Here is a 72089-nt window from a genome sequence, read left to right on the forward strand (position 1 = left end):
TAATTCATTTGGGTATGGTTCTTTGCATCGAAAATAAGAGACTACTCCCTCGCTCTCATGCTTGTAAATTCCCACATTCTCATTATAGGTATAGACCCTGGTTGTTTTCTTATCATACATGAAAAGAGCTCCAGGTCGATCAATTTTTGGAGGCGGTTCTTGATCTGAAACCATTTTTCCTTTGGCCACGTTATCTCCATATCTGTTGTAATCCTCAGGGTTACTAACTATCAGATAGTGGTTCCTCTTTTCATCTCGGAATCTATCTCCATCATCATAGACTCGAATTATCTCCAGTCTCTGAGCAGGTCTTTCTTCTATACAAATACACTTGCGTCCTCGATAATCAGAATAAACTAGGGCTCCCCTAGAGTTTGTTCCTTCTAGGAAGATTATGGTGAACTTGGCATTGTTCAAAGGGTTTTGGAAGGTACTTCCTCCTAGCATTGGTCCTTCATCAAAGAAACCTCCTGGCTACTGACTACCCATCATGAAGAAGGACTTATCTGATGAAGTGTCAGTATAACTACCCTCCTCAATGATCGGTGCTAGTGGATCTAACCTTGCCTGAGTTACACTCTCCTCGGTGGACACTAAGCTACCTTGATTACCTGCCACTTTTTGATCTCTAAGAATGTGTCTTCCTGATCTTAAATTCATCAAACTTAGTAATGCAATTTATCACAAATCCAACCACTCACCTGGCAAAGGATCAGTTTTCGCACAACTTCTTGCCTTGCTGCTGAATATACCTGTACACAAGTGTTTAATTTCAGCAATCGAATCAAAGCATTTAACCGCTAGAGGTGGTCGTAGTAATGATTGGTATAACTGGAGGGTTAACCTCAACCATTACTGTATTTTATACACTTCGGATGTTCTTGATTAGGTCTGCTAATCTGGAACTGTACTTCACTCGAATGTTTGTCAGTTTACACGAAAAGTCTTAATTCAGTCTTTGCTCCGTCAAAAGGTCAAACAGATGAATGATATCATCTTTGTGGGTTCCACATCCCTTTCATAGATCATCCCCTATCCCAGGTTTTTGTGCTTTATTGGTGGTCCACACAACTTTGTACATATTTAACCAAAGCAGGGTATAATGCCTTATGTTTTTAGCTTATCGGCTTTGATATTTTTGGGAAGCTCCTCTACTTCTTTCACCTGCTTATTCCTTTCCTCTTTAAACTCTTTGGGTCGAAGCTCGTAAGTAATAACTTTATCCACCCTACTTCAGCTTTGCAAAGAGCTTCTTCTTGTGCCGTTGATTGGCAGACTTGGATTGTAACCTCTCTCTTTGGCCACAATAGCCTCCTTCATGGCTTGAATATTAATTGTCAGTTCTTCATCTTTGTTCAAAGTTGCACTACTACTTGTTGTACAGTAGTTAGAGCTTTGGATGCAATCATGAATTTTTGATATAGTGTAGTTACTTCAATTGGAGGAACGACTTGAGCAATATCTTGGGGCAATGTTATGTCCCTCTAGTTGCGAGTGACCAGGGCTTTGAGCAAAGCTTGGTGAGAGAAAACTAGTTGGGTCTACAATAATGTATTGTCTTCCTCAGTTATTGCTCTTACTTCTAACACCATTGTGAATTGGCCCTTCAAGCTTTGGATTTCTTGAGTGGCCTTTTCTAGATCGTGATTGGAATTAGTGTCTACATGTTGTTTTCTTATGCTGCTCCTCCATCTTTGACAATTCATGCTAATTTTTTAATTTTTTTTAGAAATCTTTAAAAATATTCTTCCGCTTCTTTCTTTTAGCATGGAGCTTCTTGTTTTATATGATTGATAGCTTCTTTTGGGTAGTGGAAAAGGCTATTGTGTTGCTATATTTTTGGACCTCGTGCCTTAGAATCTCTCCTTGCTATTGAGCTCTATCTCAAGCGTGCATTCTCTTTTGGAAGCAGCTATCAATCAACTTGGTAGCTATTGCCAATTCTAGTTTGACCACATCCTTTAGCACGCAGAAAGACAATTTGCTTCCTAGGCTTGTTGGATAGTTGTAGTTGGATGGCCTGGGGTGCATCGATTCAAGGAAGGTATGTGGGAGTAGGCATCTCAATATGGGTCCTATGCTAGTGGAGGTTGGCCAAATTTTGCATGCTTCCACATCAATTGCACGTCTTTCAAATGGAGGTCCTTGCAGAGGTTCACCTCTTCAATTCATCTCCCTTCTAATCTCTTCCTAGTATAACTAGGTTTGTTGGATAGTTTTGGTTGGATTTCCTAGGCTGCAGCGATTCAAGGTAGACATATGGGAGTAGGTGTCTCAATATGGGGCCTATCCCAATGGAGGTTGGCCAAATTTTGCCTACTTCCACATCAATTGCACGTCTTTTAAATGGAGGTCCTCGTAGAGGTTCACCTCTTTGCCATCGTCCTAATCTCTCTTGAAATATGCTTTATCAACTCCCTACCTCTTAACCTGGCATGGAAAGGGAAGTCTAGGACATGGTTAGTAGTCATGGTGAGTAGTGGCTTCTTCTACCTAGTTTCCATCTCACGCTCTTCTCAATTACTTCAGATTGTGATTTTGGCTTTTTTTTGTCTATGTCATCTCTCAAAAAAAACACGGTACATGTTAGGGAATCTAGCATCGATCCTTCATCTCTTATAGCTTCCGGAGTAGGGGTTTGCTTGAGAGGAGCAAATCCTGAAGGGGCTAGGATCAGAACATGCAGTTTCTTTGTCCCTTTTGGATTTTGGCTTCCCTTACACCCAAAACCTTTAACTTTTCCCTTTAGGATTGTCTCAAAAATTCCTGAATGTTTTCTTGTAGGAGAGCCTTTGACGTTTTTATAATTCTTCAGTGATGTCAACAGAAGAACCGACACCAACTGTACTAAAGACAAGTTCTTGTATAGAATCTTAAACTTACTTTTCTTTTCTTGTACCCAAAGTTGGGTTTTACCGGTTTGTTTTAGCAACTTTTGTAATTTCTTATCTTTTTTGAGCTTTGTTGTTTGGCTTCCTCCTTAGGGTCATGCAACAATATATCTTTAACCATGGTAATTGTCACACTAGGTTTGAGTTGATCTACAGTCTGGATCACCTTTGATTACTTAGGTTCTACGGTTCCTTCACGATTCTTTTTCGGCTTTGGTCAAGATTTTCCTTCATCCTTTTCCTTACGATTGGTGGCTTCATTTTCAGACTCTTCTTCACCTTCTCGGCCATATTCTAACTTTAATGTTTGGATCCCTAAAATTCGTGTGGAGGGGATGTGGTTGATTCTGGTGTAGATACAAACTTCTATTTGAGCTAGAAGAACCTTCCTCCTTATCTTCATCAGGTGGTGGGCGACGGTGCCTAATGGTGGAATTTTCGTAAGTGCTAAACATATATACCACATTAATAACATATATAGCTCTCCTTATGGCTTTTATATATATATATATATATTCACTACCTATATAATGCAAGGACACACTCTAAAGAGAAGAAAACGCCAAAGGGAAAATAAACAAAAGAAAAACACACCAAAAAAAATTGACTTCCATTTTCATGGGTCTTCTCATGTCCTAAACTCACCCTTCACTTATGCACTTAAGATGTTTTGAAAGGCTTTTCGTTTTTCCAAGATTGGGGAGACCTAATAGCACATTAATAATATATGGTAGATCAAACATAAGCATAAACTTAAACTTCATGTTTATAAGCTCTAATCTAGAGAAAGACTAGAGAGAGAATGAAAAATTAAGATCCGCATCACACAAACAAAAATATCATTATATTATTGCTCATAACAATTGAACATATTTATATCACTATGTGTGTGTAGCATAAAGCATAGGCGATTTAATTGCCACACTCTTTGGTATGTGGCTCAATCCTCCACAAAGGTAACTCCATGTTTCCATATCATCCAAGTACACATGGCTTGATGATACATAGCTTCTCATTATCTTTTACATAGTCCTTTACCAACAAGTACAAACCCCTTGTTCACATACAACAATATTGGAGGTATATTTCTAACGTAATCAAATTAATGTGTGTGATAGATCCCACTTGCTCAAGGTCTTTATGATTATGTCCCCCCATCCTAGATCATCTAAGTGTCTCATAAAAGGACACCCCAAAATAACTTCGTTATTAGACCTCTTCTCAAAGTCTACCATCGCGAACGTGTGTTGAATAGTCAATACCATATGAGTTGACTACTATTCCCTCCAGTTGCCCATCAACATGCCCAAATTAGCAAGCTGAAGTTTCATTTTTGTTTTACTTATTGCAATATTTTCCCAAGATTTTCAAACTTCTTTTGTGGAAATGGCTATATTGGCACCACTATCAAGTATGGCAAGAGATTTGACTCATCACACTCCACAGGTAAGGTGGTGTTTCCTTTCTTGTCCTCACAATAATCTCCCTCTTTGTTCCCTAGAACAAAATTGACAATTTCCTATGGAGACTATTATTGTCTCATCTCCTTGAGATGCTCTTGCATTAGACCCTTGATACCCATTTTTTCTCAACTCTTATGAAAAACACTCCATAGATGAGGTAAAAGCTTTAGCAATTCTCTATCATTGATGTGCATTGAATTGGCATGGACAATATAGAATGCAATTTACCAACATCCAAAAATTATTTGGCTTTAAACATCATTGTTGTTACCATATATGTGATAGTGATGTGTGTGAACACACTTAGGACCACCAGACACTTTTTCTTTCACTAGGAGGTTTTTTCCCTTGTGCATTGTATATACGGCCATCATTCTAGGGCTAACTTATCTTTCTATTTGAGCACTAAGCAATGTACTCTCTATTGTGTACCTTCAGCTTCTTCATCATCTGGAAGCTATGTGTGCATCCCTGCAACCCTAATTCCAACAATTGGTATTAGAGCAGGTCCTAGAGTTTGATGTGCTCAAATTTTTCATTCGAGCTCATTTTAGCCTTTATTTCCACTATAGGCAATATTGCACAAGCAATTTTGTTTCTTTTGTATAGAATTTTTGCTAATGTAATTTCTTGCAGAGAACATGTCCCTTATAGTCCTCTTCATGTTGTGATCTATAGCACGTATTCATCCTAGTTCATTTTTTCTCTTTTGGGGCAGTTTTCACATTAGGTGTAGTCACTCGCCATGGTTGATAGCAAACCAAATGTTTTCAAAATGTTTACTGTTGCTGACGACAAATTGGATGGGGATAACTACCCAATGTGGACTTACATGATGATGCATGTTCTTGTGTCAAAGGACGTCTGTAATATGTAAGTCTACCTTTCATGGATACAAGCTCTGTTGAGGATGTTGCAAGCTCTAGCAAGTTTATTGCAGCTAGAGTTGTTTTGCCTACAACTAAGCAATCTATTTGGGATGTAAGAGATGCACATGCTCATGCTCATGCTTTGATTGCATTATCTATGAAGCGCACTATTATTCCTCACATTCTCTCTATGAATTGACAAAATAGGCTTGGCATACTCTTGGTTGGTCTTTATGCAAGTCTCAATGAGGCAAAATTTGCATTGCTATGTAAAGAGTTGTAGACAAAGATTATGCAAGAGGAAGATGACATGGACACTTTTCTTGCTGGTACCAAGGATACCAATGAGAAACTCATTTATGTAGGACAAGTTATTACACTTACTTGAGTTTTGATAGTACTTAGAGACTTATGACCTAAGGAAATCCTCAAGCTATCAAGTTTGATGCATTGTGCACATTGCTCTTCCAAGAGTCACTTTCAAGAAAGAACATGGCTAAACAACATGCAGTTGAAAAGGGTTTTGTTGTTTCTCAAAGAAGAAGTGGTAATATTAATGCAGCCACTTCTCAAGGTTCTTCTATAAGTACAAGTTACCTATGTCTATTGCTTGTGGGAATTCTAGTGAAAAAGGGAAGAAGAAGATGCATTGCCATTATTGCAAGGCTAATGATCACTTGATCAATCAATTTCTAATGCACTTTTTGTACTAGGGATAAAAAGAACCTTTTGTCTATATCTACACTTGCAACAGTTCATGATCTCAGTTTTGGTGATGTAACTATTATATCTGGTATTTTGTGCCGTTGTATAAGCTCACTTTATATGACAAGTGTGGGCAGAATTTTGCAAATGTAGTTGTGAATTCAAAGGTTGTTTCACATGTAAAGCTTTGGTAGCACATTTTGGGCATCTGTATTTTGATAGTTTGTTGTGTTTGTAGAAATCTAATATGGTTGCTTCTTTGTTGCCTCTTAAAGCACATTCCAAGAATGTTTGTGAAGGTTGTATTTTGGGTAACATGCAACGTTCAAAGTTTCCAAAGGATGGTTTTGTAAGGGCTCAAGTTACAACTTGTGCATAGTGATGTTTGTGGGCCTATGCAAACCTTGTGCATAGTGATGTTTGTGGGACTATGCAAACTCCATCATTGGGTAATTACATGTACTTTGTGACTTTCATTCATGATTACTCCAACCATGCATGCGTGTATCCGATTAAAACTAAGGGCCAAAGTATTCATGTGCTTCATACAATTTCTGGTTATGGTTGAAAATGTCTTAAAATGTACTATAGGTATCCTCCGTTTAGATCAAGAGGGGGAGTATTTGTCTCGTGAGTTTAATGCATTTCTGGCTAGTATTGAATACACCTGAGCAAAATGGTGTTGTTGAGAGGAAAAACATGTCGTATGGAGATGGCATGATGTATGGTCAAGTCAATCTTTACCACATTCTTTTTGGCTTGAGGCTGTCAAGTGTGCTACCTATGTACATAACAAGTGACCTACTAAAGCTTTGCAATCTAAGACTCCTTAATGAAGTATGGCATGTTAAGAAGCCATCTATTGATCACATGTGCATTTTTGGTTTTTAGCTTATGCTTTGGTGCCACAAAATCAATAGAGAAAATTGGATGATAAGGCTGTCAAATGCATTTTTGTTGGCTCCAGTCATGAAATCAAGGGTTACATGTTATACCATCCGCAAAAAAAGTGTATCTTGGTTTCATGAGATGTTGTATTTGTGGAAGATTTTGTTGAGCCTTTGTTATAATGTACCAAAGATAGTAATGTAAGATCACATGACATTTATGACACTTTATCGCCTCCTTTTAATGGTGGAAACTTGAATGTAAGTTCCAATGAGGCAAATCTACAACCTATGGGGGTTTCAAAAATTGTTACATATCAACCTATTACTGATACAGATGTACTTTATGTGGAAAGGGCTGAATATGAAGAGGTTGGAGGTATGCCAAAATGGATGGTGCATACTTTTCATGGTAGTAAATTAGATGCACCTATGTCTAGTCGTACACGTTCAGCTTCTTGTTACGCATCAGATTGTTATGCTAGTTTATGTGATGAAGAGGAACCTCTTTCTTTTGATGAAGTACCAAATTTAGAAAATTGGATGGCTACAATGCAATCAAAATATGATGCAATTATTAAAAAATGAAACATAGACTTTATGTGCTTTGCCAAAAAGCCCATTGGTACAAAGCGGGTTTACAACTTGAAATGTAAGCCAAATGGTGAGATTGATTGCTACAAGTCTAGACTTGTTGCAAAAGGTTATGCACACCAAAAAGGCATTGACTATGAACAGACTCTTGCACCCACTTGTTGTATGAATACTATTCATTTTATATGTGCATTGGCAATTCACTTTGGATGGAATACACATCAATCAAATATTGTTATTGCTTTCTTGTCGAGGAAGCCTATGTAATGCAACCTCACAGTTTTGTCAAGAGAGGACAAGAAAAAAAAGTGTGCAAATGCAAGAAAGCTTTATATGGTTTGAAGTAGTCTCATCGTGCTTGATATGAGAAAGATAACACTCATTTAGTTGAATAAGGCTTTCGTAACACCCCAACTCAAAGCACTTTGTATATCAAACATGAGGGTGATGTATATCTCATTGTCATTTGTATGTAGATGATTTGTTGATCACTAGTTTGAATGAGACACACATTGCTATATTAAAGGCCTATTGAATGCTACTATCAAGATGAAAGACTTGGGGCCTTTGCATTAATATGTAATTTTGGACTTGAGGACTACAAACCCTCTACTACTCCAATGGAAACAAGTTTGAAATTGATTTTTCATGATACTCAAGATCTTTTACATCATCACTTGGGCATCTAGTTTAAGTGTGTGATGAAGGTATTGTTTGTGTCAAGCAAGATACATAGAGACATTACTATGTAAGTTTGGACTTGGTGGTTTTGCATCATTGCTTGGGCATACAATTTAAGCAATGTGATGGAGGTATTGCCTTGTGTCAAGCAAGATACATAGAGTCATTCCTATGTAAGTTTGGACTTGAGGACTACAAACCTATTTTTACTCCGATGGGAACAAGCTTGAAATTGAGTCTTCATGGTGCTGGACATCTTGTAGTTCTGACTCTTTATCCGTGGATGCCTTATCTATGTATGCAAAACGAGGCCAAATATTCAATTTGTAGCCTCATAGGTCAGTAGACTTATGCATAGCCCATGGTCTACATAGAGAAGTCCTCCCTCATCACTCAGACACCTTTCTCCCAGGGGATTTTCTTGTCAAGGTACTTTTTCTCTCACTAGGAGGTTTCCCCCCCATGCAAGATATCTATGCCCATCACTCTAGGGATAACTTATCTTGCTATTTGTGCACCGATCTATATACTCTTTGTTGTGTGCCTTGAGCTTCTTCATAATCTCCAAGATGTGTATGTATCCCTGCAACCCTAATTCCAATAGTTGTAGCCTTGCAACTTAGATTGTCCTTTTGTGTTCCCCCAAATATGAAGGTAGGGTTCTCAAAGTAGTTGCTTTAAACTTTTTAGCTTTTTCAAATCCCAAATCTCCATAAAAAGATGACATATACACCTCCATGAGCAAATGATCTAAACACAACTCTTCAAATGGAGCAAAACTAAGGTCTCACTTCCATCATTTACACCTCTACCACGTATCATTGTGAATTTGGCCAGTCTTCCACCACCAGTGGAATTTCATCCAAACCATCCTCCCTATCTAGCACAATAAGAGTTGGTTCTCTTATTGGTTCTAGATTCTTTTCAACTTGTTTCTTTGCTGTTTTTAAAATTTTTAATTTCTCTTCTTTTGTTTCCACTAGTGTTGTTTGTCTTTGTTTTTGCGTTTCCAAAAGCTTCTATGTAATCTTCACTACCATTTATTATGCATCAAGTTTTGACATTTCTAGCATAGGGTTTGGGTAACGTTTCCACTTATTCTCTAGGTTTTGTTCAACTTGTAATCTCACTTGAGATGCTTCCAAAGCAACATTTATCAACTCAAATACTTTATCTACCAAGACAAAACCTCCAGATTTCATACTTGTCTCCTCTATCTTGAGAGAAGTAGGTTTGGCTCTCTCTTTTTACAATTCTTTGGCTTTTCCCTCAATCTGTGCTCTTTGTTTTTGGTTTCTCTATGAGGTTTTATGCCTTAGGGCTCTCTTTGATTGAGATTACTTTTTGCTTTTGTCAAAACCCTTGGCCTCAATTTTTGGAACTTTGCTCAAGCTTTTGTTACAAATTTCACTAGCATTATTGGTTCACCCTCAATTGAGGTTGATGAAATTGGTTAATGTTATTTTTCTTTTGTTGTTTGGGTTTCTCAGACAATCCTTTGAATAGTGATGCCCTTTCTTACCGCAATCCTAATAATATATAGTAGGAGGTACCAAGTTTTTATCTGACTTTGCATGCTTGTTCTGTTGCAAACTGAGACGCGGAGAGCCCTACAAAATACATAAAATAACATGCTACCATGCATAAAATGATAAATTGGCATACCAGAATCGTCGCACACACACCAGTGTGTCTATTACTATGATTCTCACTGGAAGTTGGGATGACCGCTAATCTGTGTGCTCATGGTATCGAGTGGTTGGTTGCAGTAGAGCTAAATGGAGTGTAGTGCTCGGCTTTGGATGGCTCTATCAGCTAGGAAATCTAGTGCAGGTGCATCAGGAGATGAGAGAGAGAGAGAGAGAGAGAGAGAGAGAGATGGTCAGGTGGATGGTGGTGGGCACTGGGCAGCTGCATGTCAAGGGAATGGTGGGCGCTACTTTAGTTAGTACAAGTGGGTGTGGGCGACACTCGTGCATGCAAAATAGCTGCATGTTGATGACGTTAACTGCATAGATCTCATCGAACGGCTACTACCGTTGTGCGAACACAAGCCATCATAACTTTTCTCTCCTATCATCACCATTGGCGATGTTGAGCTACCTTGTGATGGCGCCACTAATGGCAACACTTGCTACTCTCCGCAGCCTTATTTTGGTTGTGCTCCTTCCCTCACAAATGGCCTTACCCACTTAGTCTGTAGGACGACAGCCAAGCCCCTCAAATGTCTTTTGAGACTTTTGAAGTCTCTTGGGGTTACTTCCCATGCTAGGTTGAATTGTACCTACAACTCATCCCGAAGTTCGTCAAGGTCTCTTAGGATTGTGTCATGCTAAATTTCTCTGATTTTTGCTACTTCTATTGCGCCTTTTCGTTCAATTTATCGATTTAGCCCCCATGCTTTCATGCTTTTGAAGAGGGGATTTTGGGCGGTTTCTTGGATGATTTCAGTGATATCAAAACTACTACGATCCTTCTCCTTCTTGAATCGTCACACACACACATGATAGAGATACACACACATCGAGAAAAAGAGCGTGAGAGAGAATAGGAGAAATCGTGCAGGTGCACCTCCTAGAGCAGAGTGCTGCATTGGCGCCGTGAGAGAGGAGGGAAGAATAACGCAAGCACTGGGTGCAATCTCCCCCCGTGCAAGAGTGAGCATTTTCCTCTTGCACGTATTTACTTATAGATTTCTTGAATGCTCAAATAAGTACAAATTGGTCGACTGGTCATAAATGGCCAAAGCTCATAAAGAACACTTGAATAAAATGTATATCCGTTCACATAGACCTTAGCTCGGTTAAGCCTTTTTCACCTGTCAGTTGCACTAGATAATAAAATATCAACTCCATTACATGTTCTTCCTTTGACCATGGGCTTTAGCATTATGAAAACCCTCTACGCTTTGTTTTATCTCAAGCCTATTTGCACTAAAGTAATCTGTATCTACCTTATGTGGTACCCATATACCAACCTTCATTAACAAGCGTGGAAGAGCTACTTGCTCCATAGTCCATGATGGGAACCATGGCCTATTTTTCCACTTTTTCTTTAACTTGTATCCATTTAAGATAACTTTAAATCCCACTAGGTAAGGGACATTGTTGCCCTTGTGTCTCCATGGACATACACTGCACATTTTCATCATACTTAAGCCTACAGTAACACTCATGTGTTTCATGGTTTGTCCACTTGTCTTCAAAGGCAAACCACTTAAGGTGCTTCTTTTGAACCACAAGTTGCCCTTGAAGATTCCCTTGTCAAAAAAAATTATGGAGACATTTGTCTTTGAAGACTAGCCATCAATTGATTCATTCTCCTCAATGCTTCTTTGTATTTTTAGATCGTGGAATTCGTTACTAAACCCACTTGGGGAGGTATAGAAACCTCCATCTTGCCACTCCCTATATCTAAACTTTCGGCATCTTCCCCATAAATCTCACAATTGTCATCTAGTACAACGACATCATGTATGCAAGCTTCCAATGTGGCATGCATGCTTCATACTATATAAGCTTGTATGTAATTTCCTATTCAATAACCCTTCCAAAAAGAGAAAAATAAGTCTCTCTTGCTGAGGAATTCCTCAAATGAAAAAAATTATCTACGAGTATCCTCAACTCCTTTCTTGATGGGCATCCTCAATTGAGGCTGTTTACGTTCTTGATGTGCATCCTCTCCACGATATCTCTTAGAGAAAGTTGATTGTAGCATGGTTGAGGCAAGAAAGATTTGGGTTGTTCTCGATGGTTGCATAGGGAGCCCTCACTCCAAATGAAATCACCTATGTTAAACCTTTTATATGGCCTTACACAAGACTTTCACATGGGTCAAACAATTCAAAATGAGATTGCTAGACATGGACTATTGTGACAAACACATTGTGCTTGGCAATGCTTTAGTCAATACGTATGTCAATTGTGGTGCCCTTACAAAAGAACAAAGTTCTTAATGAGCATTATGTCCCAAATTTTGTCTCTTGGAATGCATTGATTGCAGGATATGCCCAACATCATTGTGGCAAGGAAGCTATTATTGCAAGAGGTGTCCAACATGGTTGTGGCAAGCAAGCTCTGGGCTATTTTTGGCTAGTGGTTCTTGCTAAAAAATGACCCCAAGCCACTCTTGAATGAGCTTCTTTCAAGATATACTAAGCAATCATCAAACTCTTATAAGACTCTAACAATGGATCTCCCTATTCTCCTCATGGCATAGCTCTTAGAGCGAGGGCCGTCTATTCTCACTCAACCAAGGGTACTGTACTTGTTGTTATACATCAATACTCAAGCAAGTAGTGAATCACAAAGGAGAACCTTTTTGCCAACATACAACAACACATCGCTCAACAAGCTCATACGGAAGTGGTAGCAATCAACTCACAACAAATGACAATTGCTAGGTTATAATCGATGAAGTCTAGGTGGTAGCCATAGCACGTCTCACAACCACTTTGCTACAATATTTTTGCAGAGAGAGAAAGAGACACACGGATCACTTTAGGGAATCATCCCCCGACAACTATTAATTGCAATTGCTCTGGTAGGATTCTAGTAGCTCTCCGCCTTGGAAAGAGTTACTTCAATGCGATATTGAAGAACATGGCATGGCTGGCAACACGTCGCTGGGCCATGAGGAGATCAACAACACATTAGATCAACACAATATGTTACATCTAGATGTCTTCAACATGCTAGAGAAAAAAATTATTGGCCAATGTTTGGGAAAGTCTTTACTTGGTTGACCTAATACCAAGCCTTCGGATGTGACCACTTGGCATGATCTAGGCCTACCATTGCCCTCGAGCCAAATTGCATTCCGATCCAACCTTCCCGAGGCTTTATGTCCCTGATGACAGAGAGAGGATCAAAGATGTCCAAAGCCTGAGCATGAGGTTAGCTAAGTTGAAAGAAGAGGAACAACAGGCAAGCAATGGTGATGCTAGACATAATAGCATAAGTGAACACGACAATTGATAATACGATAGAAGTCGTAGAAGAGAAAATGATGGAGATTGCGGTAGACATGATCGACACGATGATGGAAATCATGGTAGACATGATCGACATGAGAGAAGGTACGCATAAAAGATGAAGAGATAGTGACAGAGATGATGAAAATAGAAGGGATCATAGACATATGGGTGGTGATTGAAGGATCACAAAGAGCATGGTTATCGTAGGGATATATACAATGGATATGATGGCAATGACGATGATGATGAACATATAGACCAAAGCAAGAGGATTCAAGATCATAGAAACCCTAGCTCTTCAAAAGGGCATCAACCATAGGAACTTGAGCTATTCAATGTTTACTAAGGTAGGGTTTCACGTATCGTGGAAGAAGCTTATATCAGCATTTGCATACAACTTTGAGATGGAGGACTTTTACTTTTTGCAATCTGCACCGTAGGAAGCGTGCATATGGACATTTCAAGCACAAATCCACCTCGAAAAAACTACAAGGTTTGTAATCTAAATGCAAACCTCCATGCGTATATGTTTGCTTGGACAACACATGAAGACTACAGGGCAAGGCACACCTTTAGTTCCTTATAATTTCTGGGGAGATACGTACCGACTCTCCACCATAATTTTGTATGGCACTTTGTGTGATGTGCACTATGTGTTCTACATTTTCACTCTATGCCTCATCACATGACGAAATGCTTAATTGTTCACATTGTTTTCATGTGGCTTAACACAAACAATGTCCTTTGTCTTGCACATTCGGACAACACTCGTACACAATTACCATATCAGTAGCGCACTTCAATTTTAGATTTCGTCAATGCTTTAGATATTTTCAATTTGTTAAGGCTTCCTTTACTTTAATTTTGCTACATGTTTTCCTCACTATTAGATGCTTGTTGTCAAATTGTAAATATTTAATAAATACACATCTACTTCTTTTCTAGCAATTTGACAATGCGTCTTATATATTGCATGCTTACTTTGTTTACTTTAGTACTAAATGTTTGATGTCAATCTACATATGTCATGTTATGTCTTATGCTAAGTCTATTCTTTTTGAATTGCTGATGATTGTTATAATATTTGCATTTTTAAATCTATTAATTCATATCTCAATTTTTATTGAACAATCTCTCTACACTATAATCCATTATAAACTACCAATCTCTCTACACTATTAAAATTAACAATCCTACTACTATTTACTAACCTTGATCGTTTGTATTGTCTAATCCCACAAGCAAAAATATTTTAATAGTTTGCAGAGGATGAAGGTTAGTAAATAGTAGCAGGGTTGTTATATATTTTTTTAAATGCTAGCTTGGCATTTTTATAAAAGCATGAGCTTCTATGGAGCTCATCGTGCATGCAATGGCATGGGAAGAATGACGAAGCCATTGTGAGACCGTGGATGCAACAGCTTCGCCATAGTCTAGCGCTTGTGTGTGTGTGTGTGTGTGTGTGTGTGTGTGTGTGTGTGTGTGTGTGTGTGTGAGAGAGAGAGAGAGAGAGAGAGAGAGAGAGAGAGAGAGTCGCCTGCTAGGTGTAGCCGTCAACTTTGTCTGACTTGCTATTTCCAAAATAGCATTTTTGTACTTCTTTCCCAACTTTCTATTATCAAAATGGAAAGTTCTCTCCTCTTTCAAGTTTGGAAATTGAAATAGCGTTCTCAGCTAAGCATTGCTTCATATTCTACATAAATTCATCTCCACGATGTGGTGCTATATACAAATGACGCTTCAAGTGTGTGGAAACACCCAAAACACAAGTTTCAAACTTGTGAATATTGTTGATAATGTTATGTTTGCCAATAATGGCTATAACACCCACATCATGAAGATGAATTTATGTAGATTATAAGGCAATGGCGTTCTTAGCTAAGCATTGCCTCATATTCTACATAAATTCATCTCCACGATGTGGGTACTATATACAAATGACGCTTCAAGTGTGTGGAAACACCCAAAACACAAGTTTCAAACTCGTGAATATTGTTGAGAATGTTATGTTTGCCAATAATAGATATAGCACCCACATCGTGAAGATGAATTTATGTAGATTATGAGGCAATGCTCGGTTGAGAACGCAAAGACAACTTTCCATTTCGATAATAGAAAGTTGGAAAAAAGTACAAACATGCTATTTTGGAAATAGCAAGCTTGACAAAGTTGACGGCTTCTCCTTCTCTCCCTCTCTCTCTCTCTCTCTCTCTCTCTCTCTCTCTCTCTCCGCTCTGAGCATGAGCTCTACAAGCAGAGCTGCACCTCATGTGCACATGGTGGAGGATGAGACATTCTCTCTCTCTCTCTCTCTCTCTCTCTCGTCCCTCTGTCAGACGAAGCCGACTCTTGAGTAGCGCATCTATTGTTGACTATGTCTCTTTCTCTCTCTCTCTCTCTCTCTCTCACACACACACACACACTCTCTCTCTCTCTCTCTCTCTCTCTCTCTCTCTCTCTCTCTCACACACACACACACACACACACACATTGTGATTACTTAATAAAGTCCTAAATTTTTTCCTTTCTTTAAAAAAAAAGGCTTCAAAGTGTTTTGAGTCTCCACTATGGGACTTGGCCCTGCATAACTATTAAAGGCTTGGTAAGACGGTGGTATTTTTTGGTTAAATGGCACACACACACTCATAGTGTATCACCTAACTTGGGGGTATTCCCGAGCTTACTTGGCTCTTGGGACTATAGTAAAACCCACCGCCTATGGGCACTACCATGGGATGTAGCCCTTCTCAGTACATGAGTGAAGAAACCTCGGGTGAAACCCGGCCTCTTCATTACACCTTGCAGGCGGCTTCACCATCTCTGTTGGAGATCTCCCAATGCTTGGGTAAGTGCACGATATGCAGTTATGGAAACCTCCCTCCCTCCTATATTTAAAAGGTGAGGGCGCATCTCTGCCCCTCACTTAGCTTTAGTTGTACTCTGTTTGTTTGCATAAAGTTAGTGACTGCGTATCTGAATCTCCACTGCATCGAAGCATGGAACTCTCAACTTAAGTAACACATGTCGGCAACTGCTCTTTTTGGTTTGTTTCACATGTTGTATGGTTATATGTTTATGCTGCGAAGGCTTGTTACTTTGAGAGGATGATTTTTTTCACAAATTTAGTAGGAAGCTATGGGTTGTTTCTTCCTGCATTGTTTTAATCCCAAACATGGGGGTGCTCTGCGTCGCGTGATTACTGATGGTTCACAACCTACTGTCAATGCTAAAAACTCGTTTTTGTACAAAATCCACCTAATGGGTCGGTGGTTTGATCACTGGGTTGGCTAGGGTTGTTGTTTTTCTGCCCTGGTAACCGGTACAAACAAGGATATATATATTTTTTCTTCTTGCCTACTAATCTTGGTTGGAGGATGGCAGGCTGTCTGGTGCCCTGTTGCATGACTATTACTCTATGACAGGATAAAACTCATGATATTTTATTGATGGAGAGCTTGGAAAAGTGGGGTGTTGCTTCACCCTCTGCACACCAGTAATGCGTATTTTTTGGCCAGGAAGCATGCTATCACTGTTTCGGAACATGGTTTTATATTAATGGCAATACTTTACATTCTGTCTGTTGGCTCACTAGCGGTTACTTGGCCCGTTGGTTATTTGCTGTTAACTGCCGACTAATGCTTAGGAAGGACTGTTTGAAAAAAAAATGGTGTACCATTTACATCACTATGGTATTGGTTGTTGCCATGACTACTTCTGTGATGGTTCCCTAAAGTCTGGTTGTTACACTACCTTTTGACTACTACATAGGCACTATGATCTTGTGAATTTTGGTATAAATAGGCCTAAACCTGCTACTTATGGATGATTGATGGTAACACCACTTCTCTTAGTTATTAGTTAAATGGATGAAACCATCATGATGAAATTTCTACAATGATCTCCTGTGTATATTCTCATATGAGATTGCATATTGTGTAGCATTTAAATTTTTTGGATTCTGTAAGGGCTTCCTGACTACCTGGGTTGGCCGAAAAAATGATATTAAGGTAGGTTAACTTACAAAATATGGTAAGGTCTGGTAACATGATGGGCTCAAAAACTTTACCCAACCTTAAAACAAACATTAAACTAGCCTATGGTTGGATTGTGACTACTAAAGGAGATTTTTTATTTAAAACCTACTGCACTAACTAGTGCTTTCACTAAAAGATGAATTGTGACTAAATATTGGGGGGGATTCTGACACTTGGATTAGAAAGGGTAATGGCCTTCTAATCAAAATGATGTAAAATTCTTCTATAAATGGAAAATTTTGGGTTCCATTTTAAGAAATTAAAACATTTACTATGGATTAAGCTTGTACAAAGTTGAAAAAAAGTTTTTAAGATCGACATGGATAACAATTGGTATAATCCATTGATACCTGTAAAACACATCCAAAGCTAATTTATTTGTTGTTTTGTTTGGATGGATGCAGGTAAAGACTCTATCTTGTCTTGGAAGGTTTTCTTCGGCTTTGGCTAGGTGTCCTATACTAGATTACACATTCACCTACTACTTGGGAAGTTCTTTCTGTCACTTTGTATACTGGAATGAAGCTTCATTTTTACAAACATTGTACAAAATTAATTCTAAGACTGAGTTACTTCTACACTTATCATTTTGTTTGGATGGATGCAGGTAAGGACTCTATCTTGTCTTGGAAGGTTTTCTTCGGCTTTGGCTAGGTGTCCTATACTAGATTACACATTCACCTACTACTTGGGAAGTTCTTTCTGTCACTTTGTATACTGGAATGAAGCTTCATTTTTACAAACATTGTACAAAATTAATTCTAAGACTGAGTTACTTCTACACTTATCATTTCATTTCTTCTAAAGCCAGGTGTCTTTTGAATATAAAAAGTTCAATTATATCATATTATTTATGGTAAAATAGCTACACACACGCAAGCTCTAGGATTGAAGACAGGCTCATGCTTTCTTAAAAATGCGAGGCTGACATTTGTAAAAGAATTAACAACCCCACTACTATTTACTAACCTTCATTGTCTGCCAACTATTAAAATATTTTTGCTTGTGGGATTAGACAATAGAGACGATGAAGGTTAGAAGTAGGGTTGTTAATTGTTTAGCTTATTAGCTCCTGCAAGAGAATTTTGTTTGATGATTAGTCAGTAGAAGATGGAGACAGAGGTCAGCGTGGTGCTCGAGGAAGAGCAGCTTTCGTCTCTGCAACAGCGCGAGCGATGGCTCACTGTTGACGGTCCCCTAGGGATGCGGGATCAAGAAGCTGCCCGGAGGCAGGCCCGAAATTTCTTTTATGCAGGCTTTGCATTCTTGCCCTGGCTCTGGTTTGTCAATTGTTTTTATTTTTGGCCTGTGCTTCGTTACCATCATCGCAGTCCCGATCCTCTGCTCCGCTCCTGTAAGCAGTTGATTTTCCTACTTTTGCAATCACATTCTTCTGTAGTATCGGTGCAAAATTCTTTGGATTTATTATGCTTAATAGATGTCATTTTGATTGTGAGCCTGCCAGTAGGTGATATTTTTTTTCGGATGGTTCAATGAGGTTGATTAGCTGTTTTAGACTCCTGAGCATCAACTTGAGACTGGTGTTTCTTTTTGACTAGAGAAAGGACACATGCTGAACACATCGAGCCATTTCTAGTGGTTAAGAGGTATTTCTGATGATCAAGTGAGAGCTGTTTGAGTGTTGCCCTTGAAAGAGTAAAGAAGTATTTTGGTCACATCAACACATTCTTTGGCAGTACCTATAGAGGGGGAGAGAACATCCTTTGGTTAGTTGGAATTAGTTAGTGAACCCGTGGAGGTCGTGTTACATGCTGCAAATGCTTATCGCCAATTTCTTGACTCAATTGTATTTTAATTTGGAGCAAAGTCTCAAAGTTCATGAGGTGCTAAGTCAATGTTTCATTGATACTGGGAGCTACTGAACCTCGGCCTTTGGTGGTGATTTTGGCATACGGTGGACACAAGCTAGATGCCTCCAAGCTTGGCAGAGGGGTTGATTTATCCTATCCTCAATGAGGGTGGTGCGATGGATGACATGCAACAATATTGGTTGATCATGATCCTCAACTTAGCCCATTAAATTTTCGAAGGCTGTGAGTTTGGAGTGTCTAACCACTTCTTGGGTATCTGAGCCATGCCACACCGACAGGTTTCAACAAGGGGTGCATTATCCCTCTACAACATCTTTACTTGTGAGATCACTGCTTTACTCGCGTGTGCAATGAGGATATAGCGTTTTTACTAACTTTGGGGGTCACACACACTTTTCGAGGGCTTTCCTCTAGATCAAGTCTTTTTGCTTACATCCTTGGGTTATAGACGAGGCGATGTTGCTGCACACTGTACATCAATTTGATCTCCATTTGCGGAATACAATTTTTATAACGACTTGTTGCATAACATCAGGGATTACGTAGAACGCTCGTTGTGTTCACATCTTGGGGTCACAACCTTTACAGACATCGACCACATTGATAGAGATTTGGACAGAGTTGCTGCATACTCTTTGCAGCTAGTCAGATACTTCAACAGGCTCCTTTAGCGCAGCTGAGCAGTGTAGATACTCCTTTCTTCCACTATGAGCGCGAGCTTCAGGATTTTTCATTTTGGATCAGGGCCGCATCACATGGCACATATTGCATTCCTTCTATATGCCACCTTGATGCATAGATAGCACTCACTTTGTATTCCCCGTTTGTACTTCCTCTGGGTGATCTGCCGCTTGCTAGGGCACTTTTTACTCTTTTTAGATGAGGTTTTTCACCTTGGTTTTTAGTTTCTACAGGTTGCCATGTGGCTCGTTGCATTCAGTTTTTACAGTTTTCGGACTGTGCCTTTGGGCCCGCTATGTAATCAGTGATGTACTTGCCCTTAGAATCAGTACCATTTGAGCGTTCTGAGGGAGTTTCTCAAGTAATTGAAATCAGCCTCCTTTCTTGGATGGATGGAGAGAGAGAGAGAGAGAGAGAGAGAGAGAGAGAGAGAGAGAGAGAGAGAGAGAGAGAGAGAGAGAGAGAGAGAGAGAGAGAGAGAGAGAGAGAGAGAGAGAGAGAGAGAGAGAGAGAGAGAGAGAGAGAGAGAGAGTTGCAAATATTTGGGCTTCCATGGCGACATTGATGTGTTTTTTGAGTAGCAGTTTGCACCCGTACTAGAGTCTATAAGGGAAAAACTTTGCCATTGGCCATCATTGCATTTATCTTTGGCTGGCGGAGCCCTTGTGGTGAATTAGGTTCTTGCGACGGCTTGGTTCACCACATCCTACATGACTCTTCACTTAGGCATCATGGCGCGTTTGAGGTGCCTGGTATGCAACTCTTGGTGGGGTGGCCTAGATGGCTCTACTGACACTTGACCACGAGTCCATTGGGACACATTTTTTTGCCTAGAGAGGAGGGAGGACTTGGGATTATTGATTCAAAGACGCAGAGCAAAGCATTGCTTGCGAAGCTCATAGTATGCGGATTGTTTCTAGGGGTAGAGCCTTGGAAACAGTTTCTGCACTATGCTTTGTCATAGACCCTTCCTCTTTTTGGATCTCTAGGTACCACCGGTGGCGCCCGACCATCAGATTCCTTTTCACAGATGCACCCTTGGATACGTCTCATTTGTCATCATTTATGCGTTGTTTGCTATCGATTTGGAACGAATTACGTCTTGCTTTGATTTGCCACACGCCTTTGTGTGTTGAGGAGGTAGCCAATTGTATGAAATGCATATGTGACATTTTCAAAAGGCCGTTAGCTAGGTGGGAGGACACACATTGATTGGACTAGATGAGATACTGGGCCAATAGACTCTTTACACCCCTGGTCAAATGCTTCCTTGGTTGGGGCACATGTGATTAAAGCTGTCTACGCAATCCTCGGAGGGCGTTGCTGTCAGCAGCTATCTGTATGAGAGAGACACTCTTTTACCTTCTCATCACAGATGGTGGGTGTACTTCGATCCTCGCTTGGAGACCTGATTGTTGCTCATTAGGGGACTCTCATCTTTAGCATTGCGGAGACCGGCCATCATGGACGTCACATCAGACTAGAGTTTCAAGGTGAGGTTTCGCCTGATCAGCAGTTGACTGCCCATTGGCGGCCTGTTAGAATGGTAGGCTCTTTCGAGAGGAGGTCATGTGTTGACCCTGTTTTCACTACTGAGCAAACACCACCTTGGAGACCGTGGATTTGGTAGGGAAACCCACTTGTTCAATTGGAATGGGATCCTAGTGAGTGGCAGTGGCCTTCGTTGAGCGACGATGGAGCCCCTCTATCCTTTTTTGAGTACTTTGTCTCGCTTGGGAGGAGGCTTCTTTTGCAGACTTGGCACCCTCCTCATCGTCCATGCCAATCAGAGGTATGGCAAGATAAGCGCATCCTCCTCGCTTTACATAGACAGTTTTGGTTTTGCATCTGGACCCCCCGGATCAGCCGCAGGATATGTTTTTTCACATGGATGATAGCACATGTAGGATTACCTGTTGGAACTTGGTCGGTAGTCACTGATCATGATCCACTTGTGAGAGATGTACTTCAAAGCTTGAGTCTTTGAGGCACTGTTTTTGCCCTTATGCGCAGTCACTGTGGATGGTAGTTTGCTGTTTGTTGATTAGAGTGGGCATCCATGATGGGTTTGTGATGTGGGGGGACCAGTTGCATGCTTTTGCAATTTCCAGGGTCACACCCTTATTTCAGAGCTTGCTGATAGATCCCATCTTCTTGCTCACTCCCTTCGATTATAGACCGAGCGCTCACAGATGATCCCAGATGCAGGTCACCTGTTGAATTTCTGCCAATGAGACAACTTTCACCATGATATGCAGCATCACGCTTTGGACCATGTGGCAGGCTCGATGTGTCCACATATTGGGCTCACAGTCCTCCCTACGTCCACCATTTTGACAGCCATATGGACAGAGCTGTTGCATACTCTTCGTAGTTAGTGGGATTCTTTAGCCAGCTCCTCCAAGGCAGCGGAACAACGTCGATGCATCTTCTTCACACATGGGTGCGGTTGTCAGTTCTTTTTTTCCAGGATCAAGCATTCCCAAAGTGGTTCATTTTACATTCATTATATAGACCGCCTTGATGTTTCCATAGCCTACAGATTGTCACTCTTCTCTTGTGCTTCCTCTGGGTGGTAGGCTATTGATCATTTCCCGAGGTCTCTTATGTACACATAATACAATCCCTGAGAGAGAGAGAGAGAGAGAGAGAGAGAGAGAGAGAGAGAGAGAGAGAGAGAGAGAGAGAGAGAGAGAGATTCTTTGCAATCAGTAGGTTATTCAGCCGGCTCCTCCAGGGTAGTGGAGCAATGCTGATGCGTCATTCTTCACACATGGGCAAGGTTGTCAGTTCTTTTCCGTTGAGATGATGCCCACATCACGTTGGCATTATGTGTCACGAGGTTGTGGCAACCACCTACCTTAGTTGTTGGTTTCTTTCCCTTGATTTTTATCTGATTTTTGGGACCCTCTTGCTGAACTCACAAATGGCCGGACATTGTGCGGCTAGTGTGAAACGGCCAATGGCTGAGATTTTCACCCACAGTTGCCAGTCAACACTGAAATCAGAGCAATAAAAAGTTGGACTAGGCTCAATTCAAATTCATTTAGGGCCTAGGCCCCACACGACGCTTATAAGTTGGTGGGTACTAGGAATATAACTCAACTTGCAGACCACACACTCTCCAGAAGCCTCATCCATGAGGGGGCGCCCATTTTTGAGTGGGTCTGAATTCTGGAGTTCATAAGTGATTACAGTGTGTGTTTGTGCGTGTGTGTCAGTAGTGGGTGCAACTTTAATGGAAAGCTTTCTCCCTTGCCTCATGTAGCGCGACTATTTGCTCTTGCACATCTCTCTCCCCCCTTTGCACCTTTGGTAATGCCCCACTAGTTGGGCTTCTCAATTGACCATGTACAGTTTTGGGGGTTTTGTGCGCGAATCTGATAGATTCTGGTGGGAATATTGATGATCATGTTGTGTGCAACCAGAGGATATGCATCTATACTAAGTGACTGGGCATGCACGGTCTACGAATAGACTCACAAAAGTGCCAGATCACTTCTAATCTAGATTGACTGGACTTGTCGGAAACGTTGCTATGGTGTAGCTTGTCCACGGACACATAGGGTTGGATGTGTCACGTGACATCCCCTCCTTTTCAAAGTGAGGTACTGGTACCGAACTGTATGGCGTTGAGGGAGATCGCCATTAGCATCCGGAATTCTGTAAGGGACTCTTCGCCGGCCCACTCTAATTTGTGGGTTGTGCGGTACTTGAATTTCATAAAGGTTTGCAATGTTTGCTTCTTTGGGCCGCGCCGAAAGCGACAAAGTTCCCTGTGGCTCCTTCGATGCTTCAACTTCGTCGAGATTCATACTTCTTTCTTCTTCAAGAATCTCCATGGTTGAAAATTCCTGAAACCATTTCCAACACAAAACTATGAACATACCCATTCCATGTAAAGTGAGTGGAAAAAATCTTGTCTTCCTCAAAGACTGTGCATGCCAAACCGTTCACCACACACACGCAAACAATGAGATGGAATCTTTCTCTTATGAGTTAAAGCAATCGACTATGGCAATTCACAATGGAAATGCCCATGCTTGGTGCTCATACTTTCATGTGCTCTTTCTACAAATGTGTCATGCCAAGGAAGAGACATGGAATGTGACTTCCTTGAATGCATACTTTTCAGCTTTTCATGAACAATCCACATACATTCGTGCTCATTTATGAGGGAAACGTGCTCAACGTACAATATGTCATGCCTAGGAAAAGGGATCACATAAAGACGTTGACTAAAATACAGGAAACGATCACGAATGAAACACTCGAACAATGCGTGCGTATCAATCATGCGAACACATAATACTTCCTGTGGGGGTTCTTTGGACCTATGCTCGAGAGCCAAGATCGGTTCTTTGGGATCTATCGAATCTTCTTGTGGGGGATCTGTGGACCTCGACTCGAAAGCCAAGATCGATTCTTCGTGAGTGATTGAATTTGCAATGAGGTTAGCTTCACTAGAGAAAGTATCCACTAACTCATCATCCTTGTGAACAATCACATCATCTTCATGCAACTCATCATGCTTGTGAGAAATTACATCGTGATCATGCAAATCATCATGCTCATCATTATCAATCAAATCATCATGCAAATCATTGTCATTCAAATCATCATGCTTATCATCATGCAAATCTTGTGTGTCATGCTTTGGAGAAGAAGAGACTGAGAGAGTCTCCTTTTCCCGAATCTCCTGCATTTGTGCCTGAGCTTGAGAAAAGAGTCGCAAGAACTCTTTCATGTGGTGGTCGCTCTTTTCTTTGATGGCTTTGTTCGCGCGATCAAATTCTGCTTGTCTTGATTTGTTCTCGTGATCAAATTTGGCTTGACTTTCTTTTTCTTCCAAGTCGTACTGACGGTCTATGGCTTCCATTCTTGCATCGTATTCACGATCTATGGCTGCCCATCTTTCTTCGTAGTCACGATCTATGGCTGCCCTTCTTTCTTCCTAGTCAAACTTCCTGTCCATAAACAACTGCGGCAACTCCTTCGTAGGAGTTAGTGCAATCCTTGTCGTAGATGAGGAAGGGGGAGGGTCAGAAAAACCTCCTGGTGGGGAAAATTCTTCTTCGTCTCTCTCATGCTCATTACCTCCAAGCGAAGTATCCATTCCGCTTCGAGTGATGACCATTCTGCAGTCGTTGGTTCTTGTGGTCTTGGGTTCTTAAGTTGACGAGGAACTTGGGTTCTTGTGGGTCTTGGGTTCTTGAGGTTCTTGAGGTTTTCTTTCGCTTGCAAACCGTGTTTGAGAAGGATCTTCTCTTCACCCGAGTTCTACTCTTTTCTGCAGGTGCACTCCTTGGCGGCCTTGCGCTCACACCAAGGTTGCTTTTTCCCACCTCACGTCGATTGGCCGGCCGCTAAGTGCACGGTCCGCTCTCAATGAGTGAAAAGAGGCACAAGGGGAGGCTGGACAAGCCCTTCTTTCTTGGGATTTCTGTCACTCTTCATAAACACGATTAGGAATCGACACGCCCAAGTGAACTTGGATTCGTGCGACCGCAACAAGCAAAAAAATTCTTGTGATTCTTGTGGTTCTTTCCTTGAGTGATACAGAACACTGCCAAAGCTCTGATACCAATGTTAGGTGCAGCGGAAGGAATGTTTGCGCTTTGCTCAAGATGAGTGCTCCGAACTGTGCTCAAGGTTCCTTTTGTTCTTATCGAAGGGGGAGCCTTCCGTTTTTAATGACAGAGTGCTATGATCACAAACAAAGTGAATGGACACTGTGCGTGCAAGTGTATGAGACTGAGAGATAGAGAGAGAAGAGAGATACGACACCAGAGACGTTGTAAAACCCTTCTTTGAAGGCCCACTCTCGTCGGCGAGAGTGGTTTGCTTATGATTGCACAATCTGGTACAATGGTGATGCATGAGACTGATGCAAGTCTAGGCTATGTCGACGATGACGACGGGGATGGCGAAGTTGACCTAAGGGCTGAAATCTGCAATCTTTCTACTGCTGTCCAAAAATGCTATGGGCTGAAATCTGCTAATCTTCGAGGCTTGAGTCTGCAACTATTTCATGGCTGAAATTGCTGCTTTGATGTGGATCCATAAACGCTAACTGATGCTTGCCAAAAACGCTAAGGACTTGGTTCTGTTGGCGATGCAGATCAGATGCAAAAACGCCAGGCTGAGGATGTGTTGCAAAAACGCTAGCTGATGGTTGGAATGCAGCGAGGACTTGTTGATGTCAGAAATGCTAGGCCTTGCTGATGTGAGAAAACGCTAGGGCTGGTGCTTGGAGAAAACGCCAAGGCTTGGGATCTTGCTTCGAGGGGGAAACCACCAAGCTTCTGCTAAGAAGTTGCCTGCTGAGCTTGGCTCTTGTTGCCTCTTGTGCTATTTAGTGCTAACTTTGGTTTGCTTATATATTTTCTTACCCAAATTGCCCTACCTACTTTTGTTGGAAAGTCACTTAAATTAATAAGTGAAAATATCAAAAATAGGGAAAATAGGCTAAATGCACTGGAAAATTCCCCTGATGGAATCTGATGGATTCTGGTAGGAATACTGATGATCATGCTGTGTGCAACGAGAGGATATGCATCTATACTAAGTGACTGGGCATGCACGGTCTACGAATAGACTCACAAAAGTGCCAGATCACTTCTAATCTAGATTGACTGGACTTGTCGGAAACCGTGTTATGGTGTAGCTTGTCCACGGACACATAGGGTTGGATGTGTCACGCGACACACCTTTGTGAGCCTGTGCGTAGGCCGTGCATGTCCAGACACTAGAGTAGTTGCATATCCTCTGATTGCACATAGCAGGATCATTAGCATGACATTCCTATCTATCGTGAGCATTTTCCAAAGCATAGAACCCTTTTTGCCAAAATACACATTTTTCACTTATTTATTAATTAGTGACTTGTGTTGGAAAACTAGGTAAGGCAAATTGTTAAGGGATTATAGAAGAAACCTAGCGCTAGCAGTTTTAGCTAGAAGAGACAAAAGAAGTTCCAACAATTTGCAGTGTTCTCTCCTCAGCAAGACGGGCAGAAGACGACCTAGCTTTTTCAACTAACAGTAGTAGCTAGCGTTTTTGGAGAAGATCTTCTAGCGTTTTTTGCTACAGATCAACCTGACGTTTTCAGTTTGGAGATCAAGCCTAGCTTTGTAGATTCCGGTGCCATATCAGCCAAGCACATCAGCGTTTTCAGTTTTCAGCACTTAGCCATTGCAGATTTAGCCCCTAGCTCACAGATCTCACCTACCTGCAGCAGATCCTCGCCGTATAGTCGAGTCAACGAGCTTTTATAGTTTCAGCCCATTGTTTTCAGTTTTCAGCATCTACGTTTTCAGCGCATCGTCGTCGAGTCGTCGTCATTGCCATCCTCGCCGACACAGTGTAAGAGTTGAGTAGAAAGTCAGCGTTTTGCAGATTTCAGCATTTCAGCCCTAGCGTTTTCAGTTTTCAGCCCTTGTCGTTGTCATCATTGTCGTTGACATCGTTGGCAAGTCCATTGCATCTAGACCATTGTACGAGATTTGTGCAATCTATAGCATAGACCTCTCTCGCCATAGAGAGGGGGGCCCTTGGAGGAGGGTTTGAGAACCGCTTGGTGTCGTATTCTTCTCTCTTTCTTCTCTCAGTCTCAACACTTTTTGTTTCTGATCATTGCTCTCAAGTAACGGAAGGCTCTTCCTTCCGTCAGTAAAAGGAACCCTTGAGCACAGTTCGGAGCACTCATCTTGAGCAATATCAACATTCACTTCCGCTGCACCTAACATTGGTATCAGAGATTTGGCAGTGTTCTGTATCACTCAAGGAAAGAACCACAAGAATTTTTTCGGCTTGTTGTGGTCGCATATAACCCAAGTCCACTTTGGCGTGTCTCCCCTTGTTCCATTTTTCACTCATTGAGAGCGGACCGTACACCTAGCGGTTGGCCAATCGACGTGAGGTGGGAAAAAGCAACTTTGGTGTGAGCGCAAGGTTGCCAAGGGGTGCGTCCGTAGGGAAGAGTTGAGCTCGGGTAAGAGAAAAGCCTTCTCAAACACCGATTGCAAGCTAAAGACATCAAGAACCTCAAGAACTCAAGAACCTCAAGAACCCAAGTTCCTCGAGAATGTACCCAAGATCTCAGTGTACAGTCATCACCCGAAGCGAAATGGATACTTTGCGTGAAGGTGATGAGAGGGGAGTTGGTGACGAAGAATTTTCCCCACTAGGAGGACTTTTTTCCACCCTCCCCCTTGCCCATCTACGCCACGGGTTGCACCAAATCCTATGGAGGCTTTGGTCAAGTCGATGATGGACATGATGCTACAACAAGAGGCGCAACGTGCCGCCTTGGATCACGAGTATGATCAAGCGCGCTTCGTGGCCGAAGAAAGAAAGGTAGCTATGGAGCTTGAGCGTGAACAAGCACGCGAAGCTCAACGCATAGCGGCCGAAGAAAGGCGAGCGGCCTTGAAATTAGAGCGTGAGGCGTAGAGAGATCAACGCATGCAAGAGTTGATCCTATAGGTACTCACCTTGAAGTCCGATCCAATCAAAGATGTGGGCAGTTCATCAAGTAGCACAAGTAGAGATGCGGACTCCAACAATCCAGTCACTGAGAAGTTGACATTCAGTAAGAATGACAGTAAGATGGATGCTAATGTTATTCATTCTTGGTTGCATCAATTTAATGCATACTTCGCGACAACTAAGAAAACAGGGAATAGCAAAGTTTTGACGACGGCCATGTATCTTACCGATGATGCCATTAATTGTCACAAAGTGATGACGTGGCGAACAGCAGAAACACTAATTTCTGCCAGAAACCCTAAAATTCTTGCAAACCCTAATTTTTGCCAGAAACCGAAAATCGCGGAGGCTGGAATTTTAAAAAAAAAATAAAATAAAAAAAATAATGAGCGACGCGAATTTTGCTATTTTTTTTTATTAAAAAAGAGAAAAGACTCTCTAAGAGAGAGAGAGAACCGATGCTTTTTATTTTAAAAGCTTTTGGGGCTTTGCTTTTGGGCATCCCTTGTATCTTTAAATAAGTGGTGAGGGCTTCACTTCTGAGAGCATCTGGACGCAAAGTCTGAGAGTGAAACCCTAGCCACTCTCTTGTACTTTGATCTGATTAATATAAAAAGAAAAACCGAAAGGGGCGCCAGTCTTTGGGGCCAATATCTCTAGGCACGGAACTCCGTCGGGCCAGTGTACATCTATTGTGATCTGTGACTTGTTTTGAAGTGGTTATTTGGTGCTGTTGCAGTTGATTCTTGACTTGGAGTGTCCAAGTCTGTTACATTAATTGGTATCAAGTTGCAAGAGGCAGAGTTGGCCGCGCACCTAGACGAAGCCGAGGAAGGCGTGCTGCTTTCTTTCAATTGGGCCGACTTCCAAGACAAGCTCAAGGCGTGGTTTATGTCACCTCAGTTGTCACAAACTGGTGACGTGGCTGCACACACACACACCCTTCAGCATGGACAGCCCCGGAAAATCCCTGGCAATGCTGACGTGGCTGCCCAATGCACACACCCCTGTGGTGGGCTGAAAAGCTGACGTGGACAGTCCGTACAACTGCTGAGGTGGCAGCCCCCGATTTGCGGCGCCATTTGCAGCGGAATTTACGGAAAGCCTGATTGCTTTTTGCCTACGCAGGCTTGGCTGCTTTTTCTACGCTATTTGCTTGCTTTATTCAACGCAAGTGAAGAGAAAGAGAGAGAGAGCCTTTTGCTTTATTTTGTGGCCAAGTATGGCTAGAGAGAGAGAACTTGCTTTATTTTATCAAAGCTTTTGATTTTTAGCTTTTGGGCTTTGCTTTTAGCAACCCTTGTAATCTTTAAATATGTGAGCAGGCCTCTCACAACTGAGAGCATCTGGACACAGAGTCTGAGTGTGAGCGCCTGCCCGCACTCTTTTACTTTGAACTCAGATTAATACAAAAAGAAATACCGAAAGGGGCGCCAGTCTTTGGGGCCAATATCTCTAGGTACGGAACTTCGTCGGGCCAGTGTCAAATAAATTGTGAACTGTGGACTGTTTTGACGCAACAAAGATGATGCTTAATTTTGCCAAGGACCTGAAAATGGTAAAATATATGAGCAAGACCTCTTTGAAGGACGTGCACGCGCAGTGGCAGAAAACCACACCACCACCCCCAAAACCCGCTCTCAAGAAACCTCCTGCTCCCAAGAAGTATACAGAGAAGGAATTTGAAGAGGTGGTTGATGCACGAATTGCTCAGCTTTTTGACGCGGAAAACAAATATGAAAAGACAGCAAAAAGCAGAAGAAAGGCACTGACTTCCCGGGTTATTTGGGTCGTCAGTCTACTTTTGAAAAGGCAAAGAAACAGAAGAAGCGTGTTCGATTTGAAGGAGTACCTAGTTTTTCTTCTTCTTTTTCTTCTAATAGTTCTTCTAGCTCATTTAACGTGTGCGAAGAAGACCGAAAAGGCAAAAAGCGAAGCAAGAAGCAACGCTTCAGAAAGGGCAAGAAAAAGACAAAGAAGTCTAAATCTCGCCCCGTGAGTGACAGTTCTACAGAGGACTCGTCTACAGACAATTCAGACTCTGACGACAGCAAAGAAGAATTATTATAAAGCCAACCAGGATGACTTTCTGGAAGACAAAAGCAAGAAAGTCCAAGAGTTTAAGGAAGGTGGACAGTCAATTAAATTTGACACGTTTTCGGGATATAGAGATGCTTCGAAGGGCGTTGTTCTTGTGGTACCAAGGAATCCCTAAGAGAACATCACAACCCTCCAAAGGCATTATGAAAAAGTCCTCATATCCCAAATACCCCTGACAATGCAACCGAAGTTTGCCAATCACAGGTGTAATGGCTACGTCCCTGCTGGGTGCCGCTAGAATTGCCTCCGCAAGTGGTCCCATCCGATCGGGAGTGATCTCGAGCCGCGCCGCCAATTCCGGTGAAATGAAGTTGGCCTTGGCTCCTCCATCAAAGAAGATCAAGGCCTCTTGATCTTTCACTTTGCCCCAAGCTCGGCAAAGTTCTGTACTCTCGTCCATGGTGTTGGGATCGGTACCCACACAATCTGGAACCAGTCCTGTTTTGATCTTGCCTTTTCGTCCACAGTCCTCAGCTACTGTCGAACTCTCAGGCCTGTCGTCGTCCTTATCATTCTGTTCTTTCTGTGCCTTTTTAGGGCACTTCGCGGAGATATATCCATGTTACCCGCATCCAAAGCACTTCCCCTCCTTGATGAAGCGAGCTCGCTGTCACAAACGGGAGCGCATAACAATATAAAATACATTTGGATAAATAGGATTTACCACTTATTACTGAAGCCAAAGGATATAGAGAGAAATAGATAGAGAGAGAGATAGAGAGTGAGAAGATCGACACAGTACTGGGGACCAAAAGATGGGCTGGTCCCCCCCCTTAAAGAGAATCCTTTATTAGGGAGAATCTTTTTACAAGCACAAGAACCGGAGAAAACCCCTCCGTTCTAATTCTTTGACTCGATGGTCGTTCTTTCTCGTAAGGGAAATCCGAGAGACGAGCTCTCAATCCTTTTTCTGTCTGTACTCGGAGTTGAGACTCGCAGACAATTTCCGAATTCCGTTCCCGGAACTCCCAAGCGTAGGCTGAAGCCTTCTCGCTTCTCCTTCGCAATGAAGTACCTGCAAACACACACGCAAACACGCGACAACAATTCGTATGGCGAATCCACAATAGATACCTGTCGCTCTTGCGCGGGAAAAGCGACTTCCGTGCTTCGTAGTCTCGCGATCTCTTGCGTTATGTGGCGGCAAAGTCTTCTCTTGCTGACGTTGGTAACTCTTTTTCAGTGAGGGCATGTGGTGCTTTTATAGCTCCTTGGCCACGACACGAATAACTGCTCGCGTAGAGATTGCCGTCGTTTTTTTTCCCTACCCGAAATAGGGAGAGAGAATTCGCTGGCTGGTTTTGTTGCTTTATTTTCTAAGTGGCTGCCCACTTATTAAGTGGGTGGCCGACATATTTTAAAATTGGTTTGAACCTGCCCAAAAACTCAATAAAACCTTATAAGTTTAAAACAATGCTTTTCACAACACTTCCCAGGCGTCCCTGGATGCAACCTCCCCTTTTTGATGCACCCATCACCCACCTTGTGACGCATCAGGAATACCCATCACCTAGTCCTTTCCTACTGAACTTACGGTACAATCCCCTTCACAATGCTCTATGTCACCCATCCTATGACGCATCAGAGATGTCCGTTCCCGGATTGTCGATTACTTCTTACTGATGCTCCCTGTCACCCATCCGTTGTGACGCATCAGAAGTACCTGTTCTTGGTGGCCTTACCGATATTCCCTTTCACAGTGCTCGTGTCATTACTTTGAATGACGCACTAGGGATACTTTGTACTCGGATGTCTCCAATGAGAAAAACCCTCTCACTTAAAATTCCAATGATTCATTTAGAATTATTTTTCTTGGTGTTCCAAGCGAGAAAAACCCTCACTTATAAATCCAATAATTCATTTAGAATTATTTTTTTGTCAGATAAAGCCAATTTAGCAACATCCCTCTCACTTATAAAGGATTGTCCTCAACTGTAGAGATCCAACTGAGAGAAACCGGAAAGATTCCAAATCTTGCTCAATGGTGAGTTGAGCTGGTCCTTTCTTAGTAGAGAACTAAAAAAGTAAATTAAACAAAAAATTTCATAATTCAATACTTACCTTACCAGTTCATGTCCTTCCTCTAGTACCTTGAGGATATCCTTCACCATTCATTAAACTTACGAGCCATGTAAGAACTCGTCATTCGGGTCTTTCCGAGAATCTGTTAACTCAATTCCACCTTCTCAATCCCGAGAAGAATAATCCTCCTAGAAATCAATCTAGGTCTTTGCCCTTGCGCATAACCTTGCGCTATTAGTCCTGAGGATATTAAACCTCTTGTGCCCTCTCGCATAGGGCATGTTGAGAGCATTAAGCTCATGTGAATCTTCCTGTGGCAAACAAAGTGTGCCATCTTACCAAAGTAAGTTCTTATTCCGGAGCCTTTGCTTTGGGTAGGCCAATTGTTATGATCCAAAGTTTCCTTATCCGAGACTCTGTTAACTTGATTCCGTCTTCTCAAATTCGACTTCCTAGAAATCAATCTAGGTGTTTGTCCTTGCGCATAATCTTGCGCTGTTAGTCTAGAGGGTATAAACCTCTTGTGTCCTCCTACATAGGGAATGCCCAAGTCACAGAGCATTAAGCTCGATGTCTTTCTTTCACAATTTGTGATCACCTTAAAGAAGGTTCTTGTTCTGGGCCGTCGCGCAACGTAGGCGGACGGTTCCAATCCGAAGATTCCTTGTGCACGGCGGCACTTCCTTCCAATCTTTTCCTCTTGCCAGTTATTACCACCAGTAGTGTTTTCCCGATGCTCATTAGAGTTTCTTCCTTACAGAATCATAAAAAATGATTCACCTTGCGAGCATCAATGACGCCTTGCGAAATCTCAGGCAGATAGGATTCTAGCCATAGCATTTTCTGAACGTACATTCAAACGCGGTTCACAATAGAGCGAACCCTCTTTGATTCTCAGGGATGTTCTCCCATATGTAATCCTTACCATTTTGAAACGATTGGCGAACTATAATCTTACGAACATAATAGTTCGAATTTATTCCAGTAGCATGTAAATGCTAGTTGACCTGCTCATGGAGAAACATACCGCTACCAAAAGTTGCTAATGTAATGGTAAAAGCACAAAGCGTACTCAATGATCAACGACCATCAGAAAACCTCTTCTCCGTAGAGGAACTCAAATTCCTTCTACCAAACACATCTCAAATAGAGATTCTCGTGTCCGAATATCCTTGCGCGCAAAAAGGCGCTCAAGAGAGTATAGCAAACTGTCGTCCAGTTCTTGCAAAGGAAGTTGGTTCATCTCATTCCGTTCAGTAAAAAAAAATCCGAATGGTAGATGACCCACCTTAGCATAGGTTTGCATCTTTGTGTGTTATCCATATACCCAAAGGTGTACATAAGTTTCAGTGAGCTTGGGAAATTACCTTCCCTTCGTAAGATCCTTAGAGCGAAGACGCTCAACTTGACGATCCCTTGGCTCAATCTTAGAGCAAAACCCGCTCATCAAATAATCTAGGATTTCAATCCTTCGATTCCTCGAGCACAGGCCGTAGTCGTCGCTTGTTCCTTCCCTCGTAAAGAGAGTGCTCATTCATTTGTGCAAAAAGCACTACCATATCTTCCCTTACCGGGTAGGCGGTGTAGGCTTAAAGAGTATTCAAGCTTAATGAAAGCTTTTCTTTGCTTGAAAGCTCAGAATGGTTCCTTCATAATTTCCTACCCGCAGTAGCAGGTAATCTGTTCGAGAATTACCGGATACCAGATCAATAGTTGACCTTCCGGCTAGTTAAGCAAACCAATTCATCTCAGAAAACAATGTTTCAATTTGATCTTGCTCTCATAAACACTCGAGAGTGAGTAGTCCCGGTTAGACATAACCGTACCTCGTGCAAAAGAGCAAACAAGCACAATGCACTTTATGATTTCCTCAAAGATGTAACTTTGATTAAAAACTTGCCCTCTCACTTAAAGTTCAAGGGTCTTCTATTCAAGAACTCAGGAGTTAAGATTTTATTCCCTTACTCCAAACTTTCTGTGTTCAATAATTCCCGTCCCACTACGGGGATTGGATTCTATGTACACTAAGGTGTACACTTTCAGCTTTGTATTGCTGACTCCACCATCTGCTGCAAAGTATCTTGCAGATGCATTTACAAAATTCGGACAAAAGTCCTTTGTTGAATTTGTTCATCTTTCCTTCTTTAGAGAGGATCAAGAATGGAGCTACCTTGGCAAGAGTGAACCACTACTTGCTTCGACTTGCTTGTGTTCCTATTGGGCAAACCAATCCCAATCTTCTTGAATGCCTTCCTGAAAGCGTAGAGGAAAAAAATTTGTCCGAAAATTCAGCCTTGAATTGAATTCAAGTCTTGTTGTAAGTTCCTTGCAGAGCTTTGGTATACCACCAAGTACTTGCAATCCCCTTGAGGTGTTTGGTCACATGCCTCACCTTCGACGCTTCTCAGAAATTGCCGTTTGCAAAGGCAACTTCAAACTGTCGAATGAAAGCGGTAGCTTTCGGGGCATCTTCCGTTCCGTCAAAAGTATCAAACTTGACCGGAGTGTTCTGAGGTCTAGAGACCTTCTTCATATCCTTCCCGGAATGACGGGATTTCATGGCTATGGTTTTGGATTGACGTTCATGGATATTTTCTGGATTCTGAAGGATCTCGAGCATTCCGCTCCTTGGATTCTCTAGGTTCTTGAGCATCATGCTCTTGTCGCCTTCTCAGAGAATTTCAAGTCTTGTGTCGACTTCTTGCAGAGAGAAATTTTTTTTCCAACTCTGCGAGCTTTTTCTTGCAGGACTTAGGGTTCCGCCTACTTACATCTCTCTTGGCTTGTCATGGCTTCTTCCCGTATCTTCCCAGAGTCGTCCTCCTTTACAGAGAAAGAGAGAAGACCATGCTCTGATACCACTGTCACAAACGAGAGTGTATAACAATATAAAATACATTTGGATAAATAGGATTTATCACTTATTATTAAAGCCAAAGGATATAGAGAGAAATAGATAGAGAGAGAGATAGAGAGTGAGAAGATCGACACAGTACTCGGGACCAGAAGATGGGCTGGTCCCCCCCCTTAAAGAGAATCCTTTATTAGGGAGAATCTTTTTACAAGCACAAGAACCGGAGAAAACTCCTCCGTTCTAATTCTCTGACTCGATGGTCGTTCCTTCCCGTAAGGGAAATTTGAGAGACGAGCTTTCAATCCTTTTTCCGTCTGTACTCGGAGTCGAAACTCTGCAGACAATTTCCAAATTCCGTTCCCGGAACTCCCAAGCGTAGGCTGAAGCCTTCTTGCTTCTCCTTCGCAATGAAGTACCTGCAAACACACATGTAAACACGCGACAACAATTCGTATGGCGAATCCACAATAGATACCTGTCGCTCTTGCGCGGGAAAAGCGACTTCCGTGCTTCGTAGTCTCGCGATCTCTTGTGTTATCTGGCGGCAGAGTCTTCTCTTGCTGACGTTGGTAACTCTTTCTCAGTGAGGGCATGTGGTGCTTTTATAGCTCCTTGGCCACAACACGAATAGCTACTTGCGTAGAGATCGCGGCCGTTTTCTCCCCCCCCCCCCACCCGAAATAGGGAGAGAGAATTCGCTGGCTGGTTTTGTTGCTTTATTTTCTAAGTGGCTGCCCATTGCATATTTTAAAATTGGTCTGAACCTGCCCAAAAACTCAATAAAACCTTATGAGTTTAAAACAATGCTTTTCACAACACTTCCCAGGCGTCCCTGGATGCAACCACATGCACAAATGCAATGCAGACATAGATTCCTGTCGGGAAAGCGTTTGCTCTTCCCGGAAAACTTAAAATTTTCGCTTTTTAAGAAAAGCTTCTCAGAACCCATCTTTATTCTTGTGCTTGCGTCTTTACGCGTATTCCTCTTTCCAGTTCGGATTTCCTCTCGACTATGGATATCCCCTTTCCGATACACCCGTCACCCACCTTGTGACGCATCCGGAATACCCATCACCTAGTCCTTTCCTACTGAACTTACGGTACAATCCCCTTCACGATGCTCTATGTCACCCATCCTATGACGCATCAGAGATGTCCGTTCTTGGATGGTCGGATACTTCTTACTGATGCTCCCTGTCACCCATCCGTTGTGACGCATCAGAAGTACCCGTTCCTGGTGGCCTTACAGATATTCCCTTTCACAGTGCTCTTATCATTACTTTGAATGACGCAATAGGGATACTCTGTACTCGGATGTCTCCAGTGGGAAAAACCCTCTCACTTAAAATTCCAATAATTCATTTAGAATTATTTTTCTTGGTGTTTCAATCGAGAAAAACCTTCTCACTTATAAATCCAATAATTCATTTAAAATTATTTTTGTCAGATAAAGCCAATTTAGCAACACTCGCTCCTGAGGAGTAAGCTTGGGTCGTGCATCCTTCTTCTCTGGGTTGCTCTCTCTCTTTCTACTTTCATTCCCAGAAGTCTGTTCGGCTCGTTGTGTCATGGCCTCATCGGTGGGGTAGGTCAGACTGCCAGAGTGAATGGCAAAGCCCCGCTTTGCATGACTTATCAACTCCTGAATAGAGGCTGACTTCTGTTCCAAGCAGTGATCTCGGATCTCTGTAGGTAGACCCAAGGTGAACCGCTCATTTTGTTCTCTGAACGAGATCTTCTTCAAGGTTGTACCGTACGTACGTACGTACGTACGACATCTGTACGGTACGTCCGTACAGTACGGATCCGTATCGTACGGATTGCATTCGTACGGTGCAATATTTTTAAAAAAAAAGTTTGGGCAGCGCCTGCGGCGTCCATTAGAGCGATAGGGTAGCGTTTTATTTTTTGGGCAAAACTCTTTGTATTCACTACAGAGAGTTTGTGTTTTTGTAAAAGTTGCAGAGCAGGTCTGTTGGCGCCTTTCTTGCGAGGAAAACACCATGCTTTGCGAAGCCAAGCCCCTCTGGAACATTCACACTAATGTCATTGAGATTGTGAAGACTCCAAGGCAATCCGGATCAGGTACACGACGTTGGCAATGCAAGTACTGTGGGATGTAGAAGACCAGTACGGTCATTCGTGTCGTCAGGCACTTGACGGGAATAGGATGTACAGCCAATTGTGGAGCATGCAAGAAGGTGCCGCCTGTTGTAAAAGATCAGCTGATTGCAGAAAAATTTCCAGCAATGGCAGGAGGAAACAAAGGTAGGGGAAAACAATCTACGCAAGATGATCAAACGGTGGGAAGTAGTGAACCTAGTGCACAGGCTCAATCTAACAGGAAGAGGGCTCGTGTCATGCAAGATGTTGAGGATGTGTTTTCTGAGGATGTTAATGATGCGGAGGATGTCACAGAGCCTCGGCAGACCACCTTGCCCTCGCGTGTGCACACTCAATCTTGGATCAAGGAGCAACAAAAGGTGGCGGAGATGGAGATTGCTCGCACTCTTATTGAGTGCAACATCTCCTTCAATGTATTGAGGACTGACCAATGGAAAAGGATGGTGAAGGCTATTGCTCAGGTTGGTCCCACAGATACATGGACTGGCTTAGAGTACAAGAAAATGCGCACGACAATGCTTGATGAGCAAAAGGCTTTGATTGACAGGGCTTTGGTTCCAGTGAAGGCAGGATGGAAACAATTTGGGTGCACAATCATTTCAGATGGTTGGAGTGACATACGTCGACGACACATCATCAACATTCTTGTGTCAACTTGCCTTGGCACTTATTTTTTGCGAGCCGTGGATGCAGGGAAGGCTGGGGAACATATCATAGGTCAGTTCATTTACACGCACATTGGGCAGGCCATTAAAGACGCTGGCGCAGAGTGGCAGGTTGTCACTGATAATGCATCAAATTGCAAAGCAATGGGTGACTTGATTTTAGCAGAGTTTCCATCCATAGTTTGGACCCCCTGTGCTGCACATTGCCTTGATTTACTCATGGAGGGGATAGGGAAACTCCCTTGGGTGCTGCCTATTGTGTCTGATGCAACAAAGATTACCACTTTCTTCCGCAAGAAGCAGCAAGCACTTGCCATCTTGAGGAGCCACAGCCAGTTGGATATGGTATGGCCTTCAAAAACCAGGTTTGCCTATATGTATTTGGTGCTCCATAGGCTCTTCAAGCTAAGGGATTCCTTGATGCAAACAGTGGTGGATCCCAAATGGAGAGACATGCACAATTCCCAGCAGGAGAACACTAAGTACATCCAGAGGCATGTTCTTGATGAGAGCTTTTGGACAGAGGTGCAGTCTCTCACAGTGGCTTCGTAGCCTGTTCACGTGTTGTTGCGTGTCACGGATATGGAGGGGTCCACACTGGGGCTGGTTTACCATCTGTTCTTGCAGATGAAGAGCCACATTGCAGAGTGTCCTTCTTTGTCTTAGCAGCGGTATGTTTCCTTGATTGCATCATTGACAATTGTTTTTTTTAGGTAGCTCGGAGCTGCTACACTGAGATGCTTCTTTTTTGATGGCTGTGTGCAGACGAGATGACATACTGGCTATTGTGGAGAGTCGGTGGACGTTCATGAGCCGTCCTATACATGGAATGGCTGCATGTCTCCATCCTCTCTACAAAAAGCTAGAACTATTCCATGATAGAGATTTGCTTACACCGCGCGATTCATACATCTCGTTGAGGTACGACGAGGACACAGAACTGGAGATTGATGCTGAGATGACGAGCTTCATCAACAGCTTAGGTCCTTCCTTTGTGCGGCCAGTGGCACAGAGACAGGAGGCCACCAAGTTTCCTTTGACTTGGTGGCAGAGCTATGGGAGACAGGGTCTTCCCAAGCTTACGGATCTTGCATTACGCCTACTTTCGCAGGTAAATACTAAACCTAAACCATTGCCACTTTTGCAAGTAAATACTAAACCCTAAATCATTGTAATTTCCCAATTGAAGGATTGCTCTGCGAGTGCTTGTGAGCGCAGCTGGAGTGCCTACTCATTGATCCACACCAAAATACGCAATAGGCTAAGCACTGCACAACTAGAGAGGTTGGTTTACTGTAGAGCCAACATGAAGCTTGTGCGAGCCTACCATGCTTTGGGGACACCAAAGCAAGTAATATTAAATATGTGGTTTTGTTAACCCATCGATTTTACTATATGATGATATAATCGAACTCTTTGTAACGTACGTTCGGTTTTTTCTATGAGCAGGTAGATCCCACGCAGGTTAAGATGGTGCCTGATCCCACTATAGAGAACATCGAGCAGCAAACGAGAGATGAGCAGGAGATTCTTCGACTACTTCATAGAGAGTCGGAGAGTGTGGATCGGCGTGTGACCAGATCGCGAGCATGGGCATACAACATTCCACTCCTAGAGCGAGTTCCAGATCCAGATATTGCACGACGTGAGAGCATTCACAAAGGAAAGCTTCCTGTCCGCAAAGCACGAGGCCGTGCAAATGAGGCGGTTCGTCTCATTCACGCCACAGATGAGGAGGATCTTGAGGATGTTGCAGAGCAGCCACAGGTGTCTATGGTTGTGGAGCCAGAGTACAACGAGGAGGGCAATGTCTTGTCACATGGAGACATTCTCTCCTTTGCAGAGAGCTCATCTTCATCTGATGATGAGTTCTAGGCTAGTTGTCTTGGGAGAGAGAGACTCGAGTCTCTTGACTGAGGACTCCATTGGGTTTTTTCTAGTATTATTCATGCTATGTATTAGTTTTAACTTTTGGCATTTGCACCTTGCTAGTTTATGAGCTTTTGTAGTTGGCATCAAACATTAGTCATGATTGCTATGTCATTCTCATTGGTCATGATTGATATGCCATTTTCATGTCGGGATGATTGTAGTGTTGAGTTTTGTATTTGCAGTATTTTGATCATCATTACTTGGATCTTCATTGTTTTATGATCATTGATGTACATTGTCTCTTACCTTACAATGCTATGTTGCTTTTAAGATTATGGTATCGAGTCTGTCATACTATTACTGAAATCTGGTATTGTGTCCCATGTTCGTATCATGGTCCATGGTAGGTCACTTGATTGATGTTTAATGCAGGTAGGCCTTTTCATTTAGCCATATAGATTGATAGTTTATATATTTGTAGGCTTCTTTTGTGAAATTTCAAATGTTTTTCCTAATTTTTAAGGGTTTTTTATCAATAGTGCGTATTTTTACGTACCTTAAACCTCAATCCATATAGGATTGCGTACCTTACGTACAGTATTTTACGTTTGGTTCCACCTTCATCTTCTTGAATGAAGAGGCGGGTAGAAAAGAGCTCCAGAATCTCTCACAGTAAGCATTCACTGTATCTCTCTTGGTCATCCGAAGATGGTTCCAAGCAGCTCGTATATCGCGTTCATCCTCTTGCGTCAACCAAGAAGAAATAAAAAGCTTCTTAAATTTCAGCCATTTAACTGGCGCAGTCTTGTTTAAAAGAAGCGTGGACCACCAAGTTCGAGCATTCCTCTTAAAGTAAGAGGCTGCTCTCCGAATCTTGGAGTGCTCCTCCCACGAAAGCGATGTCAAACTGCTGTATAAAAGACAAAGCCTTCGAAGCATCTTGGTATCCTGAAAAAGTGTCAAATTTGATCGACTGTCCACCTTCCTGAAACTCTCGGACTTTCTTGCTTTTATCTTCCAGAAAGTCATTCTGGTTGGCTTTATAAAAATTCTTCTTGTTCGCATAAATTTTCCGTCATCGGAGTGTGAACTGTTTGTAGACGAGTCCTCTGTAGAACTGTCAGTCACTGGGCGAGATTTAGACTTCTTTGCCTTTTTCTTGCCCTTTCCGAAGCGTTGTTTCTTGCTTCGCTTTTTGCCTTTTCTGTCTTCTTCGCTTGAATCTGAAGAGCTAGAAGAACTGTCACAAGAAGAAGAAGAAGAAGAAGAAGAAGAAATGGGTACTCCTTCAAAGCGAACACGCTTTTTCAGTTTCTTTGCTTTGTCAAACGTCGATTGACGACCCAAATATCCCGTGAAGTCAGTGCCTTTCTTGTGCTTTTTGCCGTGCTTTTTGGCTTTCTTCTGCGCGTCAAAAAGCTGAGCAATCCGTGCATGAACCACCTCTTCTAATTCTTTCTCTGAATATTGCTTGTGATCAGAAGGTTTCTTGAGAGCGGGTTTCTGGGGTGTTGTGGTTTTCTGCCACTGCGCATGCACTTCCTAAAAAGAAGTCTCGCTCATATATTTTGCCAATTTCGGATCCTTCGCAAAACTGAGCATCATCTTTGTTGCATCGTCGATCAATTGACGACGCTTCATCTCTCGTTGCTCCGCCTGAGTAGGCCGAGGCGGGCCATACTCTCCGTCGGAATCTTCGTTGTGATCCCTGCCCGCATCTCCAGATGTAGAGGGAGTCGACTGATCCTTGCGTGAAGCCATTGTTGCTGCGGAAAAAGAAAATTGGGGATCGGATTTCCCGTAGAAGAGAAATCGGCCGTGCTCAGTCTGATACCACTGTAACAGACTTGGACACTCTAAGTCAAGAATCAATCACAACAGCACCAAATAACCACTTCAAAACAATTCATAGATCACAATAGATTTGCACTCGCCCCATGGAGTTCCGTGCCTAGAGATATTGGCCCCAAAGACTGGCGCCCCTTTTGGTATTTCTTTATGTATTAATCAGTGTTCAAAGTACAAGAGAGCGGTTAGGTTTCACTCTCAGACTTTGCGTCCAGATGCTCTGCAGAGTGAGCCCAAAACAGTGTATTTAAAGTTTTACAAGGGATGCCAAAAGCAGAGCCCCAAAAGCTTCCAGTCAAAAGCAAACTGTTTCTCTCACAAGCCCTCTTTAGGACTTTTATCAAAATAAAGCAGTGCAATTTTCTCTCTCTCTCTCTCTCTCTCTCTCTCTCTCTCTCTCTCTCTCTCTCTCTCTCTCGCTAAAAATTGCGTCGCTCAAAAGCTGGCCCTCCATAATTTCCGCCGCAAAAAGCGGGCAGGGCCGTACAGTGCCACGTCATCATGCTCAACGCATTTCACGGAAATTGCTCTTGTTGCTAGGGTTAGGGTTAGGGTTAGGGTTTAGGACATGTTTTAGGGTTAGGGTTAGGGTTATAGTTTATGGCAGATTTAGGGTATTATTAGGTGCAGCGGAATGAATGTTGTATTTTCTCAAGATTAGTGATCTTTATTGCTGAAGGTTCCTTTTAGTTCTTTAAGGAAAGAGAGAGCTTTCCGTCTTGTAGAGTGCTGTGGTCACGAACAAAGTGAGTGGATATTGTGCGTGCAAGTGAATGAGACTGAGAGAAGGAGAGAGAAGAGATACGACACCGAGAGGTCCCTCCTCCGAAGGCCCCACTCTCGTCGGCGAGAGTGGTCTACTTTGATTGCACAAAGGTGTACAATGCGTATGCAATGGATTGATGCAATGGGACTATGCCTATGACGACGACGACGATGACGACGACGACTTGATGGCTGAAATCTGTGATCTTCTAATCGCTGATTTCGGGGACTGTTTCGGTGGCTGAAAATGACTGTTTTGGCTGCGTTTTTATGGCTGAAAATGGGGGAGCATCTGCAACCAACTTGGGGGGGGATCTGCTACTGTGCCTAGGCTGAAAACTGCGTGTATCTGTGGCGGTTAGGGGCTGAAATTGAAAACGCTGTCCTGTTGGCTTTTCCCTGGCCAAAAACGCTGAGATTTGCAAGTTGGCTGGTGTTTTTGCAAGGAGGTCGCTGGCTGGTTCTGTTCGTTGTAGCGGTAGCGTTTTTGCAAGCAAAAACGCTAGGCTCTCAACTACAGCACGGGGAGGAAACTGCAATGCTGGGGGATCTAGGTGATGAAGGCGATGTCTGTAAGTGAGGAAACGCCAATGGCGGGGAATTTGGCCCGGCGAGGATGAACTCCAAAAACGTTGGGTGTGCTGGGGGGTACTGCTAAGAAGTTGCCTGTTGAGCGGGAAGTTCCTGCTGCCTCTTCTGCTAGAAAGTGCTAACTTGGGTTTGCTTATATATTAACTTAGCAAAATTGCCCTACCTACTTTTGTTGGAAAGTCACTTAAAAATAATAAGTGAAAATCCCAATAAATAGGAAAATAGGCTAAATGCACTGAAAAATTCCCCTAACTGATGCTAATGGATTCTGATGGGAATTCCGATGATCATGCTATGTGCAACCGGAGGATATGCATCTATGCTAAGTGATTGGGCATGCATGGTCTACGAATAGACTCACAAAAGTGCCAGATCATTGCTAATCTAGACTCGACTGAACTGATTGAACCCTGCTGTGGTGTAGCTTGTCCACGGACACATAGGGTTGGGATGTGTTAAGTGACACGTTTTAAGGTTTTAGGGTTAGGGTTTGCAGAATTAGGGTTTTCAGCGGCAGTCAGGGCTAGGGTTACCCGCATGCTCTCGGGCAGACACATCATCGCTTTGTGACAGGCTGACGTGGCTGAGCGTACGGAATTCCGGGATTTGCGGCAGTTGTACGGAGTTTGTTTTTTTGCGCAAGGGAATCTTATGCAAGTATGAAATTAGAAGCTTTTTGGGCATTGCTTTATTTTAAGTTGATTTTAAAAGAAGCTTTTGATTTTGAAGCTTTTGGGGCTCTGCTTTTAGCGTCCCTTGTAAACCTTTAAATAAGTGGGTTGGGCTCACACTCTACATCTGGATGCAGAGTGTGAGAGTGAGAACCCTCCCATTCTCTTGTACTTTGAACACAGATTAATACAAAAAGAAATACCGAAAGGGGCGCCAATCTTTGGGGCCAATATCTCTAGGCACGGAACTCCGCTTATGAATTGTGAACTATTTTAAGTGAATCTCTACTGTGTCGCGGTAGAAGCTTGACTTGGAGTGTCCAAGTTTGTTACAGTGGTATCAGAGCGCGGCCGATTTCTCTTCTATCGGGAAATCCGATCCTTTTCCTCCCGACACTTATGGATTCAAACAGAGATCAATCGACTTCCTCTGCATCTGGGGATGCGGGAAGAGATCACGAAGAAGATTTTCACAAGGAGTACGGCCCGCCTCTGCCTACTCAGGCGGAGATTGAAGAGATGGAGCGCCGGCGACAAAGATGATGATCAATCTTGCGAAGGACCCGAAATTTGCCAAATTTTTGACTCAAAACATCCTTCGACGAAGTGCACTCTCAGTGGCGGAAGGCCACAAAACCACCCCTCAATTCGACACTCAAGAAACCTACTACTCCGAGGATGTTTACAGAGCAAGAATTAGAAGAGGTGGTTGATACACGAATTACCCAGCTTTTTGACGCAACCAACAAAGCGAAAAAGCATGACAAAAAGCAAAAGAAAGGAACTGACTTCCCGGGTTATTTGGGTCGTTAATTTACTTTTGCCTCGACACGAAAGGAGAAGAAGCATGTGCGATTTGAAGGAGTATCCAGTTCTTCTTCTTGTTCTTCTTCTTCTTCAGACAGTTCTTCTAGCTCTTTTGACTCGAGCGAAGAAGATAGGAAAGGGAAAAAGCGAAGCAAAAAGCAAAGCTTCGGAAAGGGCAAGAAAAAGGCAAAGAAGCCCAAGTTTCGCCCAGTTTTTGACAGTCCTACAGAGGACTCGTCTTCAGATAGTTCGGACTCCGATGATCATAGAGTTTATGCAAAGAAGAAGAATTTCTATAAAGCCAACCTGTATGACTTTCTGGAGGATAAAAGCAAGAAAGTTCAAGAATTTAAAGGGTGACAATCAATTAAATTTGACACTTTTTATGGATCCGAGATGCTTCGAGGGCTTTGGCCTTCATACAGCAGTTTGATATAGCTTTGTTTGGAGGGCATTACTCAGAGCACTCCAAGATTCAGAGGGCTACCTCTTACTTCAAGGGAAATGCTCGAACATGTTGGTCCACTCTTCTATTGAACAAGAAAGCGCCAGTTAAATGGCTGAAATTTAAAAGGCTTTTTATTTCTTCTTGGTTGACTCTGGAGTACGAACGCGACATACGAACTGCTTGGAACCATCTCCGGATGACCAAGAAAGATACCTAGGATGCATATTGCGGGAGATTTTGGAGCTCTTTTCTACCCGCTTCTTCATTTAAGAAGATCTCGTTTAAAGAACAGAATGAGCGGTTTACCTTGGGACTTCCTAGGGAGATCCGAGATCACTGCTTAGAGCAAAAGTCAGATTCTATTCAAGAACTGATGAGTCATGCGAAACGATGCTTTGCCATACACCTCAGGCAGTTTGACTTGCCTGTCACAAACGGGAGCTCACACGAATAATCAACAAGATGAAAATAAATAATCTTTCAACTAAACAAAAGTTGAGGGAGAAGTTCGACACAGTATTTGGGACCAGAAGATGGGCTGGTCCCCCCCCTTAAAGAGAATCCTTTATTAGGGAGAATCTTTTTACAAGCACAAGAACCGGAGAAAACCCCCCCCGTTCTAAATCTCTGACTCAATGGTCGTTCCTTCCCGTAAGGGAAATCCGAGAGACGAGCTCTCAATCCTTTTTCCGTCTGTACTCGGAGTCGAGACTCCGCAACCAATTTCCGAATTCCGTTCCCGGACTTCCTAAGCGTAGGCCGAAGCCTTCTCGCTTCTCCTTCGCGATGAAGTACCTGCAAACACACACACAAACAAGCGACAACAATTCGTATGGCGATTCCACAATAGATACCTGTCGCTCTTGCGCGGGAAAAGCGACTTCCGTGCTTCGTAGTCTCGCGATCTCTTGCGGTAGAGTCTTCTCTTGCTGACGTTGGTAACCTTCTTTCAGTGAGGGCATGTGGTGCTTTTATAGCTCCTTGGCCACGGCACGAATAGCTGCTCGCGTAGAGATCGCGGCCGTTTTTGTTTTTGTTTTTTTTTTGCGCTGCTTTACCCGAAATAGGGAGAGAGAATTCGCTGGCTGGTTTTGTTGCTTTATTTTCTAAGTGGCTGCCCACTTATTAAGTGGGCGGCCGGCATATTTTAAAATAGGTATGAACCTGCCCAAAAACTCAATAAAACCTTATAAGTTAAAAACAATGCCTTGCACAACATTTCCCAGGCGTCCCCGGATGCAACCACATGCACGAATGCAATGCAAACATAGATTCCTCGCGGGAAAGCGTCTGCTCTTCCCGGAAAACTCGTTAAAATATTCCGCTTTTTAAGAAAAGCTTCTCAGAACCCATCTTTATTCTTGTGCTTGCGTCTTTACGCGTATTCCTCTTTCCAGTACGGGTTTCCTGCCAGACCCACGAGATATTCCCTTTCCGATGCTCCCGTTTCCCCATCACGTAACGCATCAGGAATATTCGTTTCCCGGTCTCTCCCACCGAACTAACGGTAAAACCCCTTCGCGATGCTTAATGTCACCCATCATATGACGCATCAGAGTTTTCCGTTCCTGATGGCTTTTAATAATTCCAGTAGATCTACAGTTCCTAACCTTACGGTTCAAGTGCACATCTTTAAATATCCTAATTTCAATAAAAAGAAATTATTCGAGAAAATAAGAAAATAAGAAAATAAGAAAATAAGAAAATAGTCCATTTAGCAACATTACCCCACAGATGAGATCATGACGCAGAAAACAGAACAGACTTCTAAAAATGAAAGTAGAAAGAAGAAGAGCCCCCAAGATCAGGAAGATAAGGATGCACGACCCAGGCTCACTTCTCGAGAGAGAGCCAACTACATCAAAGAGGGAAAGTGTTTTGGATGCAAGGAACAAGGACACATCTCCGCCAAGTGCCCTAAAAAGGCACAGAAAGAACAAGATGAAGAAATGCCAGAGAGTTCAAAAGCAGCTGAGGAACGTGGACGGAAAGGCAAGATGAAAGCAGGACTGGTTCCAGATTGCATGTGTACTGACCCAAGCACGATTGATGAGGGTACAGAACTTTGCCGAGCTTGGGACAAAGTGAAAGATCAAGAAGCCCTGATTTTCTTTGATGGAGAAGCCAAGGCCAACTTCATTTTACTTGAATTGGCGGCGCGGCTCGAGATTACACCTGATCGGATGGGACTACAAGCAGAGGCAGTTCTAGTGGCACCCGACAGGGACGTGGCCATTACGCCTGTCATTGGCAAACTTCGGTTGCATTGTCAGGGGTATTTGGGGCACGAGGACTTCTACATAATGCCCTTGGAAGGTTGTGATGGCCTCCCAGGAATTCCCTGGTACCATAAGAACAACGCCGTGGTCGACTATCGGGCGAGAAAAGCGGCTTTGACTATTGAAAAGGGCCGAACCATTGTACTTGATGTGAAACTTAAGGGCGAGTCTGTCTCTATTGTATCGGCTTCGGCCGTTTCAAAACTGATGAAATCCAGTCTGTTCTTTTTGAAAGATTTGAATGATGATCATAGACTAATATGTCTGAGCTAGAAAAAGAACGCCAAGATTTTCTCCACTCATGCCAATTGCTTTTCTAAGGGCCTGCCAGGCGAGTTGCCACCAGTTCATCGTGAGGATCATACCATTGATCTGATACCTGGAAGCACACCACCAAACCGGCCACATTACTGAGTGAGCCGAGCCCAGAATGAAGAGATCATGAACCAAGTGAAAGACCTCTTGGAAAAGGGTCTTATCCAGTCGAGTACTTCACCTTATTGCTCTCTGGTGGTGTTGGTTTTGAAGAAAGACGAATCTTGGAAAATGTGCATTGACTATAGAGCTCTCAACAAAATTACCATCAAGAACAGATTTCCAATTCCTAGGATTGATGATATTCTAGACCGACTAAAGGGATCCTCTTGTTTCGGCAGGATTGATTTGAAGAGCGGATATCCTCAGATCCGAATCGCGCCGAGAGATGTCTACAAGATAGCTTTTTGGACGACCTTCGGTTTATTCGAGTTTTTGGTTATGCCTTTTGGGCTTACCAATGCTCCAGCGACCTTTAACCGAATGATGGACAGGATTTTCAAAGAGTACAGATCTTTTGTTGGCACTTTCTTTGATGACATTATTGTCTTCTCCAAGGATGAGGCAGAATATAGAGAACATCTGCTACAGATATTTCAAGCATTGCGGGATCACAAGTTAGTGATCAAGGCGAAGAAGAGTGAATTTTTCCTACCAGAGATACACTTTTTGGGACATATTGTCTCAGCAGCAGGAGTGCAGATGGACCCGGCCAAGATAGAGACCATCCATGATTGGCCCGATTTGAAGAATGTCCATGAAGTTAGAAGCTTCTTGGGCTTATGTTCTTACTATCGGCGGTTCATTAGAAAGTTTGCAGAGGTTGCTACCCCTTTGTATATTTTGACACAGAAAGGAGTTCCTTTCTCGTGGGGACCCACAGAGGTGACTACCTTTGAGACATTGAAAGAGAAATTGACTACATGACCAATTTGACTTTGTCGTATTTGCAGAAGTCATTTGAAGTATATTGTGATGCTTGTGGTCGTAGTCTGGGTGCGGTCTTAATGCAAGAAGGCCATGTCATTGCCTACGAGAGCCGATTGTTCTCAAGGCCGAAATTGACAGCACAGATTTGTGAGAAAGAGCTTTTGGCGGTTAACCACGCTCTTACTCAGTGGCGGCATTACCTACTCGGAGCCGATTTTACGGTCTTCACAGATCACCAGCGTTTACGCTACTTGTCACAGAAGCAGCTATCGGAAAAGCAGATACGGTGGGCGAACATCTTGTCACAGTTCCACTTCCAAATTGTCCATGTACATGGACAAAAGAACTTGGTGGCGGATGCTTTGCCCCGAAAGCGTTGGTTATGGCTATTTCCGCGATATATCAGGAGCTTCGAGGATATGGTCAATCAGTATGCCACAGATACAAATTTTGCAGATATTTTTACTCGGATACGAATTGGGAATGTAGTAGCGGGATATTCCATTCGAGAAGAAAACGATGTTGTGCGTTACATAGCTGTTGAGAGAAAATTTTTTAACCGAATGCCACTGTCCACCATTTACGGGTCACTGCGGCATTGCTACCACCTTGAAAGGTGTGGAGAGATACTTCTTTTGGCCGAGACTCAAGAAGGATGTGGACGATTTTGTACGCAGTTGCTTGGTATGCCAAAAGGTCAAGTTTGACAGGCATAAAGCACAGGGATTGTTACAGCCTTTACCCATATCCACCTGCTCCTGGGAAAGTATTGCAATGGATTTCATTTTTGATCTCCCGAGAACACAGAGTGGGCATGATGGTATCTGGACTGTTATTGACAGATTTAGCAAGCAAGCTCATTTCATTCCAATGAAGAAAATAGTCAAACTGGATCACTTAGCGAGACTGTTTGTGGCCCATATCTTCAGATTACATGGCATGCCTGAGACAATTGTCTCTGACAGAGATCCCCGATTCACGAGTTTGTTTTGGAAGGCTATTTGGGAGAACATTGGCACGCGGTTGCAGTTCTCGTCATCTTTCCACCCGCAGACAGATTGGCAATTGGAAATTGCAAATTCAGTCGTATTGGATTTATTAAAGTCTTACATCTCGGATCATAAGACTCAATGGGAAAAGTATTTGCCTTTGGTGGAATTTGCCTACAATAACACGATTCACTCTTTGACGGGGAAGGCGCCATTTGAGATTATTGAAGGTGCTACGAAGATTCCACCCTTCCTAAGCACGAAAGATAAGATTTTTGAAGCCGACGAGTACACACGGGACTTGGGACACGGCTTTTGCCAAGGTCCGGGAGGCTTTGCAGAAATCTCAAGAAAGACGCAAAAAGGCAGCAGATCGACATCGTCGCGATTGGAAATTAAAGGAGAACGATTGGGTGCTCTTACGTCTTGAGAAGGCACGCTTGAGAAAGAAAAAGGGAAAGGAGCGGCTTTTTTCAAAGCTTAGCATGACTATGGACCTTTCCAGATTTTCGAAAAGATAAATGATGTCTCCTTTAGACTGAAGTTGCCCGATACTTGGAGGATTCACAATGCTTTTCATGTGAGTCTCCTGAAGCCTTTTAAAGGCGATGTGCCCGATGATGGGGAGCTTGATGAGCAACCCGAAGTGGAGGAAATTGAGGAGATACTCCTTCCGGAACAGATTTTGGCACATACAGATAGAAAGGTAAAAGGTAAAATGATAAGGCGGTTCTTGGTTAAATTCAAGAACTATGCCGCACTGGATGCGAAGTGGATGGAGGAGGAGGACCTGGCAGATACTCCTCAGATTGTGAACCTTTACCTTGAAGCATTTGGTTTAGCATAATCTATTTCAAATAGAACCCCGAACTCAGCTTGGGCGGAATTTGGTGCAGCGGGTATGCACAAGAGGGGAGTCGCTCCACTCCTTTGTCAACAGATTGGCCCGATTTTTGATACTAAAGTCATTGATGTCTCTTTTGAGTTTCAGGGATACTGTGGGCTGACAGTATTTTGCTGTATGACTTTATGAACTGGAATTCTCGATAATATGATACTGATTTGTTCTTGACTTGTCTAAGTGCAGGAACTGATAGACGAAATGATTGCAACATTTTGGTCTGAAAGATCTCGATAGACGTGGTTGCAATAAGGATTAGTAATCGGGCATCTATGAGGTCCCGAGTGGATCTAGATGCAATTGCTAAATACGTTGCCGATTAATCGTGGTCTGAGATCAGAATGAATTTGGATTGTGATTTGTCATGTGATGTCTTCTGATGTGATTGTCGATTGGTACATGTGCTATATGTGTGCTCCTAGTGCGTCGGTACTAACAATCAGTGTCTGCCAAGACAGGTTATGGCTTCTGTCTGTTTTGCAGGCGTAATCGAGGGCGATTACAACTGGGGTATATCACAAATGGGTGACGTGGCATGGCATGGCCCTGGACATATTTACTATGGGCAGCAGATACACACACACCCCAGTTGGCAAGAAAACAACCCACTGAAATTGCTGACGTGGCAGTGTACAGACTCCCATGAATTGCGGCGCAATTTCCGCTGACAGGCTGACGTGGCTGAGAGTAAGGAATTCCGGGATTTGCGGCAGCTGTACGGAGGCTTTTTTGCGCAAGTATATCCTACGCAAGGCTGAAATTAGAAGCTTTTTGGGCATTGCTTTATTTTAAGTTGATTTTAAAAGAAGCTTTTGATTTTGAAGCTTTTGGAGGTCTGCTTTTAGCATCCCTTGTGAACCTTTAAATAAGTGGGTTGGGCTCCCACTGTGCAGAGCATCTACTCTCTTGTACTTTGAACACAGATTAATACAAAAAGAAATACCGATAGGGGTGCCAGTCTTTGGGGCCAATATCTCTAGGCACGAAACTCCGCCGGGCCGTGTCGAATCAATTGTGAACTGTGGACTGTTTTGAAGTGAATCTCTGCTGTGTCGCGGTAGAAGCTTGACTTGGAGTGTCCAAGTTTGTTACAACTCTTGTGTTTGTTCATTGCACAATTACTCTCATTAAGTCGAGGAAGGCAGTAAAAGGAACCTTAAGCACTTACTGTTTACTTATCCTGAGCCATACACATCATTCACTTCCGCTGTCCGTTACATGGACAGTAGCGACTATAGCATTTTAAAATGTTGCTGTTGGAACGGTGTAACATCAAAGACAAGCCAGGGTAAGAGCCAACAGTCCGATAGCGTTTTAAAACGCCAAAACAGCAGGAGAGGACTCCGATAGTCTCCGAGGTGTGGCGTTTGAAAATGCTGTTAGCAGAAAGAGAAGAGGATGGTGTCGTCGAGTAGGTGATGGATCTCCACAACTTCTCAGTGAGCTGCCTTGCTCCACCAAGGCTCTGATACCATGTCAAAGTCGACGGTGCAAAAGCGGAGAGAGAGAGAGAGAGAGAGAGAGAGAGAGAGAGAGAGAGAGAGAGAGAGAGAGAGAGAGAGAGAGAGAGTCTCGTGAACCAACCAACCTTGGCAATGAATAAACTGATACTTGTACAATGGGGGCAATGGGTTGCATATATACCCACCTAAGTAAATTGCCCTACCCAGACTTTTTGACAAATAAGTAAAATAAGTATCTAAAAAGCCAAAATAAGTAATGGGATCACATTGTGCAGTTCACTTGAGATGCCATAACTCTAACAATAAAGGCACGGAGGCCCAAAAACAAAAGCTATAAAAAACTAGTGCCTAAAATGCTGTGTCCCAAACCACTCAATGCTTTGAGTAACTTTGGCTGAAAAGCAGTTCAGGTGCCACGTCAACGAGCGTATGATGTGTCATGTCATCTCGAAAATCATGGCACGAATCCTGCGCGATTGTTGCACGCATAGACTCATACGGTCTGGCACTTGCACGGCTCACCATCTCCTCTTCCGGTCCTGTACGGTAATGCAACATTCCCCATTCATCCATTCCCCCCCCCCCCCCCCCCCCCCCCCCCCCCCCGGGTTATGCCCGCAAAACAAATAGTAAACAATTAACCTGCTCGCATTGACTTTATGAGTACATGCATTTGACTACTCAAAACTATATACACTAGCACAATAGACACTCTTCACTGGAGAATCAACAATCACATTCACATTAAAGCGAGGAAAAGCTTATACGTTAATAGGTCCTAGTACACAAGGAAAGTTCAAAGGAAGGTGAAGGGTGAGCTGGTCCGCATGCATTTGGTCAAGTTTAGGAATTATCCAGCTCTTGATGCAAAGCGGATGGAGGAGGACTTTGCAGATGCTCCTTTGATACCGAGCTTTATCGTGAGGCTTGCAGTTTGGCTCTGACTATTTCAGAAGTGCACGTTGAATCAGCTAGTTGAATCTGGTGCGGTGCGTGTTGCACCAGAGGGCACCCACTCCACTCTTATGTCATAGATTGCCTAGAAGGGATTAGAGTCAACCAATTTCTCTCTGAGACTTTGGGGGTGCCAAAATGCTGACAGGACTTTGTTGACTTACTTTATGATATGTACATAATAGTCGACCATCATTTTGGATTGTTGTTATGTCCCCAAACATCAGGATGGGTGCTTGAGCTGTGTCGGGTCAAGTGTGAACATCACCCTATAATTAGGGCGGTTAAGGATTCCTATAAAGAGGACCTTGGGCTCATCTGTGAGCTATCTTGTGTGATCACCACACTTGGACTCTAGGCCCTTGGCAGCTCTACCCACGCACCCGTTTGGTGTGGGCTTGGTGGTATGGGACACCATCCCTTGTGGTAGAGGCTAGCCTGCTGGTTGCAGGCTCCTAGGCTTGGAGCTGAGCCCGTATCAGCTCTATGGCTGAGAGGGTCTCTGTAAGTAGCATGACATAAACTCTCGTGGGCAGTCTGATGTCGGCTCTCTATGCTTCTCTTTGTGTGAACTTGTGTCATGTCAGGTGTGCAGGATGGATCTGGCGAGGGACTAACATTGGTATCAAAGCCATTTCCTGTTTTCAACATGGCGTGGCAACGTGCACCAAGCCATTAGAGCACGTGGGGGCGGGATGCCCCAGCGGGACATGTTCCCGCACTCTTGAATATGATGTTATGGGACATCACTAGCAAGAACGGGAGCAAAGCCGATGGTGAAAATCCACGGTATGCTCGTTTTTCGTCGATTTTCGTGTGTGGAGCAGCGTCGCATGGTCTCTCCGCTAGCATTTCTGCCATGGTGTCGTCCTCGGGAGGTGTTCCCCAAGGACATGGTACCACCCTCCGCTTGGCGACATGGTGAATGTCTGTTTGCACTTAATATGGAGTATGATTTGCTGGAACTTTGATGGCCTTATATATATGTTTTGGTTTCCATGGTACTCAGTAATATGAGAGAGAGAGAGAGAGAGAGAGAGAGAGAGAGAGAGATGCCATTTCACTTGACGGAGGGCCACATCTCAACTTTTAATTGCAGATATTGTTCGTTCAGCAGTTGGTTTTGTGGTTTGCTCATCGCTTCTTCTCACTTGGGCCTTGACTTTTGCAATTGGTCGTGAACGCTTGCTTGGTTCTTCATGGGAAAGTCTTGCAGTTTACGAGCTAGCTGATAAGTTTGCAAACTCCTTTTGATCCATTAATTTTGAGATAAGTGCGAGACTAATGGTCTTCTTTTCCTCGTGCTTTGATATGAGAAGCATGAGGGCTACATGTAGGGCTATGTTAATGCTCATGATTTTAGATATGATGGTGCCAGATTTATAGCAAAGCCGTGGTGTTATGAGTCTCTCTCTCTCTCTCTCTCTCTCTCTCTCGTGCGCGCTCGTCTCTATTGTTAGCAGATGTTAGCTTTGGATGATGGTAATTGGTCCACCTGCGTGGTGTGTATTTGTTTGTTTATCCGACTTTCAGAAAAGTAAACTCCTTGTCTATTAATGAGGCTTTACGATTGTACGGAAAGTATATGATGAGTTACCAACGTGCTTGTTGATTGTAACAACACGATGTAGTGTGCATGAAACAACTTTTACCCAATCAAAACAACCATCTCTAAGAGATGTACTATGATACAACTCGAGGACGGGGTTGACATTTTTTTCTAAGTAGTAGATATACTAAAGTAGACACACATTTTTATGATAGACATAAAGTAAGTTCTCCATCTTGAGAGTGCACATATTAAGTGTGCCATACAAAAGTATGGGGAGAGTTGGCACAATGTCTCTCCAAAAATTATACGAAGTAGAGGTTGTGCCGTGCATAGCTATACATGGTATTCAATGGGCTTGATGTTCTTGCCGGTAATTTGATGCTATTCCAGAGTAGATGATAAAAACCTGCCGTATTGGAGCTGTCATACACAATAAGTTGGGAGATTGCAATGTGATTATAGAGCCCGAGTATTTTTGAGGAGGGACTTGGCTTGGGAAGGGGAGAGAAGGCGAGAGAAGGCCCTTCATGAAGTCACCCTTCTCAGGGGGAAAGATTGCTTTGCTCATGGAGCTATTCGACACCCGCAAACCAAGCTTTCCATACATGCGTTGAATCCCTTTCTAATTTAAAATACGTTTTTGCTTATATACAGGTTCTTTTTTGCATGGATTGATGTCGTGAATAAGTACCCTAGAAAGAAGGTTCTTGCCATGGCTTAGATCATTGATGCAAGTGAAAAGGACTTGATAGGAAGGTGTGATAGAGGGGGTTGTTTGTAGGTCGGGCCTAGGTTGCTTCATGTGCAAGAGGCACGCGTGGCTTTTATTCCATGAAGTAGGCCCGTTGTATAGCTCAGGTGCCTTGCAAAGAGCACCATACTTTGTATATTTATCCAGAAGAGCGCGATCATCACAACATGATGCCATCATGGATTTACTTTCGCTTATCAACGACCCCATTCACAACACAAGCTTTGAGGATGCACACATAGGTCGCCCTCTTGTTGCATATGTTTGAAACAATTAAGAGCTTTCTTTTTATGCATTTCTTGCAATTATAGAGCAATACATGATACGACATTGCAAGAAGGGAAGTTGTCAACAATCACCACATCTTGCATATATATCCACGACCACCAATAAGGAGCTTCAACAATTCATGTCTCAAAATCTAATTGTGGATCACTTTTCCTCTGTGTGGCTCCAATCATAGCACAAGCTTTGAGGATGCACCCATAGGTCAGTTCATTTGGAAAAGTGTCCTCGTGTAGCATCTGTTCAAAATATCCAAGATATTGTTGACCTTGCTTCCAAGCCCAAAGCATTTGACAAATGCCCTTGGGCTCTCAACATCAAAATGCAGACTTGTTGCCTACTAGAAACCCTAGGTACTAGCTTTTGTTGGCTTAGCTTGTGATACATGCAAGCCCTCAAGGGCCTTGCCAATAAATACCAGACACCACACTTCACTTGAATATCCACAAAAGGACCACTAGTACAACATGATGCTCCAACAACCCTTGTCTCAAAATCTCATCATCAAATTTCTTACCCTTGTGAATGGCTTCAATCACCTATGCCACACTTTGCACACATCCACAAATGCATCACCAACACAACATAATATATTAAGAAGGTGACAGAAAATAAGGACAAAAGAACGATACACATAGACTACAACCTCAAAGTGTGCAAAATATGCATATTGGATGCAAATATATAGAGGGGACGTAGGGGGTATGTATATAGCAATTATAAATATAGCTCATCAGTCTCCCTCAAACAAGGGTAACTATGCCTGAAAAAACCCTTGAGGGCTTAAGGGAAAACCCATAGCTCCATATACACACATCGTTATATTAAATAACATTGAGTTTGACAAAAAAATGTTGTTGAGGACCTACATCACTCTTATCAATACAAAGATGGCCTCAAAAGGCTCAACAAAAATAACTTTTGAAAAAGATTTTGTAGAATAAAGTGCATTGACCTTATCTTTAGAAATATCCACCAACTTTACTTTGTCATATTCTAGCTGTGTGTAATCTATCAACATCTCAAAATCACGGACTATAGTATAGAAATTATTAGTGTTAGAGAAATACGCAAGCACAATGCCTTTGGAGACTCGTGACACCACTCTTTTGATAACATTGAAACGAACGAAATATAGCATTACATATACACCATCACAACTACTCATGAAATTATATGATATCAAATCCATGCAATATGTATGCACGTGCATAATGCCAACACGAAAACAATCTAGTAGAGCCCAAGGATTCTTTTTGATGGACATTCTACTCGTTTTTGGATATATCTACCGCTTAGATGGGTGAATATGTGAGGTACCTTGCAAAAAATAACACTACATTATCTAAAAATCTATACAATTTACAAAATTTCAAGGACAAGGGTATTCTAGAAAAATCAACCTTGATGGAACCCCTAATATGCATTATTTGCTCTCTTCAACAAAAGATAACATGTAATCATCATGGAACCGCACCATGGCATCATGAAAAAACTCCATGAAACTATCTCAATAGCAATCAAATATACAAAATGATGTACAAACAAAATTCACTAATAATCATTGTGATACGACATCATAAAATCATGAAACAACTTTCATAAATAATAACCATCTTGATAGCAATAAATCACCAAAATTTGGCTTCATAAAGAATCATCATCTGCACTTACCAAATAAAAGCTACATTACTATGTCATCTGTACTCAACAAATAAAAGCTTTGAAATAATTATCACAGAACATTACCATGGTATCATAAGATAATAATCATCATGATGATAATGTGTAATCAAATTCCATTCCATGCAATAAGCAATTATAATGGATCATACACACTTTTATAAGAGTGATAAAATATGATGATATCAAATACGTAGAAGTGTGACAAAGCAATGAGAATATCCAAAACAAAATTTCACTTTAAGTGAAACTCAATCTAATATGTATATTTATATGAATCAAAATTTATCAAAGTGATCAAAAGATTTAAAATAAGTGATTCTCTCTTATGTAATCCAAGATCTATGTCATGCATACAAATCAAGTGTTCTTGTGCTACCTGAAAAGCAATTAGCATCGCTTATAAAATTTAGAATCTAAATTGTGCATAAAAATCAAACTTTCTTTGTTACACAAAAAGCACTTAGCGTCTCTTATGCAATTCAGGATCTATAACATGCATAAAAATTAAACTTTCTATTTTATATGAAAAGAATTAGCATATCCAAAGAAAAGAATTTTTATTTACGTAAGTCTCACTCTGTTTTATGTGTAAAGATATTTTTAAATGTATAGGGTTCTTTGTCTTGCAGGGTTGCTAAGCACAATGTTTTACCAAAAAGCCCTTTATGTGTAAGGATTTTTCTAATGTAAAGTGTTCTCTATCTTGGAGGGTTGCTAAGCATAATGTTTTTCTCAAGATCCCTTGGTGGCAATCTCATAAGATATTTGTTTACTCGTGTCACCTTCTTCGATAATGCCACATGCTTTTGAAATGAAACTATAGGTGACTGCATCTGGAGAGAGGCCCTTACTTCACACCCTCTCTGGATATCCAAGGCTTCTTTATATGTTGGCCATATCTTGCAACAAGTGCGATCCTAGAGATGAATTCTAAGCCAGATAAAGATCAACCATGAAATTATAGTGCCTTTTTGAACCCCTCATTCCACATTTGACCTACATGAAGACCAAAGCAATTCCAAGCGCAATATGGTTTTTTTAGAGTCCTTGACTACCATCTCATTGTAAGTTTGTTTGGTACATCTTTTGGTAAAATGACACATGTATTTGAGATGAAAAGCATAAATGATTGCATCCAAAGAGTCACTTGATTTTCCTCCTCTAAAAATAGCCCAGATTATCCTCACACTTCCGCTATTGTTGGGCATATGCGATAATAAACGTATTCCAATAGATGACATCTTGAACAAAAAGATCATCAAGAACTTTTCATGGTTTTGTAAATGCACTGATGGTATACATGCCAACCACAACATAGCCAAGCACAACACACTTTCTTTCAAAGACCCCCAAGTAACAATATCATCGTGAATTTGTTTACTCATGTCAACTTCTTTGATAGTGCTATACACCTTCAAAGATGCAAGTGTTAGCGGGTCGCCACGACGGACGTCTACAACATAGCTATCTGGCACTAACATATGTCAATACTAAGGGAAGCGACTTGGGATGGGGCACGGAGATCTTTGAGACTGTCAGTCTCAAGAAGTGAACCTACGGAACCACACAATTAACTACTTTTAGAAAATCTATCACTCTCCAAAAACCAGTCTATGTCCAATCCTCATTGCTCTAGGTCATCATGTCTTTTTGACATCCAATCAGTGTCGGATAGAAGCAAAACTTAAGGAGGAGTATTACAACACCTAAAGACACAATCCTACCAAGTCCTGTGGTCATCTGAGAAGGTACCAAAATTCCAATCCATCCCAAAAAATGTGCAGAAAACTGTAAAAGAACTGCTCAAAAAGGTAGCTCTATAGTATAGAAACACTCTTTCAAGGTCAAAACATCAAAATATAACCATTTTAGCACTCAAATTGAGGCATTTAGCTCACAAACAGGTTGTCTTGCGAACCACAACAAAAACTGAGAATGGTTCCACTTAGATTAAAGAGCAAGAGATAAGGAACACAATGCACTAACGGGATCGAATTCTGATTACCAGTCAAAGAGAAAGATTGATTACAAATTGTAGCAGACTTGGAGCTCACAATGTCCTCTTAGATAATGATAATGTTCCCTTTCAAACTAAGGGTTTTGACTCAAAAACTTGGGACCCTTTCCCACGGCCATTGTCCACTAAAGGCTCATAGGTTTTGAGTGGGAAATAGAGAATAATAGGCTAGAGAATCATTACTAGCACAATTACAAGACTTCTTTTGAAAAAAAGGATTGAATACATCGAAGTGTGGCATGTAGCTGGGTTTTTAGGTGACAGTCCGTTGTATCCATAAAAAATTCCCCCCTTCCTATTCATGTCACATCTCATGCAATTGCATCTGTGACTCGGCCAATGACTGTAGCCTTTCAGTAGTCTGTCATTCTATTACTAGCATCCCTATGACCCTTTCCCACGGCCATTGTCCACTAAAGGCTCATAGGTTTTGAGTGGGAAATAGAGAATAATAGGCTAGAGAATCATTACTAGCACAATTACAAGGCTTCTTTTGAAAAAAAGGATTGAATACATCGAAGTGTGGCATGTAGCTGGGTTTTTAGGTGACAGTCCGTTGTATCCATAAAAAATTCCCCCCTTCCTATTCATTTCACATCTCATGCAATTGCATCTGTGACTCGGCCAATGACTGTAGCCTTTCAGTAGTCCGTCATTCTATTACTAGCATCCCTATGAGTCACCTGAATTTCTCTGCCCGTGCTTCGATCTTGATCTTTATTGCCAGCTCTCTGAATGGGTTATTGCTGAGAGTGCTCTAAATAGCGATATGCCGAGCATGCAACTCCTTGGTCATGGGATTGAATATGGAGGAGTCAACTTCAAAAAATCCTGTCATGAATGCCTTCTCAAAGGTTTGCATGTAGTGTGAGGGCAAAAACATGACTCTTGCATATAATCCCATGACGATGCTTCTGCTGGGAACTTTAGTTTTCAGATCCTAGCATAAGCCTTTGCTTCCTTCCAGAAACACCTACTAGGGGTGCTTCGCTACTTCAATATCATCAAACACCGTGATGCAGGTGATTAGCATTTTGGCAATTTTCACAAGCATTTGGCATGCGAGATCTGGCATCTCCTTCATTATCTCGATGACTCCTTTGAGTGTGTGAATCATATATTTATTTGAAGGAAAGAGGTTATTGGCTGGCTTTGTTATTACAGGGTAGTTGAGAAGTGCGGGTCTCTTGATTTACCAGGAATAATAACTATCCTTGGATCGCCTTCTATTGATGGGACAATATGTCGGGTCGATCCGGAGATGTTGTGGAGCATTCTTGTAATAAGTTTCATTTGTTGGACACTGCTCAAACCATTTCTTTCTCCAGGTGGTTTGATGATCGATGAAATAGTTATGGGAACATCCCTGTAATCACTTTTGTGGTTGGGCTCGATGGCAAGAAACATGTTTTTTTTCCATAAGGGAGCCTCTTGCCTCATCAATGGAAGTGCAATCATTTCATGCCCCAGATTCTTCACCACTTCATCATGTGTAATCATGAGATGGGCAGCTAATTCCAACACCTTGAGTTCATATTGAAGATGCTTTTTGTTTGAAGGATCACTTACTTCCGATATCCATCGTTGAATTTCATCTTTGGTAGTTTTGGAGATTGGTGTATTAGCTGGATCTTCAAACTCATGCATTGCTCTTTCTGTGCTCGTACTGGGCACCTCTGTATGTTGAGTTTCTAGTGTCACTTGTCCCTATGCTATTGTGTGAGAGTCTTCTACAAGGATTGGCTGGGCTTGCATCATGTTGATGGTCTGATCTTTTGTTTGAAATTTCACCCAATGTGTCGCACCCTGAGCAACCATATCCACCTTTGCTTTGGCAATTTGTTTTTGCAGCTGTTCAATCTCCTCATCTTTAGCTTTTTGTATAGCTTAATGTCCTGCTGTTAGGATTTGTCTATCGTACTGTTCTTGAGCTAGGGCAGTCTTTAGATCCTGTATTTCTTGTGTCAGTGAAGCTGGTTTAGTTGACGTACTCGTTGAGGTTGGCATCTCTTGCAAGGCTAAGAGCTGTGGAAGAGTCTTGCTCACCACTGCATACGACTCTCCAAGGTACTGATGCTTCTCTTTGGCCAACTCTTCCTCTAGTCGCTGCTGCTCTACTTGCAAAGTTGTATTTATTTCATTGAATGCTTGAACTTCCTTGTAGTAATAAACAACATTCTCTTGTTCTTTGCAGTTATGACTAGAGTTGTATATGAGTTGTTTGTAACTCCTCAATCTTGTGTTGCAGTTTCAGATTGTCTTTGGCTGCTTTGGTTGCCTCTTTCTTGGTGTCTTCTAGCTTCAATTTGCGCAGGTTCTAGAGTGCTCTTTGACATTGAAATTGGATCTTGATTTGTTCCAAATGTGCGTCAATGTCAAAGGACCTGATCAGTTGTGCCCCTTCATCTACCACAGCCTGCGAATGAGGTGACCTTGGCTTTTGTTGTTTCCCTTGAGCTTGGTCACCGGTTGGAAGTGCCAACCTCTATTGTCTCTATTTCTTCTATTATCTTTGCTTGTTCACGTTGTGCTTCATGATCAGTTGGAGTCGTGGCGATCTTTAGAATTGCGACCTCTTCCTCTTGAACTGTTTATCTTGTTGGCATCACTTTGTCCATTGTCTGTTTAGGTATGTCCTTGGTGTGCTCCTTTTGTTCCTTTTCAACCTCTGGATCACCTGATTCTTGAGTAGGGGAAGGTACATTTGCCTTGATTGGTGATGGTGTGTTTTTTATATGGCTTTCAAATGTATTTAAACCACCTTCCTCCTCTTGATTTTTTGCTTTTTTAGTTTTGTTCATCTCCTCTGCCTTAGTAGACTTGTCCGATGATTCAAGATCATCGACGCGTGGACGTTTTGCTTCTTCTCATTCCCTTTGTTCCATCTTGAGTTTAAGCTCGCTCTGAATTTATTGCCACATATAGTTGGCGGCAATATTCAGATTTTTTGCTGCCCCTTTTCTTCTTCACTGTTTGATTCTTTCAAGGGCTTCAACCTTCTTGTGTTCCAGAGGCATGTCCTCCTCGTCCTCTGTTTTGTTGTCTGCTTCCGTTCCATGCCTTTTTCTTTCCTCATGCTTGTTGGAGGAGTCTTTCCCTTTGTGCTTGAGCCTCTTCCATAGTTCTCCGTGCTTGTGTAATGGGAATTTCTTATGTAGCCCTGGTTGATCTTACGTTTACTCTTTTTTGTCTAGTTGTAAACTTGTCTTCTTTTCCTTCCTCTGAAGATTGATATTCTGAGGGAGTTTCTCTATCTTTGATTTAGCTTCATCGCTGTGTGGCATATCTGATTTTGTTTCCTCGTTGTCAGAGTCATGTTTTCTTGAGCTCTGCCCAGTTTTCTTTGTCTTTGATAGTCGTTTTGTAGATGGTCCTTCCACCGGCTTCACCGCTCTTTTGGATTTATGAATTAGATCCAACTGTGCAACTGTGCTTCTACATGTGGTAACTCATCAAGCATGCCTAAGGCCTGGTAGGCAATTCTGGTCAGCATTGGTCCAACATTCATATATGATTTTCTTTCATGACTCCCTTTGATGTTTGCTTCCACTAAATTTTCAAGGATGCAATGTCCAAAGTCACAACTGACCACCCTTGTTTCTGCCAACCCCATTGCCATGACCACTGCCATATGCAAGATTGCTTTTGCACTTTGAAGTGTTGCAATATTAACGGCAGAGGCAACTCCATCTCGGAGTAGATCAGATCTTGGTAGGTAATTTTGTATCCCCTCTACTTCAAGAATGCCTTGTCATTAGGGCTTTGGTTTTGCAGAATAGATTGTGGGTTCCGTGTTGCAAGTGATGAGCTTTGTTGATAGTTTCTGCAGTGATTTTTACTTTGATAGTAGCCCCATCTTTGTCTGTTGGAGTTGCTTCCCTATTGTATTGAATGGAGATGATTAGTTCATGGGCTCTCCAAATTTTTTTTCCCTATGGTGGTAATCTTAAGAAGCTCTCCGTCCCTTCTAGTACTTTGGATTTTTGGCGTATTGTCCACAATTCCTTTGGAAATAAGGTGGTCTTGACTATCACTCCATCTACCGCTTGGAATTTCCCAATGAAAATGTTTGCAGGTATTGCTTCTAGTTCCTGTTCCGTGATGTGAGCTTTCTCGTTTGAAGAGATAACAGTGATCTCGTAAGGTGTCACCTCCCACTCTTTTTGTGCTTTCTTGCAGGGCATCTTGAGACCAGTTTCAAGTTGATTTTAGAGTTAGGCAATGATCAAAAAGCTGTAGCGAACTGGAAAAACACAATCTTTGATCATAAAATGAAAATGAGCATTACTCTTTCAAAACTACTCTAGATTTGACCAAACTTCACCAGTGCATCTAGGGCAACTATAGTCACAAGGGCAAGTGTTCACATATGAATTCTGGCTCTGAGGTACATGGATTGCGATCCATGTTGGAGCACATTTTGATGATTTGATCATACCACCTGGTTGGGCACATTAAGGTGATGCTTTGGTCCAAATTTTTTGGAGTTTGGATCATTGGTTAAGATTTTAGGCCAAATTTTGGAAAATTTGACAGACTTGGAGAATTTGAGCCCTTTGGTTGGGATTTTGAGATCCAAATGACTTGGTTCTTTAGGGCTAGCCTTTGTAGAATATTTAGAACTAGATGGTGATGCCCACTCTTGTTTGGGTGAAAAAGGTACATGGATCGCGATCCATGTTGGGCAGGGTGTGGAATTTCCATTTAGCACACATATTCCTATCGCTTATTCTAGTATAGTGGAGAATTTTTTTTCAAGTTTGGACATGTTTTTCCTAAGTTTACTTCATTTCTCAGTTTATGGCCATATTTTTCCGACTTTGACCATATATGAATTGTGGACCCCTTTTTGATCAATTGCCTTTGTTGGTTTTTGATGTTCTCCTGACTTCTGTTGATTTGTTGAGGATCACCTTGCTGTCCATTTATCTCTTAATTTTCAATGCTCTCTGATTGCATGTGAAGCTGGAGATCCAACTGAGAAAATTAGGGAACCTTGAAAGCACTTTTAGCAAGATTTCACAAACTTTGAAATTTGACCGTTTCTCTTTGGCACTTTGGTTTTTGACACATCTGCTTTGAATTTCAAACTCAATATTTATGCATTGTTTCAACATCAATTGCCCTGTATTTCTCATGTATGGAACCATTGGTTTGTAAATGTAAACTTTGTCAGAATTTTGCTGAGGAACATGGATTGCGATCCATGTTTTGGGGTCAAATGCTACCAGACTTGGTGGGTTTGCTTTGGACACATATCCTAAGCCATTTGACATAGAATTTTGCGCCTATGATCATTTTATCACATGTTGGACCTAAAATGACCATTTGCAGACTGAATCTGCTAAAACTCTTGATTCTTGGTGATTTAGTGCCCAATTTGCATGGCATGCTCCTCTTTGCTACCTCTAACCATAGGCTGAGCTTTTTGTTGAATCTCTCATTAGGGTACATGGATCGCGATCCATGTTGGAGCATGGTTTTCAAATCCATGTAGCACATTGTTTATATGGGTGTATGGGGAGTGCATTGCCCAGTTTTCTCTGAGTTTAGGGTTTTGGGAACATGGATCACGATCCATGTTTCTCAGCCTTTTGTAATTGTGATTAGTTGGGCGGATTCTGCCACATATCAGGAGTCTTTTGGTGAAAATTTTGTGGTTTTGACATGTGTAGCTATCCCAAATTGGTTCTGACAGTTTGTAAAATTTCCATATGTGATTTGATCTTTTCTGTTGATTTGATGTTTTTGGTACAGAAAAGCACATCCACAATTGTTCTTGCAAGGTTAATGATCATACATGAAAAATCTGATGCAGTAAGAGATACTGTGGTAGTCGTAGCAGGTAGAAGTGCGGCAAAGAAGTCTAGGTTTCTCAGCTTGCTCTCTCTCTTTCTCTGAAAGAAAATGAGTTTGAAATGCCCCATTCTGACTATATGTTCCCGACCTACCCCAAAGGCCTTATGCATACTTACCTTGATTGGTCATATTTTTCTGTCCACTTGCGGTTCGAACGGTTCGTCATTTGGACATTCGATTGCCAAATGGCTTTTAATCTGCAGTTCTTATCCCGCAAAGGTTGGCTCAAAATTTGACAGGTGCCAAACCTTTCCACAATTTCCATGTTTGAAGCCCTTGCTTTGTAGACCCGACGTTTGCTTTCAGAACTCAATTTTGGATGTCCCGACTCAACCTATTAATTTTTTTTTAGTTTTTCTTGAAATTAAAAGAAAATTATCAATAATTATTATTATTCAGCAAAAAATTTACCAAAATTATTATACTCACTCATATATACATCATCCTATTGTAGCATCTTACTTCCCATGAATTTTGCAATATGGCTCAGTAATATGCCTAAAAGAGCTCATGAAAAAACAAACAATTATTAAGAAATTATATACAAAGTTATGATCACCTTGCTGCAAGTTATGAATATCTTGCTGCGTTTGTGTTACTCTCCCCTTCCTATTCTGAGTCATCCCCGGATAAAGATACGACATGGTGCATGGGCTCGAATTATGTGTCTATGCGAGGCCGTGTAATGTGGGCCTATTGTGCAAATTAAAGAAATGCATTGGGTAACAAGATGATATACAAAATGTGGATCCTGAACGATCTATTCAGTGGCTTTTGTTGGCGAGGCTGCTTTAAAGCTACTATGCCCGAATAAAAGAATTTGGATAAGACTTGCAAGTTCTTTGATGGTAGAGACTAGTAACCTTGACAGGATATCTGGGTTAGTTGGTGTGACTTGTTTTGGAATCCATTTGAGTTGGCTGATTGGTACCTTGGAGACTGTGTTTGATGATGTTACTGATGGTTTTTTGGTCTCCATTGCCATGTTTTTTGTGTAGGTAGTTTTTTGATTTGTCGAAGTGGCTTTGATATCCAAGGAGAAGTGTCTGATTGGCCGTTGAAAGTCTTGTTTTCTTTGGAATGAGCAGGCTTTGTGTTTGAAGAAGTAGATCCGGTTAATTGTTTTTGAAATGTGTAAAATTGCTTTAGGGAATCCATAATTGTTTAGGTTTGGATTGCATCACTGCTTTCTTGATCCAAATCTTTCTGAGTGCCTTGGTTGAATACAAAGATTTAGGTTTAGGTTCTCCTAAAAGAGGCTGAATTTTCCAAATGTGATCCATTTGCGCCAATGGAGTAGTGAAGGAGGTGTCATCAAGGTGGATTTGTAATGTGTTATCCTGCCAATTTGGTGTTGCCTTGTATGTGCGTATCCATAGTACTCCAAGAATCACTGCCTCAGTAAGATCTGCATCTTTCATTACATTAAATTGGTGAGGGAGGATTTGACCATCCACATTGACTAACAAATTGGCTTGACCCGTGCTAAGCATCATCCCTTGATTTGTTGCCTTGAACTCAATTTGGTTTGGTGCTAGAGGTTTCATGCGATTTTCAAGAACTCCGAGTATTTGATGACATTGGCTCGTGCTCTGGTGTCTACTAATGCTCGTTCGGTGGAACCATCGGGAAGTTGAAGGATAATTTGTTCATCCTTACCACCAAGCCATGTAGGTTTTGTATGAATTGATGCTATTGGAGGGAGATTGAGGCCTTTGCATTGCCACCAATTTTCCTTATGGTTTGCTTGTTCCTTCCGCTTTAACATTCTGATTATGGCTCCCTCTTTAGCATGTGCTTGAATACCATGGGCTCAATTTTTCCGTTGTATTGCCGCATGAATTGTTTGTATGTCTTCTTGTGTCAATGGGAGAAGATAGTTTTTTAACCCGCACCCACTTATCCAATTAGGCATCTCCTGACCTGCCAATGTTGCACATTTGATGGCGCCACTTTGCGATATGCCATGTATTACAAAAGGCCCCATCCCTCGCTTTTTGAGTTTTTGGAGTGTTGCTTTAGGGTATACACCAAAACGTAATTCCCTTTTTGGAACTCCTTTGCTAATTATATGTTGGTCATGGAAAGCGTTCATTTGTCGTTTTTGGGTATATATCCTTGTGACCGCCTTTAATCTAAATGTCCCAAGATGTCTAGCCTTTCATATAGTTTGTGTCCCGTCCAACCTAGCTATTTTGTGACTCGAAGTGTGGAAATAAAAATTTCCATGGGTAGAATTGCATTAACCCCAAATAGAAGGTTAAATGGAGAGGTTCCTATATGTGAGAGATACCCCTCCCTGGGGGTCTATGCACAAAATATACAATTTACACCTTTATACAATTTTCAATACACATCAGAGTTGCGGAAGCGTTTACATAGGGGAGGAGTTCTCTGCGCCCGACCAAGCATGGAGTTTAGGCCATGAGTCGGACTGCATCCAGAGGTACCTAGCGACTAGTGCTACCCCTGAATGGGTGTTATGAATGAAAGCATACTTAAGAAAAAATATAACATTGTGGAGGGTGAATATATGTGTACACCGCGTTGCGGGAAGAGAGAGAGAGAGAATATAGTGGAGGGTGAAATAGAGTGCATACAGACATGATAAAATGACAATAGAGAATCTTTAAATGTCTCGTTTAAATGAAACATGCAACCATGTATTAATGTAATGACAAAATTTAAGTATACCATAACATCAAAAGTTTATGAAAAAATAACTAGCAGAGCACCGGACCTTGTATATGGATCGACTGGTCCATCCATACACATCCGCTCTGCTACAAACAGAGAGAATTTCACTTCGTCGGGAGCGAGCCAGAACACCTTCAACCTACCTGAGCCAGATATAGCTGAGGCCGCTTTGCCTCCCTCCATGAACCTGAGCTCTAAAAGGATCCCAAGTACCAGTAGGTGGTAGGGTATCAACACAAACCATACCAGTTTAGGTGCCACACCTCTTCGATGCCCAACACCGGGTGTTTAGGCAAAGCCAAGGAAAAATCTGTGACGCGTTAGCCGTGTAGGTCATTCAACCCCCAACGCACTAATCGTGTAGATGAGCCTAACAAAAAGAAGAAGACCTAGGCAAATGTTTGCTTTCAGTAGCACACAATCTCAATTGATTGTCCTTTCCCCTTCGGTACAGTTGGTTTGAAATCAACACATAGTGATTCGCTTCCTCCTCTATAGTTCTCATTCGTGCCTTACTCAATCCCTTTGGGAAGGTCTTGGCATTTAAGTATTCAATAATGTAAGTACTCCATTTGGGTGCTCCAATTACTCTAAAGAGTCTGAGGTGTTTCCCTGGCGATTGTTTTTTACAAGCTTCACATGATTATGCATAATCATGGACACTTTTTTCCATGTTTAGCTAGTAGACCCCAAGTCTCATTAGTCTTTGGTATGTTTGTTTTTTCAATTATGAAACCCCGTGTGTTGTATATGAGCAAGTTTCAGGTAGTATTCGTTTTTTTTCAGCTGTACATATAGTCTCAAAATCTTGTCATTACCTTTCTTGTAAAGCCGTCCAGCTAAAAGCTGGATATTTCTAGTCTGATGAATGATTGATGGTTGTCTTTCTACCTGTGATGATCCTATGGTGAGTAGAGGGATAACCTCTTCATTCCACCTTGGAATAATCTCAACGTTAAACAGATAAGAATCTGGAAGGTCATCATCAATACCTTCGGGTGCTTCTCCATGGAACAATCTCGAAAGATGATCGATTCTCTTGTGTGTTGTTACTTTCTTTACGACTACAGTGAAAGCAAACTCAAGCAGTATTATAAACCAACGAAAAATCCTTCTAGTGTTGCAAGGTTTGTTTACTAGATACAATAGTGCTTGGTGATCTAGGAAGAAAACAAACTTGTTTGCGAGAATATTGTCTAAATTTTTTGACAGCATATATCATTCCTAGGACCTCTCTCTCTCCGTAGTGGTATAATTTTTCTCTGCGTTGTTTAGCTACCTACTAGAGTAACAAATTGGAAAATCCATTTTTTTTCTCTCCAGGTTGAGCTAATATGTACCCTATGGCATAGACTGATGCATCTACATGGACATGGAAGATCTTGTTCCAATTAGGGGCTTGCAAAATTGGAGCAAAAATTAAGCCTTGCTTCAATTTGTAAAAAGCATTCTCACATTCTTCCGTCCACTCAAATTTGGCAATGAAAGCATACAGAGGCTTAGCTATTACAACATACATATATATGAAGTACCTATAATACCCACAATGAGCCATAAATTCTTGTACTTCCTTTATCTTTGTTGGTCTCAAAAGTGAAGCGATCACCTGTATCTTATCTTGATCAGTGAAAATCCCATTTTTGGACACAATGTGTCCCAAGATTTTACCTTGTCTTACCATGAAGACACATTTTTCAGGATTTAAGCATATACTGTAAGATCTACACTTTTCAAAGACTTTCTCCAAGCTGTGATGTTCTTACTCCTCAACTGCACGCATAGATCATCCATGTATATCTCCAAAAATTGCTTGAGATACTCCTTGAATGTATAACTCATTAGCCTTTGAAAAGTGACAAGTGCATTGGTCAAACCAAAAGGCATCACCTTGTATGTAATATTGCAAAAGCTGTTTTATGTTGATCTTCTGGTTTTATGGTCAACTGGTTGTAGCCTGAGAACCCGTCTAAGAAACTATAAGCTTCTTTCCTTGAAACCCTTTTGATCACGTGATTCGTTATTGGTAGGGGATAGTTGTCTTTGATGGTAGCAACATTTATCTATTTGAGGTTCACATAGATTCGTAACTTTCCATTCTTTTTGGGCACTACCACAATTGGGGACACCCAATCAGTGTGTTCAATCTCATAGATAAACTTCGCATCCTTGAGTTTCTCTTTTTCTTCCTTAATTGTTTTGGCAAAAGTCTCATTGTACGTATAAGAACGTTGTCTGCGCAATTTGGCATCATTCTTAAGGGGTATTTTGTGCTAATGGATTTTTGGATCTATTCCCTTTAAATATTTGTATGACCATATAAACACGTCTTCATATCCTCGGAGTGTTGCTATCAATAGCTGCTCTTCTTCTCCTGTGAAGTTCGTGGCAATGTATGCCGACTTAGGTTCCTCACTTGGGTTCGCTAGGTCTATACATTTGGCTTTTTTTGGCCCATTGTATGAGGTTACAGGTTCCTTTGGGTCTCATTTTGGCTTCTGAACTACAATCTTTCTGTCTTGGATAGTGTACCTTTTGTAGTAGGAAGGTGCATCAAATCTATCATTGTCAGATTCATCGTCAGTCTCCAACTTCGTTGTCCAAACTTCTTTCAAAGTTTGTTTAAATTCATTGTATCTGTATTTGCGCTCTGTTTTTGATAATTTGGTTGGATTTTCAGAGATATTTTCCGTTTGTGGTTTTGATTTGCTTTTCTTTTTTGAGTTTCCTTTTTCTGTTGAGTTGGGTTTTATGAACCTCTTCAATGTCTCATCTTTAAGGCAATTAGTTGCTTTGACCATCGTCAAATATTGCGTGTTATTTTTTAAAAGAGGTATTGAGTTTTCTCTTTCTTGATTTTATTTGTTCATGCGTCTTTTCAGGTATCTCCGTTGTCTTTGTGGTTTTTGGTTGGAAAAATTGTAAAATACCGCTTGTCAATCCCTCAGCTCGATGTTCTTATTGGAGCTACTAGAACGCTCGTTGTCCGCATTGTCCTCTGAAGGTTTGTCCATGGAGTCTTGGAATGCTTCCTCATCAGTTTAATTAAGCTCTTATGGAGATCTCATCCACTATGTGTTTGCAATCTGTAACTCTCTCCATGTCAGGTCCTTCTGATCCTGATTTTGCATTTAAGATGTCACTCATCATTTGGAATGGAATATCATATCCTTCCTCATCAAAGAATTTGGTTAGTGTTATCTCATTCACACACACATCAAGGGTGGCCACTATCTGCTCCCATCCGAATGGTTTGAACATCTCTTCCGAAAAAGGCTCTGGTACATACGCCTCATCTTTTACTGGTCTGTCGTGAATACAATCTTCTTTTTTCAAGCTTCCACACTCTGAAGCTCCACACATCCAAATATGCACTTTGCTTTGTAGCCAAGTAGGTATTTCCCCTTCCCGCTCAGTTGTGGAGTTTAACTCTTCCCCAGGGGTTCGCTCAACATCTCTATAACTATGATCTTTGACATTGCAATATCTTTGTAGTGACATCCTTGTGTCTTAAGTAGATATAGTCATAGCCCCAGTCTTGTACCATTTTGAGCTGAAGCATGAATGGTCTGCCCAATATGATATCAAAATTGATGCTCTCATCTAAATTCATTATAGCAAAGGTGTCTTCATATACAATTCCACAAGAGGATACTATGATTTGCTTCAAAATGCCAATAGGTCTTTCCAGGTATCCATCAGTTAATTGTAGTTTCATTCGGGTTTTCCTTAGAGCAGGCTTTTCCCATTTTTCCCACATTGCCTTGGTTGCTGTGGCAATTTCGGCCCCACTGTCTAATATAGTAACCATTTTTACTCCTTTGTATTCCACATGTAAGGTAGTGTTCCCTTCTTCTCCTTCACAATAGTCTCCCACCTTATTCACTTGTATTGGCTCTGGTTTAGTCTGTTTTGACGTCTGGTTATTTGACAGTTTTGGTGGTTGCGGAATTATCAACCCTATTTTCTCCAAATTTTTTCCCACTTCTTCCCAAAGATGAGGTCTTACATGCAGTAACTCAGATAGAGTTAGTGTACAATGGATATGAGACGACATCAACTCATGAAGAGTTTTAGTGTCCATTATCTGAGGACCAGATTTCCATTGAGATGGTACTTTTCTAATTTTTGATCTTGTTTCATGGGTGCCAATGAACGAAGGTAAATTTATCAAAGACTATGGTTTGTTGTCTTTTGACATTTTTGTACCTGCATCACCAAATAGTGATCAATGGATATCTCCCGGGTAGAACTCATGGTCTAGATGGATCTCAGTGATAGGGGATGACTCAAGCATCACACTTCCATCTTTTTTGTTTTTGGTACCATGGTACTTCTACTTACAAAATTGGCATAAGTGCTTGTGAGCACACCCCAATTGTGGTATTGACTACCACCTCGTATCTAATGGTGTTTCAACTACCGATTCTTTTTGGTTTTTTTTTTTGATACCTTGATTCTCCATCTCTTGGATTATTTCGCGGATCAACATCTCAGTCCTTGGAGCAATCGGGATAGGTGGTTCCATAAGAGCTTGGGCCGCTT

At 42.0% G+C, this 72089-nt stretch overlaps 1 protein-coding gene across 1 annotated transcript; it reads left to right on the plus strand.

Annotated features, from left to right (window-relative positions):
* The first annotated feature begins 18144 nt into the window (after positions 1-18144).
* LOC147458487 (gamma-secretase subunit) lies at positions 18145-54108 on the plus strand. Its single transcript, XM_086513123.1, has 2 exons — positions 18145-18453; positions 53800-54108. The coding sequence occupies exons 1-2, from the start codon at positions 18210-18212 to the stop codon at positions 53952-53954; spliced, it is 399 nt and encodes a 132-aa protein (XP_086369249.1). The 5' UTR covers positions 18145-18209; the 3' UTR covers positions 53955-54108.
* Positions 54109-72089: the final 17981 nt, after the last annotated feature.

This window comes from Adiantum capillus-veneris, chromosome 5 (genome assembly GCF_014529385.1).
Source record: "Adiantum capillus-veneris isolate H3 chromosome 5, ASM1452938v2, whole genome shotgun sequence".
In the NCBI taxonomy this organism is placed as follows: domain Eukaryota; kingdom Viridiplantae; phylum Streptophyta; class Polypodiopsida; order Polypodiales; family Pteridaceae; genus Adiantum; species Adiantum capillus-veneris.

Excerpts from the sequence above, each read along its gene's own strand:
- LOC147458487 (XM_086513123.1), top strand. The coding sequence starts at position 18,210 with ATGGAGACAGAGGTCAGCGTGGTGCTCGAGGAAGAGCAGCTTTCGTCT. Across the intron at positions 18,454-53,799 it reads CGATCCTCTGCTCCGCTCCT|ATATTGTTCGTTCAGCAGTT; the intron begins GTAAGCAGTTGA and ends TTTTAATTGCAG.